Here is a 70,588-nt window from a genome sequence, read left to right on the forward strand (position 1 = left end):
ACAGAAGAGGGCAGCTGTGCTGGTGGTGGTGGCTGCAAGGGGAGACTGGTTATACATACAGCTATGATGAAAGATAGGTTTCTCACTGTAGGAGAAGGATTTACAAGCATAGAAAGGGAGAAAACTGAATGAACCATGAGATATTGGGCTTGGTATTGGAGGTATCAGTGTGGACTCATGGCCTGCAAAATAGACAGACAGGCAGACAGATAGGTAGATAAAAATATATACAGATCTAAGTTGTTTGTGTGCATATATACATAAACACATATACACATATACAGACATATACATATACTCATATTCCCTATCTCTCTCCACTGATAATTTTATTCCCTATTAAATACTGTTGACTCAATCAATATATCACATTTTTCCACTAAAAGTCTCATTATTTCCATGTTGTCCACCACCTGAACAGGTTTTGGAATCACTGGTTTAGAATGTTAAAGCCTGAAGGCAACATCCTTTTCCTGACTCAACAGTCCAAGAATCACTGACAAAATCTCAAAAGCAATGAGCATACTGAGTGCCCAGATCTCGGCTTCTATATACCACCCCCTGCTAAAGAAACTAATGTTCCTTAGAGAAATAGCTAATTCCAGGGCTGGGACAGGGAGAGCATAAGATGAGCCAGGAACACCTTGTTCTAGAAAGTTAGGAAGCAGTTAAAGAAAGGAGGGGATATCTCAAAAGGACACAGAAGCCAGCCGGAAGGGAGTCCCCCTGGCCCAACCTGGGAGAACTTGGGCATCAAAACAAATAAAATAAAAATAAATAATAAGTAAAATAGGAATTCCTTAGTATACATTAATATAAATAAATATAGAGAAGAGAAAGTTTTTTCATACAGAAGATGCCAACTAATAAATGTAGAATAATGAATTTGGCAACTATTATAGTAATAATCAAGCCAGGAAACACCAAGGAAAACTAGTGGGAGGAAGCTTGATGAGGATCAAGATATTTAAGTACTCTCAAAGTATCTCTCCACAAAGTGCTTTTTAATTACAAAGAGGAAAAAAGTAATTTACAGTGGAGAAACCTGGCAGACACCTTCTTAATCAAGTGATCAAAGTTAACATCGCCAGTAATGGGACACACTGAAATCATGCACTGACTGACAGGATGCCGTAGGAAGAACACAACATTGCTTCTGTGATGTTCCTACAAAAAATGCGTAGCCAGAATCTAATCCTGACCAAACAGCAGACTTCCTCAAAAGTGTCAGAGTCATGAAAATCAAGACTGAGGAACTGTTTCATATAAAAGACTAAAAAGACATGCCAAGGGCCAGCCCGTGGCTCACTCGGGAGAGTGTGGTGCTGATAACACCAAGGCCGCAGGTTCGGATCCCTACATAGGGATGGCCGGTTCGCTCACTGGGTGAGCGTGGTGCTGACAACACTAAGTCAAGGGTTAAGATCCCCTTACCGGTTGTCTTTTAAAAAATAAATAAATAAAATAAAAAGACATGCCAACCAAATGCAAAAACACATGACTCTGAACAGAATCTTTTGCTGTAAAGGACATTATTGGGACAACTGGTATAACTTGAATGGGATCTGAGAATTAGATGGGAGTTACATACCAGTATCAAAATCCTGATGTTAGGGCCGGCCGGTGGCTCACTCGGGAGAGTGCGGTGCTGATAACACCAAGGCCGCGGGTTCGGATCCTATATAGGGATGGCCAGTTGGCTCACTGGCTGAGCGTGGTGCTGACAGCACCAAGCCAAGGGTTGAGATCCCCTTACTGGTCATTTTTAAAAAGAATTAAAAAAAAAAAAAAAAATCCTGATGTTAATGGCTATATTGTGGTTATATAAGAGAAAGAATGTTCTCTTTTGTAGGAAATACACATTAAAGTATTTGGGTGGTTCAGGGCTGTCAGGTCAGCAACTTATTCCAAAATGGTTCAGAAAAAAAAAGTTCTTTGTACAATTCTTGCAACTTTTTCATGTTAGAAATGATTTCAAAAGGAAAAAAAAAAGTCCGAAAAGTTTATTTTGGCCAGAAGCTCTGACTCTTCCTTTATCTCACTAAAAGCAAAAGCTGCAGCCAGCTCAGGCAGCCAAACCTGTTCATCCTGACTGTCAGAGACGTACTGCCAGGCGCGGGCTGGGCAAACACCATCCAGGAGTTTAGACCCAAGGCTGGGCAGGGGAAGGCTGGACTGAGAGCCAAGGGCCAAGGCTTAAGCAAGGAACCTCAGCACCAAGTGCTCAAGGAGAAGGTCAGGAGCTTATGGCCACAGGGGCTTAGGGTAAGAGAAGAAGGAAACCAGGATTCTTTCCACTTCCATTAGGATCAAGACCTTCCCATCAGGCCCTGAAGGCTCAGAGAAGGAGGAGCCTGGGAAAGAGAGGGAGAGAGAACAAAGAGAGGAGAGACTTTGGTTTCTGATATTGACACATTATGTAGATAATAAATATGCATTTATTTATTTTATTTAAGTCACCAAACCCTGTTGTCCTTGGTCCTCCATGCCATTTCCCTTGTGCTGTTTCCCCAGCAGGAGCAGACAGGGGCCCGGCGGGTGCAGCACAAGTGCAACCAGGGAAATGCTGCCATAGAACAGTGTCCAGTGGCCGGTCACCAAGGTTTGTTTTTCCCCCCAGCAAAGCTGCTGCTTCACTTTTTACATATCTTAACAGATTTGATATTTTCCCTGAGAGAGTTCTGCAAATTTCAAGAATGGATAAGAATTCAATGTCTGTTGGTAAGTATCTCTTCCGTGCAACTGTGAGCTGCTATAAGGTAAGGGCTGTGCAAATTCAACCTCCTGCCATACTTTTTTATCCGCTCCCTCTCAGTGCCTAATAAGGGATGGTCCACAACAGCTGCTCAAGGAATGCTTTGTTTCTGTGGGTATGTGTGGGGGGGTGTTTTAATTGCCTTCTTCTGCATATCTGGGAGGCAAAGAGATAAGCCTATCACCACAGCACCTCCCTCTATTTTCAGCCTAAACAATGGCTCTTAGAGATAAGAAGTGGGCATTGGAGATATGTAGGGTATGGCTATAATACTGACCATCACAAGGCACGAAGACGCTCATCTCCAGCTTACCCCACTCCCACTCACAGGCACTGTCTGTTATACTGGATGGTCACGCTTTGCAGCCACGGGACAACAGACCCTTGCTCAGAGTCAGGGGTGCAGGAGAGGGTTAAAAGTAGAAATTTCCACTCCTCAGATGTTCACCAAAGCCTGATGGAAAGCACATCTGCATCTTGACTGGAGACTGCCAGATCTAGATAAAGAGTAAAGGCTCTCAGGAAATCAGAGATGGGACTGTGGGCCTGTCAAGCTGGATTCAGGAGCTTTAAGGGAGCTAAGGGAGTCCCCAGGCTGGGCCCAGCCCTAAGGCTGGAGCTGCTGGCCCCAGCAGCAGCTATGAAAGCAATGCTATCCAGGGCTTGCCTGGGGCCCTTTCCAGGCTGTTCTATCTGAAAAGGATCTACACATCACAGAGCCCATGTCAACAGCATGTCTGGCCCACAGGGCTGGGGTATTCAGTTCAGCCCCAGGGCCTTGCCTTCCCAGCTCCTGAGATTCAGTTACAGGCAATGGGCATCATGATAAGGTGGCAGCCAGGCACAGCGTCTGCTCCTGCCTGGGTCTAGCATCTGACCCCAGTGTGACCTCCCTCCTCCCCAGCCTGTCCCTGACTCATGCTTCCAGACTGGGAACCTGAGGATTTCCGCTGCCCAGCCATAGCTGACTCATGGCGGGTCCAGGGATTGCTATGGAAGGGGCTCAGGGCAGCCGTCTGCTCTCGGAGAGGAGACACCTGTCATTTCCTGAGCACCTACCACATGCCAGGCATCAGACACGCTGTACATTTCATTGACACAACGACCCTGTGGTGGGTTTCTGCCCTTTCCTAGAAAGGAGGAAAGTGAGGCTCAGAGAGGATCAGGCAGAGATGAAGTCAGAGGCCAGTCTCCCAGCACTAGGCATAGCCATCCACTCAACCTCAGTGCACTGCCTGGGGCACTGCCCTAGGAACCACCATTTGTTCATTCATTCCTCCAACTAACATTCATTGAGGGCTTCTTCCCCTCTGCTTCGCGGCTGCTCAGTCCCAGAGGGCAGCCTAGAGGAGGCCCACCCCACTTTCCTGAAGGAGCCAGGCTTGGCTGGGAAAGGGGCACCTGGACCCAGGTCTGCTGAGGCAGAGATGGGTGTCCCTATGCCCTGCAACCCCATCTAAGCAAAGTGGTGGGGCTGGCATGGCCTCAACGGCAGAGGAGGGGTCTCTGGTTTGGATGGTCTATCAGTTTGGCAGCACACCCCTGCACCCAGCAGGTGCTTCGTGAGAAGTGTCCTTGATGTCCCCTGGCCTCATCCCCACAGCAGGTGGGCAGGGGCGGCAGGAGCAATACAATCTCTCTTCCTGTGGTTTCAGGCTCCTGGCTGGTGTCAGCCTGAGTGATGCGGGGGACTTGTATTGGGGGCGGAGGCATTTCTTTAAAAGCTTATTAGTCACTAAATACTTCCCCTTTCAGCCCAGCCACACCCCTAGCCTAGGAGGATGTGTATCCACAGGTACTCACAGAAAGCTTCCTTGCGCTCTCCTTGCTGTTCACACTTGCCTTTATGGAAACACAGACCCAAATGGTCACCCTCCTGGGGTCTCATACCCCTCACACATGCCATGAAAACACATGAGTGCACATCAACTTAACTCACACAGGCAGCCAGGCCTCTCAGACACACAGGTGCATGCTGTGAGCACCCCCGTGCAAGCGCTTATCCCCCACACTCCCTCACACATACCCACGTGTCTTCATGCCTCTTCCATGCTCACTGGTGTCCCCAGGCACAGATGAGCTCACATTTGGCACGACCCTCAAGTTCCTTCAAGTACCTGCAGAAATATGTGCCTTTGTGCTATCACACGTGCTCCCAAATGTACACACTCACAGGTGTACAAAGCCTGCAGGAGCCCGCATTACATTCACACACATGCACACTCATGTGTACACTGGACACACAGAGACATAGGCACAAACATCCATGCAGATGTACACACTCAGATCACACACCCACAGCAGACGCACACGTGCATGCATGAATGACATACTATGCCCAAGTGTCTGCACAGCATTCACACATTCATGCACATCCCTAGGCATAAGGGGGACCTTCAGGATGCCAGGGATGAGAATAGGAGTACAAGCAGGAAGGGGACTGTGGCTGGCAGGAATCTGCAATCCCAAGCCTCACCTCTGGGGGCCGCTGTTGGGTCCGCAGCCCCAGCCGTGGACTAGAAGGGCAGGAGCGGCCAGAGGCAGCCGGCCAGGTGGCACCGTGGGGCCCCTGTGGGCTGGGACCCAGCTAGCCTTGAGGAGGGAGGAGAGGGACATCCTGGTTGCCCCAGACTCCCTGCAGGGTGTGGAATGGCCTCCTGCCCAGATGTGCAGGGGCTCCAAGAGGGGAGAAGGGGCAGTTTGAAGGCAGGGAGGGAGGACCCTGAGTGGGGGCAAGTGAGTGGAAGAGAACCAGAGGGTGGAAGAAAGAGATGGGAAAGGGAAGATGGGAGGGTCCTGGGGAAGACCAAGGAAACAGAGCAAAGGAGTCGGGGAGGGAGACAGGAAGGGTGATGCCACGAGGGAAGTGAGAGACGAGAGGGAAGAAGAGAGGGAGAGGGAGGGAGAAGAGGGGCCAGTCAGGGGAGGGAGGTGGCATGAAGGGCAGAGCCCCTTAGGCATGACATAGGCACACGCTGCACCCTGGCCCTCCCACCTCCCTGTCCTGCCAACCCCATCACTCCCAGTCAGGACACACAGGGCCAGGCCTCTGCTTTCCAGTGCGCCTTCCTTCTCTAGACCCAGGATCTAAGGATCTCCGGATTGGGAGACCCAGCAGGCAGGGCTCCACCTACCTGCACACAGAAGGCGTGTGTGGAGACGGTGCAGATGAGCTTGCCACAGCACCTCTTCCAGGAGCAAGGACCCACCAGGGGTGGTGGAGACTCACTTTCTCCTCTCTCAGGGCTGGCAGGACTGCCCTCCAGCAACCCCCACTTGCAGCAATCTTCTGGGGGTTGGGGGGACATACTCCACCTCAGTCAGTCCTTGGTCAGTCCTGACAAGCCACCTGCCTAACATCCACACACGGACAACTTCCAACAAGACTCAGGTGGCAAGCAAAGGTGCCCCAGGACAGCAGGTAGGGAAAGGCTGAGAGGCACTGGGGAGTGAACACTCCTCATTCCCCACTGGCCCAGCAGCTCCCCCAAAATGTGGAGAAAGCTGGGACCCCTGAGACAGAGCTGAAGTTCCTGTTGCCTAAATCCATCCTGCTCTGCTGCATGTGGAACCGATTTCCTCCCATTTAGGGCTCTGTGGAGTCAGGAGAGTAGAGTAAAACACAAAGAGTTGGAGACTTCCAGAGCTAGGCGAGCCCCAGGATTTTCACCCATTTATGCCTAAATTGTGACCCTATCTTCCTTGTCCTCCTAGCCGTGGGGTCTACCCTCCCCTTCCCTCCCCAGGAGCAGGCCACTGCCTCATCACTCCCCTCCCCACAAAACCTGAAGGCAGACCACCCATCCTTCCCATTCCCTTAGCGCTGCAGCCCCTGCATCTGTCCACATTTCCTCCTGCTTAAAACCCTCCAGTGGCTCCCAACTTCCCTTGAGATGGTGTACGCACTCCTCAGTGTGGCATTCAAGATCCCCGCCTGCTTTTCTGGCTTCATCTCCAGCCAGTGCCCCCCACCTGACACCCCCAGTGCCCTGGTCTGCTCTCCAACCGCTCAAGTGCTTTCAAGTCCCCTGGCTCAGCCTGCAGAGCTCAGCCTGGCCCCACCCCCACCATTCTGAGTGGGCCAAGTGCAGCCCTCAGTGCTCCCGTAGCCCCCATGATTCCCCCTTCCTGCGTATCACCCTCTGAATGCTTCTCTCAGTCCCCTTTTAAGCTATAACCTCTCTGCAGGCAGGGACCCAGTCAATCTTTGCCAAACCCTCAGCACTTAGCACACTGATCAAGACCTAGCAGGTATTTTATAAATGTTGTCTAATAATTATTATACTCTATCTCATTGGTGGTATGTGTCTGGCTGCCCTCTCCATCAGTGCGGGCCTAGGAGACACTCAGTTGCAGGTGGGGGTACCTGGCAGTCAGTTGCCCTTCATCCCCTCATCCCAGTGCTTCCTGTCTGGGTGCTGGCCTGCCCTTCCAAGGGTTTCACGAGCAGTGGCAGTACCACGCAGAGACTGAGGCCACAAGGACTATCCCTAGGAGAGCTGCTAGATAGCCAGCAGGAGAGGTGGGTGCACACTGTGTTGCTACTGGGCTCCTTGAGCTTCTTGCAGAGCCACCCAGAGGCCCCAAATGGTGGCATCAGCTCTTCTCAACAGCTTTCCCAGCTCCCTTCCCTTCCTAAAGCAGCTAGAGCAAGAAGGTGATGCTTGTGCACCCTGTCTTGGGAAGCTTCCAGGCTGGAAATGAAGAATGAGCCTGATGCCCAAGGCCCAGGAAGACACAGGGACAAAGTCAGGCAGGATGCAGGCAGACATGCCGTGCTGGCTGGCGACAGCTGCAACAGTGCTGATGGCTACTCCTCATTATGCACTTGGTAAGTGCAGACTCCAAGCTAAGCAATTTATCGAGGTTTTCCTCGCTTAATCCTTGCCACAACTCTGTGGAGCAGGTATAATCCTGATTTTACAGGCCGAAAAGAAAGGCTCAGAGAGATTTAGCAATTTGTGCAGCGTCACACAGATAGCCAGCTAGAGTTGGAATTCAAATCCAGACCTGCCAGCTCCAAAACCCATGCCCTTTCCACCCCACTTCATGGCCACCCCAAACTCTAGGCAGAGGTTTCTTACTTCCCTTCCAAAGAAGCCTCAAGGGCTCCCCACTGCCAATATCATAACCTCTTCCAACTGAAGCTCCCCCATGATCCAGCTCCTGCCCACCTTTCCACCATTGTCCCCACCCAGACCCACCATACCTTAGATTCCCACCTTGGTGTTTTCCAAGCTCACCCCTTGAAGCCTTAGCTTCTGCTGTTCACTCAGGCTCAAAAGCATGCCCCATTTTACAGAAGAGAAAACAGAGGATTAAGAATGTTAAGTAACTAGCCCAAGGCCATGCAGCTAGGAGGCGATTGAGCCTGGTTAGAACCCAGGTCATTAGAGCATCAAGCAATAAAGCACTAATTTGTGTTACAGACAATTAGGTAAGGGGAATTAGCAGCACATGCTGCTAAGGGTGGCCAAGAAGTTAGGGGAGAGAAATCAGGTGGGTTCCAGAGTAGGGGAGGGCCAGGCTAGGCCCTGAAAAGTGGGCAGTGTTCAGATGGGCATATTTGAGATGGGAAAGCATGAGAAAAGCGTGGAGACCGTAGAAAAGAGAGGGAGGGGGAGAAAGAGGCTTGTCAAAATTAGGGAGACAACGTGACATGGTGGAAATTGCCATGCAGTAGGGGTCAAGAGACCTGGTCAAGTGTCCCCCAACTTGCTGTGTGATTTTGGGCAGGGCTCTTCTCTCTCTGGGGGATTCCTTGTTCATAAATGAAGGATAGATAAGCCTAGATTGTCTCTGGGGACCCAGCCCTGACATGATAGGACTCTGATTGTGTGTTGCTACTGGGCCTTGAAACACAGAATCTGACCCCTGACCCCTGACATACAGGACAGGCTTGGACACCAGGGCAGACAGGGGCCAGCAGCCAACATGGCACCTGACAAAGAACGCCTGAGCATTGGCCTCAGTTATACACCAGGAGCCGTCGTGCATCCCTCCTCTCCATGTATCTGTGCTATAAGCATATGTGAGCTCACTACAGAGGGCCCAGTCCTGTGGAAGTTGGAACCTAGGAGCAAATGAATCAAGGTGGAATTGGGGGCTCACGGGGAAGGAATAGGATATGCCCCCACTAGCTAAAATCCTAGATCCCAGCTCATCCTCAGGGAAAGGAGAAGGGTCAGAGAAAACTTCCTGGAAGTAAGGGTGGGGCTTCAGGACTGAGATGAGTGGTCTGCCAAACTGGAGGACATTTGGGGAAGAAGAATGGTCCCCAATCGAGACAGCACTGCACCCAAATATAAAGTACATTCCAGACCATCAGCAAAGGGGACAATCCTCCCTCGGGGGCCTGTGAGAGCTCAGAGCCACCGGAGGCAGAAGAGGCATCACTAGAGACTGTGGACATACATATGTGGCTGCAGGCACACACACACACACACACACAAGCCTGCACAAAGACCCCCAACTGGGGCCATTCACCCCCCACTTGCAGACTGAGCCCTTCAACTTGCTCTCCCTCTCCAGGAAACACACCTCCACCTGCCAGTGACAAGCAGCCCTGGAAGCCAGGATGTGCTGCTGTCTCACCTGCTCCCTCTCACAGTTCTGATGAACTTGCTCCCTCCTGACTCAAGAGGTGCCAGACAGAAATAGGCCCACCTCCTCTGCCTGGCTGACTTCCACCCTCGGGAACATGAACCCAGCTCTTACCTTTCCTGCCTGTTTGACCTCTAGCTCTGCCCTCAAGAACCCTGTCTTATTTACCACTAAACACTAAATGAAGGAACGAGAGAGTACTTGGGAACCCACATGGTCCTCCAATGGCCAACCTCACCGGACACTCAAGATTTATCCCAGGGCTAGAAGCTCTGCAGGGGCACCAGCTGCTCTGCTTCCTGGCTGTGAAAGCTTGGCCTGAGTTTCTGTGTTCTACAAGGTCATGGTGAAGATTACATGAGAACTGCCTGCAAAGCACTTAGCACGGAGCAGGACACGGAATAAGCCCTCAGTGACCAGTGCTATACTTATTATTAATATTTGTCCTTCATTTTAACTCCCTCCTGCCTTTATCCCACCAGCCCATCTTTTGAGAGTCCTTCTTGAAATCTAATCTCAAGCCTTCTTCCCGTGGCATGCATGAGCCAATGTCCCACCTTTATTGGAGTCTGAGATCAAGGCGGAGGAGGCTGAAGCGGCAGGTTGGAGGAGCCACCTCCCTGCAAGGGGATGGGGCCAGGAGGGAGATTACGAAGGCGCCAGGCCCAGGACTCTGACATGCACCTGCCACGGCTCCAGGGGAGATCGGGGGCCTGCCAACTTACCCCACCCCATGATCTCATAGCTGCGTTTGCCAGGCACTGGCTCAGGAAGCAGGTACTGACAGCAGGGCCTGGGCACGGAGCCCAAAAATGAGAAGTGAAAAGACTGCTGAGAGCCAGTAACAGAGCCATCCCCATGAGGCTCAGATACAGGGTTCCTGTGGCCTCTGTGTGTGGCCTTTAACTAGCGACTCACTGTCTCTGCTCCTCCTCCCAGGCCCTTTCACGCTCCGCAGTAGCCTCACTCCCACTGCCCCATCTCCCCAAAAGATGAAGGGTGCGGGAGGGGATGCTCTTTCTTCTTCCCTGGGTCAGTCTCTCCTTCACGTCTCTTTCTGCTGACCCTGAACTGGACACCCTTGTTTTAAAGCACAGAGAGTTTGCTGGGCGGGAGATGGGTGGCCAAATGCTGTCATTCCTGAGGCTGCTGCAGGCATGCACCTAAATGCCAGTTATAAAGTGACTATGAATCCCCAAATAGATGCCTCTGTCCCAGTTTCTGGGCGTCCCCAGAGGTAGGACAGACCAGGTGTCAACCCTAACCCCAAAGTTCTCCCATACCTTGACTCTCAACTTCTTCCCCAGCCAACTCCTGGGTGCCCCTCCCCACACAATCCCCTCCATGTACATCCAAATCTACCACGGGGGTTAACAGACCCCTCTGCCAAGCCCTGGTTAAACAGGCTGTAGCTTCTGGAACCCAGCACAGGGTGAGCTGCTGGCAACTCCAGGGGCAAGGAGTCACCTGCATCCTGATTTACAGACCAAGGCCTCAGCGTGGCCTGGAGCTCTGTCCACAGGGAGCTCTCTCCGCCTCTCATCTCACTCTCTCAGCTCAGGCTTCAGCTTCAGCATGGCCAGACACACGGGCTTCCTTCTTCCCACCAGGGAGACCCCCACCACTCCTTGCAGCTCCCCAGCCCTGCTTCATGGTGCACCTCCTTACAGGGAGCTGCCTGGGCTCTGCTCATCTCTCCCCAAATCATTGCCCACACACACACACACGCACACGCACACGCACACACTATCCACCCTCCCCACCCTGGCCTCCATGTCCTCCTCTGTAAAGGAAGCCGGTAAAGTTCCCTCCAGCTCAGAAACTCCATGAATCTGAGCTTTCTCTCCACTGCTCCAGGCCTAGGCTTGGGCTCCAACCACAGAAGCAGCCAAGCATGGAAGCAGGCTGACTGGGCACGCTGTCCTCTGGATTGGCACCCTGACCCCCAGGAGCAAAGCAGCTGGCCTTATGAGCATCCCTGCTCCACTTTCCAGAATCTCTGTCAGCACCACCTCAGGGGAAGCCGCAGTCCTCCCTCATCTCTCTGCCCAACATTCCACAAAGAAAACACTTGGATGGGTGCAGGCCAAAACTGGGCCAAAATCCTGGAGAGGAGGACCTAGCTCAAGACCACATCGCATTTCCATATCATTTTCAAGTGTCACCAAATGGGCTGGGCAGGCATTTGGCTGGACAATGTCCACCCAGGATGCAGGGCAAATTCCCAGGGTACCAGGTCACTGAGTCGGGTGTCTGGGGTGGGGCTCCTGGGGACTGGCTGGTTCCAGAATGATGCTGCTGGGATGCCAGATGCCTTCTGCTCCTCCCGCCTGCTCCCACCTCAAGAAAGCCTTGTCCCTCCCCAACCCATTCCTACTCCCCTGCTCTCAGAAGCCTTCCCTGGACAACCCCACCCAACTCTTACCTCCGGCTACTCCGTGTCCCATAAGCACTTAGACCCGAAGGTATCCTGTGTTCATTTGCCCATTAATATGATACTTTATGAATGTTCTCACAAAGCTACACCTTCTACAGTTATTGCTAATGGTGAGAGTCCCCAGTGTTGATTAAGCCCATTTTGCTAGAAGATTAGTCCCTGCCCTTAAGGAGTGCCAAGGAACACTCTGGAATCTAAGTCACATTTCTCTTACTGCAATTTTTTCCTCTTGATAATCAAGCAATCTCACTGATGAAACTCCCTACAGTGAGAAGATTCTCCCCATGTTCAATTTCTTCCCTTGGTTGTCATGGAGTCCCCAGATGAGATCATATTGGGAGAGGAATCTCTGGATGTAGCTGGAAGAGGCCAGCTTTTCCTCAAAGGGAAGCTTCTCCCTTTGCAGTACTGCAAACTCTTCCAAGGCCAGGAGAGTGGCCTCGCCAACACTCACAGGTCTTTCCCTCAGAGGCCACAGTTGGATGTAGGGAGACACTGGCCTTGGATTGAAATTTGGCTACAGCACTTACTAATTGTGTGAACTTAACTGCTCTGGACCTTGATTTCACTATCTGTGGAGGGGACATAATAAGAGGAACACGTTAGGAGGGTGATAAAGACTGGAGCTGGTGCATGTAAACTGTGCTGTGCTGCCATAGTCCTCACTCAGTACCTGGTAGCCAGTTCTATGATGAGGCCACAGCACCCCTCACCTCCAGCCCATCACTGGCTCTCAGGAAGACCCAGGCCAAGGGTGCAGCTGGTGTGCTGAGAGAAAGGAGAAGAGACTACCTGCTGGGATTTCTTCAGGGTCCCCCCACTGGTCTGCTTTTGTGGGAAGCATTTTCTCCACCCATGGGGCTAGCTGGCTAAGTGTTCAGGGTTGTGGAGGAAGGAGCAGGGTTCAGGGACAGCTTGGCCCAGGCCCAGAGGAGAGGCAAGCCTGGGAGGCCTTCCCTTGCCCACCTACATGTCCAGCACCACTCTCTACCCTGCAAGTCACTACTGGAGGGTAAAGCACCTCGGATGCCAAGCTTGGATTTTATCCATGCAAATGGTGAGGAGGGGGGACATCAGAGGGTTGTTGGGGCAGAAAGGGATGTGCCTCCAGCTGGATCTGAGTCCTCCCATTTGCAGACCCAGTCCCTCTAGGACAGCACACATGGGCACTCAATGCAGACTTCATTGTGGAGCAGAGGAGGAGCAAGGCAAAGCCAGGGAGCCCCACACTCCGCCCCTGCCCCTGCCCAGGGACAGTGGGTTAGGTGTCTCCAGCTTTTAAATTCAAACCACAGTAAGAAATGCACGCATTTTACACAGAAACCAGCATACACATGCATTCATAAAACAATACTTTGTAATGCATTAGGGTGGTTTTCCTTCCTCACGAGCCTCTAGCGAGTCATAAATGACAATCTGAGAAATCCTGCTGCAAGTGATGTAGATGAGCCACAGCCCCAAGCTGGCAAAGGAGTGATTGCCCCCACCAGGACAGGGACGCTGAGTCAGTGGTCAGACACCTGGTGCACGCGCTCCTCCCTTCCTTTCCTCGCACACTGAGGCCGCCCACTCTGCTGCAGGCACTTGCCGTGCTTCTCGCCAGCCCTCGCAGCAGCCCCGCCACCAGCAGCCATCCTCCCCACTTTACAGATGAGGCGAAGGAAGCTCAGAGAGGCTTTAAAAAGATTTATTGCATGCTTGCTGTGTAACCAGCAGCATTCAGAGTGCTTTATGCATAGAGTTCACTTAGTCCCCAGAACAGCCCTAGGAAGCAGGTACTACCATATCCTCAATTTGCAGAAGACACTGCAGGTCACTTGCTCTAGATCACACAGCTAGTTGCAGGCGTGCATCCCTTAAATAGGAAAATCTTTAGTGAGTCCCCGCTGAGCCAGGCAGGGTCCTAGGCTTCTCTGCATACCTAGGTAAATTTCAGGTGGGAGGCGGCAGCGCTGCAGATGGGGAACACCAATAGGGTGGGGTGGGCTCAGAGTAGGAGAGAGTATGAACAAGTAGCTGTGGGTTCACAGAAAGGGGCAGTAACCCTCCCGAGCTCCTCCTTCACAATCTAGAAGGCTATTTTAACTTACTTTCAGTCGTAATAGAAATATTGGTGGTGTGGGTGAATGAGGTCTCTGCAGTGGTCTCCACGCAGGGTGGCTTGCCCTGGACCCCAGGAACTGCCTGGCTGCTCCAAACCCATTGCTCCCCAGGGGCGGCCCCAGACCAGAGCCTCTTGGGCTAAGAGAGGACTGCTCAGGAGGGGTATCTCCATTGGCAGAGATGAGAGGGCCGGGGGGCTTCAGGAGGGAAGGCAGACCCCTGTCTATGGGAGCTGATGCAGGCTGGCTGCCGTGTTCCAGGGCACCCTTGTGGGGAGGGGCAGCAGGGAGCATCGTCGGGCCCAGGCAGCAGCACCTAGCCCTGCCAGAGATAGGGGACAGGGCCCAGACATGGGGCTTCCCACCCAGGAATGCTTTCAGCCAGCTGAAATTCCCAGCCCACATGGGCACCTGAGGGCTGCGGGAGAGGGGTGGGGTTTATGCTTCCCCAACCCCACGGACACCCAGCGGGAAATGTGTTGAGCTCGTCAACATCTCTTTGACCATGGGGCCAGTGCTCCTGTGGCTTCTAAATGATGGGGCAGGAGCCAGGTCATTAGGCAGGGGAGACTGTCATTAGTGCGGGTGATGCCACCACTGCACAGACAATGGCAAACAGTCATTAGTGGCTGTGTCACGGGGTGAGGCAATGCCGGCTGGCGGGCTGGGGGAGGGGCAGCTCTGGGTGCAAGACCGTGCTCCCCCAGCCGGGTGGGGAGTGTGCACATGCTCGCACACTCACACAGGGACACAAACAGACATGCTCACATACTTACACACACACATGGGGACATGAGTGGTGTGTTTACACACTCATGTGCTCACACGCTCACACAGGAGTGTGAGCAGACATACTCCCACACTTGCACACTCAAGCATTCACACAGAGGCATGAGTGGGCACCCACACATGTGTTCACACACACGGTGTAAGTAGACATGCTCACCCATTCACATGCTCACACAGGGGCACAGGGGACACATGTCCACATACAGTCACACATTCCCTCATACACAGGGTATGAGCAGATATACTCACACACAGGCACACACGCATCAGAGCCCTGAGTAGACACACTCACGTACAGGGGCTGAAAAGACACCTTGCCTGGAGAGGTCCACAGGACCAGAGACACAAACACCAGAGGGGCAGGATCCTTGGCCCCTCCCCACAACCGGGCACTGAGACACACAGGTATCTCCCCTTGCATTGAGATAGACACACAGACCCGCAGGGGTCCCAGAGAGGAGACCTACAGACGCCCCCTCATCCCACCCACCTTCCTGCTTCAAAGGACCCAGCACCAGGAAAGAGAACCCAAGCCAAGTGCGGAGCAGCCAGGCTGCTCGTGACTTCAGGGCGGAAACCACATCCCCACTCCCAGCCCAAGTGGCTACCACAGACCCCGCCTCACTCCATCCCCCCATGAAACAGACTGCTGCAGGCATGTTTCTAAGAACTCCTGACCCCCACGGTAGGGGAGAGACAGGAAAGGGAGGCTGGGGACTGGAGGAGGACAGCAACTGAAATCCAGACCCTGTCCCAGTGCCAAAGCTCCTCTCCCATCCTCCTCCCCACCAGGCTTTCACCAGGCTTTGTCTGGCTCCCTTCAGGACATGCAGGCAGGGGGTGGAAGAGAGGCAGAGGTGGTGAGCAGAGCTCAGTCATCAGGCAGAGAAGTCAAGGGAGTGCACAGAGGCCGAGTCCCCCGCTCTGGTTCCATTCCCAGCTTGGCCTCTTACCTGCTGGCAGGATTAGTTTCCTGTTGCTGATGTAACAAGTTACCATGAACTTAGTGGCTTACAGCAACAATTTTATTTATTTATAATTTATTTATATAAATCTTATGTATTACTACAGCTGTGGAGGTCAATGTCCAAAATGGGTCTCCCCGGGCTAAAGTCAAGGTGTTGGCAGGGCTGGGCTCCTTCTGGAGGTTCCAAGAGGATCCATGTGCCTGCCTGCCCAGGTTCTCCAGGCTGCCCACATTGCTCGTCTCCCCTTCCATCTTCAGAGCCAGCAATGGCCAGTCGAGTCGTTCTCACGTGGCATTCCTATTCTGCCTCCCTCTTCCACATTTTCAGGACCCTTGTGATGACATTGGACCACCCAGATAATCCTGGATAATCCCCCAATCTTGGGATCTATAATTTAATCACACCTGCAAAGTCCCCTTTGCCTTAAGGTAATTTATTCACAGGTTCCAGGAATTAGGACGTGGACATCTTTGAGGGTCTACTACTCTGCCTACCACATTGGGTGACCTTGGACAAGTCACTCAAGCTCCCAGAGCCTCAGCATCTTGAACTGTAAACTGAAAATAACTCCTACCACATGGGGGTCATAGGGATTTGGAAAGCCACAGTAATACTCTAGGCACTGTGCCTCATACCCAGGATATCCTCAGTCAACAGCACTGCCCTCTCCTCTTTCGGCTTCCTGAGGATAGATGTGAAGCAGCATGTGGCCCAGAGAAAGGTGGGTGAGGGACCTCAGGAGCTAGCGAGGGGGTCTATGTGGGCTTGGGCAATAGCCAACAGTTAAGGTAAGGAATGGGAGGGTGTGTGGGTGTCTGGGGGTTTCCCTGGATCTGGGCAGCAGTGAGGCATTGCTGGGAAAGGAGCCACCCTGATGCTGAGGATACAAACACCTGCAGTGACCCAGGACAGAGGGGCAGGGCAGGGTGAGGGATGCTGCTTCTGTTTATTCCTGCCTTCCTCTCCCTCATCTGCTGCCATCTGTTTGCAGGGCCCTGGGGCCAGCAGGCGGGCAGGAGACCAGGCTGCTATTACCCTGGTAAATGCAGACTGCAGAGCGATGACCCGGGAAGATACACCCTACATAGAGGAATCGCCTGCTGGAAAACAGTCATTAGTCCTCAGTCTCGCCCAGCACTGTTTGCCGGTGCTGGCAGGAGGCAGCCCGTGGCACCTCAGAGAGAAGCTGAGGTCGTCAGATTCCCAGCGGCCCAGGTGGGGGCCCTGTCCTGAGCCAGCCTGCATGGATTGGCCTGGCCCTCACCCTGTTCCCTCTGCTCTTCACCCCATCAGCCTCTGCCACCCTCCCCATCCCGCCTCAATCCCAGCTCTGATCCCACCCTTCTAGCTTCCTCCAGAAACTCAGCACTTAACTCAGCAACTAAGACCCAAACCTCACGAGCCTCGCTGGGTGCCAAATTATGAGGTAGAAGATCTGGCTGCAAATCCCCCTCCTCTGCAAAATGGGAGTGCAATGGTACCTGGCCTGCCTGCAGTGCTTGGGAGATGACATGGGGGACACACGGGAGCACAGCTGTAAGCCTGCGTGCTGACATGAGTTACTGGGACACAAGGAAGGATTTCCTCCTCCTTTTTCCCTGAGATGCAGTGGGCAGGGCTGGCCTCAGACTGGCCTCTTACGGACCAGCTGCTATGGAGACTCCTACAACTGGCTGCCTCAGGGGGTCCCCAACAGGTGCTGGAGGAAGAAAATAGAAGGATGGGGAGAGAGGAGATACAGCTGCCTGCACATAGTAGGTCCCTGTTAAATAGATGTTGAAAGCATAAAGTTCAACCATTGAGCTCCTACTGTATGCCAAGCACTAAGCTCGGTGCTGGGAATACAAAGATGAGTGAACCATACACCACGGTAGATGAAGCTTCAGTCCTGCAGATATGTCCTGAGAGTCTCCTGCACGGGCCCTAAGGACCCCTGAATGAGTGGGACATCCCTGCTGTGGGAGCAGCTGCAGGCTGCTGGCTCCCCACTCAGCTGCAGCTTCCCAGGGCTGGCCTATGTCGGCTGGAGCAGTGCCCAGCACCACCCTGGGCTGCCGCCACCCTGACAGGCCCACAGATCGCTCAACAGGGAGCAGAATATGGTTTCGGTCTATTATTGGGCCAGATAAAGGCAATAGCTGAAGCTCAGGGGAGCAATTTGGGCTTACAAATAAGCTTCTCCAGATGCCCTACCACTCCCCTGGCCTCCCTTTGTCAGCCACCCTGCCTTCCAGTCCCTCTTTGTTCCCCTCTGAAAGCAGCCCCATGGAGGGGGACGCCTCCTAGCTGTGTGCAGTGCCAGGAATAGAAAGGTGAGGAGGCTGGAACCAGCTAGGTAGCTGGCCTGGAGGCAGCAGCTGGATGCAAAGAGACTCCAGAGCTCAGAAAATGCTGGTCTCAGAGGCAGAGGGGATTGGGAACCGTGGGGTGAACACCCCAGTCACAGCCCTCATTTGTCTTCGTATCTACCCCACTGCTTGGCACAGGGAGAGGCACTCCATAAAGACTCAGAAAGCATTTCCTGGATGAATGCCCAAATAGCTGGGGGAGGCAGATTTCTCCAGTGACCAGGATTCTCGGCAAACTGGGAGGAGAGGAATCATGATCCCTAGACCCTGCCTAACGGGGGCAGGGAGAGAAGAGAGCCCCACCTAGGAGAGCCATAGAAACAAGTGCTAGATGCCAGAAGATACACTGTGCATCAATTCAACAGCCACTTATAGCATATACCTGCCACATGCCATGGCAAGAGAACAGTGAACAAAACAATGTCCTGCCATCATGGAGGTTGCTTGTGAGAGCTCTCCTGCTCAAGGGACAAGTGAGGGGCTCTTTGGGGAGACTTCCTGCAGGAAGGGAGCAGGCAGTGCTGGCGAGAGCCAGCCCGAAGGCTCAGAGGCAGACAGGAGGGAGCAGGAACACTGAGTGTCTGTCTGAGGCCTGAGAAATGAGGACTAGAGGAACCATCCTCAAGGGTTGGGCAGCTGGGCACAGTGGGTGGCATAGAGAGTGGACATGACTGGACCCTTGTTGCTGGGACTTGGCACTGCCTCCTGGGAGAGGAAGCAGAGGAGAGGAGATGGTGCTTCCCAGGGAACCCAGGCAACCCGTGCTGCTCCTGGCCCTCCCTGGGAGGCGTTGAGCCGCAGAGGAAACAGAGCCCTCCTGCCAGTCTCCCTCTGTGCAATCCTCCCTCCTGCTCCTCTCCACCCAGAAGCAGACTGGGCAACCATGCTGCATGCTGCTGGCATGAGCCCAGCACCCACACACTGGGCACGGACCTGCCCTATGCCTGGGCCAGAGGAAACCTACCCCCATGTGCTCCACCACTGAGTCCTACATCAAAGGAGAGGGACCCAGGGGGCCTAAGGCTTGGTCCCTGCCCTGCCCCAGCTGCATGTTTGACTAAACTCTAGACCTAGTGGGGCCTCCACCAGTTTGGGGAGACTTCCTTCTGTTCTTCCTTTTACAGGGGAGACCCTAATCTTCTCACCCACCCAAGGCATTTAGCCCTCTGTAGGATGCCAGGTCCAAGGAGTCAGCTGGTCGTGGTCCATATGACACCCCAGGCAGAGGACACAATGTCAACCTGGGGCTCATCCCAGGCAGCCCAGCTCAGTCTGGCAAGGAAGTAACCAGGTCCTGTGGGGCAGGAGCCCCAGCTGGTCTCCAGAGATGGGGTGTTCCCCCATCCTGACTTTCTTCCACAACCCACTCTACAGCATCCCAAAGCTCTTAATGTTGTATCCTGTGTCACAATACAGTACAACAAGGGCCCTGTGCAAAGGATGGCCTTTTACTCATTCCTGAAAAAAAGATAATCATTAAGCACCTACTATGTGCCAAACACTGTGCCAGGCGTTGGGGACACTGGGGGAAAAAAAGCCACCACTTAGAACCTGCGTTCAAAGAGCTTCACAGGGAGGCAGACACAAACAAGTAAACAACCAAAAATAAATAATTACAAATTGGGCTAAGTGCTGTGAAGATGGAAAGTGTAATTAGCCTGTGCTTACCTCTCCCTGGCCCCAGAGGCCTGCCCTCATTACAGAACACCCGTGTCTGCCCGACCTCCCCAGCACGCTGCTTGGCCAAGGACCTTGCTTCACACTGGAAGCCAAGTACCTGGCGTACCAAGGGGGTTGACAACAGTTCTGAGGAACATTTGTTGAACCAAACTGGAAAAAAAGAAAAAGAAAAAAGGAAGGATCATCTAGTACAACGAAATCTTACACATCCCAGGGAGGCCAAGCATTTGGTCCTAAATCAGTCAGCTGGTGAGTGGCAGAGCCCCAGACCAGAAACCAGGTCTCCTAACTCCAGGAGCAGAGCCCCCGCCACCGCCCACGTGGCCCTGCTAGACTGTCCTGAAGCAGCTCACAGCCTCCGGGGGTCCGCAGCCTTCCGGCCCATCTCATATGCCTTCTTGCAGGTCAGCGCTGTCCAACAGAATTGTATGTGATGATGGAACACCTGCACCTGCACTGCCACACATCAACACATGGCACCACTCAGGGAAATGGCCATTGTGGTGGGGTGGGACTGGGCAGGGGCATGGAGGAGACACAGAGGAAGAAGCGCAGTGGGTACAAAGGATCTTCTACCCTGTAATCCCCAGGGAGCCTGAAGGGCTCTGTGCATAGTAGCAAAACACCTGGATCGCAGTCTCCATGGCCCTGAGGAAGTCGCTGCTCCTCTGAGTGCTCAGCACCTCCGACACTCCAGGAATACCAGCTCTAGTCATTGTCGCCATCCCACACCAACAGTTTCCCACTTCCACAGCTCACGATGCTAGCCTCGTCTGCAACCCCCTTGCCCTCCCCTGCCAGGACAACTCTTCTTCCTTCAGGTCCCAGCTCACTGTCCCACTCTGAGAAGATGACCCAGACACCTGCCCCTGGGCCGGTGCCTCCTCTGTGTCTCCACAGCCTGCCTGGCCCATGGAGGAGGCTTAATTTCTCCATCCTTGCTGTGAGTGCTCCCTTCCTTGCCCTTGCCCTTCCCAAACCTATACTCAGCTCCCCAGTTCCCGCTGTGGGACCTTCAGAAATTCTTATCACACAGCCACAGGTTGCTCAAAAACCCTCAGCCCCCAGCCTAGGCCATGCCATTCCCCGGACTTGGTCCCTGGGCAGGGCCTCCCTCCTGCGGCCTCAGGACAGCCTTGTTTGAAGGGAAGATCCAGAGAAAGGAGGCCAGGAGTCCCCAGCTTCATCAGGGAGAGGGCTCTGACTCAGATAATGACCATAGGTGTGGACATGCATTTCGGAGAGAGAGTGAGAGATGGACAGGAACCTGAGCAGGCTCATCTGGGAAGGGGTCCTGGAGGAGTGACCCTCCTTCCCCTCCTGCCCTGGAGTGAGGCTGAGATTCTGCCCTGCGGATCCCAAACCATCTCCTGGATCCCCTGCCCAGAGAGTCCCCCTCCATCTCCCCAACAGCTACACCCTGCCCCAGAGCCTGAGCCAGGCTGGGATGTGCTCACTGGAACACTCATCCAGTAACTATGTCTTGCTACCCTGCGCTATCAAAGGCCTGTGGCTCCACAGGCCAGGCCTCAGGCCAAATGGGGAGCCGGCGAAGAGGAGGCACTGAAACTATGACACAGGGATGCCATTCCCAATAAGGCATCTGACCAGGCTGCGGGGGGGGGGACCCAGATGCCTCTCCTCCCCCAGAGCTGATAGACGGAGGAGCCCCAGGCCAGGACTCTGAACGGGCAGGAGACTGAGAGGGGTAGGCAGACAGGAAGGAAGAGAGAGGCAGCACAAAACACCAGGAAATACAGAGGGAGGGGTGGATGGGAGACTCATCAGAGGCTGGGAGGGAGAGACACGGGGAAGAAATGCAAGGAAGGAGGAGGAAGAAAACAAGAAAAGTCCTCCTTGCTGAGGACACCTTGGGGAGGCTTCTGGGTGTCCCAATCCAAGCCTCTCTCCATTCCTTACCTCGGACCAGCCCTCACCCCTCCTCTGCCCTTCTCTACCTCTTGGATGATCAAGACTGTGTCCTGTCACCCATTACAAGGGACTGGGAGCAAAGGGGATGGAGGGGAGACTGAGATTCCTGTCCCTGGACCATGTAAGGACCAATCAGGACAGGCCTCCAGAATCCCAGAGGGGCACTTGATGCCCAGATGCCATTCCCAGCTGGGGTCTCCCAAGCTCATCTCACCTGAAGCCCCAAGCAGGCTAGTTGTACAACCAGGAGGGCTCTGGAGACTGCCCATGTACCCAAATATGCCCTGAGAGACTGAAAGCTTCCCCCCATCTCCCCACCCCTACCAGGCTTCTTGCTTTCCTGGGGGGCTGAGCCCTGGTTTGGGCTCCTTACCAAGGCCAGTCGTCATGTCAGGTCCTCAGTGAGTGGGAAGATCCCCCTGGCTGAGGTAAAGAAGCCTTGCTCAGAGACAGGCCTGGACCAGACTACCCCCAAGGATGCCAATCCAGGTGTGAAGGGAGGCTCGGGCGAGCTAGCAGGGGAGGGGGGAGAAGGAGGGCTGGACACTTCCCTGGAGTTTTGTTTGTTTGGGGCTTTTTTGCTGCTGTTCCTGTTTGGCAGCCAGAGCTGTGACAGTCAAAGACTCCTCTACTGACTGCACCCAAGGAAGACTGTGCCAGGCCAGAGAGGAAGCAGCAGGTGGGACCCCACTTCCCTCCCACAGGCCAGAGCCTCAGGTAAGCATGCCCTCCCTACCTGCAGGGAGGCGAGGACACCTCCAAGGAAAGCCACCTCAGAGACAAGCCCCAAAAAGCCAGTCTAGAAACCAGGGACTTGGCAAGTAACTGTGACGTGTTCAAGCTCAGGGCCAGCAGGAGTCAGCAAGAAGGAGATGTAAGTCGTGCAAAGGCACGGTGAGCATCCACTGAAAGAGAATCAGGCCGAGGGACTGCCCTACCCTGAGCCCCGGATGGTAAGAAGACAGCGTCCTTTTCTAACTCATGGCCCTTTCTAGGGATCCCAAAACTTAGAGGCTGAAATAAGAGTAAGAGCTCCTAACTCCGCATCCACTGCTGATAAATGGCATGACCTTCCACCAGGCACTTGCCCCTCTGTAAACTGGGGGCAATGAGAATCTGTGCAGCCACCTCAAGTGGTGGTGGTCGTGAGGATTAAGGGAGCTAACCGTCAGAAGCAGTTGGGACATAACTGACATGTTGGCTGCTGTTTGGGGATGGGCAGAGCCCAGATGCCGTTTCTGCCCCCTCCATTCCTGCAGAGCACACATGGGTGACAGGGGTGGGGGACAGCATGGTGCTATGCTTGACCACATGCCATTCAGATACCAGGTCAGGGTAAGGATGGTGGTGAGATGCTTGGTGGGCCATGAAAACACATGGCAGAAGTGGGGACAGACATTATCTCAGTAACCAAGTCACCCTTCTGGGTGCCTCGCCAACTTCCCCCACTCCCCACCCAGCATCAGATCCTGGCATCCAGGTTCAGGTCCGTGGCCTCAGTGCAGCGTCCAGTGTCCTGGTAAGCCAGAAATGCCCAGTATGTGGGAAAGAGGACCGGAAGGGGAGGCAGAAGCCCAGGCTGGCCAGTGGCTCTCCTCTCAGGGCTTCTCTCGTCCTCTGGTCCCAGAGGGGGCTGACATCTCCATCTCTGATCATCTGAGTTTCTTCCAAACATGCTCCTCTCTCTGCTCTGGGCCCAACTGCCCAGGATGGTGTGCCAGGTCCAGGGAGGACACCCAGAGCCAGCCACCAGGGCCAGGGTATCAGGGACCTCAGCCCAGGGAGGAAGGCAGAGGCTGGGCCAGGAGAGCTGGACACTCCCTGGAGGAAGAAGCGAGGGGCTTGGAAGTTGGGGGAAGGAGGGAGGGCTCTTCTGCTGCCCCCAAAAGGCTCTATGGGAGTGGAACGGTGTCTTTTCTATTCCTTCTTCATATTCAGTACGAGAGAGTCCAAAGGAGCTAGAAAAGTAGAAGGGAGAGCAAGGGAGACGGGAGAATGTTCTCACAGCCCTCATGGCAGAGCTGCGTGTGATCCCAGCCATCTCCCTTACCAGACTCAGCTCCATCCAATTACCGAGGAGGCTGGCTTTGTTCTGGTCCTCTCCAAGTGCTTTGCATACCTCCCGTGAGGTGGGTATTTTCACCCCCGTTTACAAGTGAGGACAAAAGTCCAGTAACCTGCCTGAGGTCACACCAGGGGGGAGCAGCCAAGCTGATTCTTGAGCCCAAGTCTCACTTTTCCAAAGCCAAGGGCTCTTGGCCTTGACCATCCACTTCCTCCCAGCCCTGAGACAGAGGGGTGTGTTTAGTAGGCCCTCAATAAGTGATAGAGCAAAGGAAGAGAGGAAAGAAGGAAAGGAGGGAGACAAGCCAAGGAGACTCTTTGCCAGCCAGAAAAGAAATAATAAACGTGCTGTTTTCCAATGCCAGTCTGGCACGGTGCCCAGGACAGCTGCCCTACGCTCAGGAGCTCAGGGCCTGCGCTTGCCTCATCGTTTCCAGAAGTATGTGATCCCAGATACGTCAGCTTTCAGGTATGCAGCGAGGTCTGCGGTGAGAGACACGTGCTCTCTCTCCTTCCTTGTTAAATCTGCCTTCTTCTTGCCGCCTTCCCACCCTCTCCCCCATCTAGCCAGCCCAGCCTTGCCCCCACCCCAGAGCCAGGCTCAGCTTGGTTGGGGACATGTGGCCACCCACTCAGCAAGGCAGATCCCGGGGAGGTAGAGATGTGTGTGGTGCCGGGGGAGGGGTGGGAGGCCACATCATCCAACAGGTTGGTCAGGCTGGAGGCGTCCCGCCCTCCTGCAACTAATGAGCACTGTGCGACAGGTGTTTGCTCCTCAATCCCCAGACTGCCCTGGCTGCGACTGGAGCCTGCCAGCCCTCCAAGGCTCGTTTGCTCATCCCTGGGCCCTCCTGCTCCCAGGCCGGGGGGCCACGATGGCCTGCCACTCCTGCGTCGTTGGCTTCAGCAGCCTCAGCAGCTGTGAGATGACCCCCGCAGGCAGTCCCCGGCCTGGGACCTCAGGATGGGTCAGCTGCGGGGCCCCTGGGCCAGGCTTCAGCTCCCGCAGCCTCACAGGCTGCTGGCCAACTGGCACCATCCCCAAGGTGACCGTGAACCCCAGCCTGCTGGAGCCCCTGGACCTCAAGGTGGACCCAGCCGTCCAGCAGCAGAAGACCCAGGAAAAGGAGGAGATGAAGGTCCTCAATGACAAGTTTGCCTCCCTGATTGGAAAGGTGAGCAGAAGTGAGAGAGGTGTCCCAAAAACTAAGGGCTGCCAGGCCTGGGCATCGAGCATCAGGCCCCACCCCTGCCCAGCCAGTGGGGAGGTGGCATTGCTAACTCAGCAGGCTAACCAAGCCAAGAGATGGGGGAGAGAGGGGTCCCAGGTTGGCGTCTGAGGAATGTCTGAGCAATAGCATGCTTTACGGTCTGGGGTCACCCTGCCCCCAGGCACGGACTAGGGTGGACACTGAGTGTGGCCAAGAGGATGCCTCCCACAGGAATGGCTGAGGCAGGCATGGTCTGCAGTCTACTCCAAGGCAGGTGGACAGTGGGACCTCCCAAGGTCCACCTTCCTGTCCATCCTTCAAGCCTCTGGGTCTGCAGCAACCCTCTTGAGGCTGCCCTGCTTAACTTCCCCAGTTGAAAGAGCCAGTAGGGCCAAGGGGGTGTGTGTGGCTGCCGGAAGGAGGCTGCTGCCAGCTGAGGCGAGTGGGGATGCAGCTTCGGCACGTCAGGCCCTAGGAATGCAGGGGATGCAGCTTGCGTCAGAACCAGGCAGCCAGCCAGGCCTCCGCACCCCACTTGAGTGGAGGAGCGAGTCCCCGGCACCCCAGTCCCCACACTTCTCAGACCCCACTGCCATGTCCTGCAGCTGGTCTGGGGCACTCGTGTCCATGTCTACCCCAGGTCAAGCAAGCTCCCAAGCAAGTCTCCCAAACCCACCTCCCAAACCTGCTCTTCACTCACCTCCTCCAAGAAACCTCTCCTGACCAGCCCTTCCAGCCTGCTCCCTCCTGCCCTGCCCAAGAATAACAATCACAATAGTAACCTCTGACATTGATTAATTGCTTACTATGTGCCAGGCACCAAAGGGATGCTTTATGTATTTATCTCTATTTTCCTCAACAACCTTATGAAAGAAGACATTTTTGTGCCCATTTCACGGATGAGGAAAACTACCTTCATGACCCTCCCAGGAAACCAGAGGCCCAGTCTCCGCCCCTGGCTCAGTCCCTTGTCTGCCTCTTGGTCTCTGATTCTGTGCTCCTCTGCATGTGGCTGGTCTGCTCTATGATGTGGGAGCTCGCAGACAGGGGCAGAGGGAAGAAAAGAGCACACATTGAACATCTGCTTGTGCCTGGCCCTCTGCAGGAACATTGCAAATGTGATGAAATTTAGCCCACACAGCAACACTGCAGTGGCTGTTATCTTCCCAACTGTGTAGATGAGAAAACTGAGGACCAGAGAGGTTAAGTGCCTTTCCTGAGGTCACACAACCAGCAAGTGGTACTGCCTGGATTTGGACTCAGGTCTGTGAGACATAAAGCCAGTAGTCTCTTAGGTGGGAATCATTTCTTTCCTTCTCCCATTCATGTGTCTAGACCAGAGTTTCCTCATCCACATCTGGGGTGCCCAGGTGAGGTACATGTAGGAGAAGTACAACCATCCACAGAGACGGAGCATCCCTTCCCCCAGCCCTGCTGCACAGAGCCCCACATTGCTGGGCTGGTTTTCCCTCCGAGAACAGCTCAGCTGCCCCGGGGAGGCAGGTCTCTGCAGAGCCACCTTCCCACCAAACCCAGTTTAATCCCTTAAAAGGAATGCTTCACTGAGCTACGTAATTTGACTCAGATGGGTGGCTTTTCTCCCTTGAACACCAATGCTAATATCACTCTGTGCCTTTGCCATGGGTGAGGGAAGGGTAGGAAGAGGGAAGGGGTCCTCAGCGTTGGGGTCCTGTTCCCAGGGGCCAGGGTGATGATGCCCTTGAAGGTCTTTAGCAGAATTGGAGCCTCCCAACCCTTAAGTCTTGGCCTTGAGATGGGCGCCCTTTGGAGTGGACACAGGGAGCTGCAGATGCCAGCCCTTTAAGGGCCCTGATTGCTGGGGCTCTGCCCCAAGGAGTCCTAGCTGATCTACCAACTCTATGGAGAAGGTCTGTTAGCTCATGTCCTTCTCTGTCTCCTTGTAAAGGCTGTGAGGGCCCAGCTGGAAGCAGGCAGTGGTTAAGTGTGAAATCTGGGTTTAAATCTTGGGTCCACCACTGACGAGCTTTGTAACCTTGGGCAGATTATTTAACCTCTCTGTGCCTTGGTACATACACATAGGTGTAATGGGCTTGTCAGAATCAAATGGGATAACTTTTGAAAAGCCGTTAGAACACACCTGGTATGTGGTAAGTGCTTTAGAACTGTTAAATAAAAAATCAAATAAATGGGCCTAGCCCAGGGAGCTCCTAGAACCCAGGGAGCCCCTTCCAGGCAGAGCCTGGAGAAGAGGGGAAGGTGGGGCCCTGCTGGGGGGAGGAGTGAAGGGACTTGGTGGGTGGGAGTGCAGCCCGGAGCTGAAGAGAGATATGTGCGCCCAGGGGGAAGGACCAGGGGAAGATGCCATGATCAGTGGGTGGGGGGCTCTGGACAAAGAGAGGAGCTGGCAGAGGCACTCCAGAGTCACATAGCCTTCTGGGCCCTCTGAAACATCTAGAGAAACCAGAGTGAACCTAGGATGAAGGGAAGAGGCGGAAGAGTCAGAGGAGAACAGGGGGAAGGGGGGAGGGGAGAGACCCCCTGGGAGTTGGCAGAAAGGCCCTGGAGCAGTGTTGTTTCTTCTCTTTGCTGGCTGTGTTTTCTTGGGCAAGCCACTCACCCTCTCTGTGCCTCAGATTCCACTGCTCTGCTCTGCTTTGTGGGCAGCCCTGTGGAAGGACTGATCGGCCACAGTCATGCAATGAGGGGATGAGGAGAAGCAGCAGCAGGGAGGCCGAGGGACGCAGGGAGCATGCAGGGCCTGCGTCCACAGAGGCTGCTGGCTGCCCTCTCACCTGCACTGCAGACAACAGAGGGATGGAAGTGAGCAGGAGGAAGGACTGCCCAAGGTCGGCCTAAGGAGCTATAGTGAAAGCCACGAGCAGTGGTGAAATGCCTGGAGACAGAGGGATGGGGACAGTGTCTTCCCGTAAACCTGAGTGACTTCTCAAAGTCAGCAGAGTCATCCCCTGCCTGTGTGCAGAAAGACATAAACCAGCCTTCCTGAGGAAGACACTGAGGCTCCTTGGGCAAAGCCAACTTCTGGCTGAAGGCAGGGGATTTGATGGCCGCCACTTGAGAAATAGGACCTGCCTGTCCCAGAGGCACTGCCCTGTAGGCTCCCAGACCTGCAGCCTCTGAGGTGGTCAGCCTACCTCCCCCGAAGAGTTCCCCAAGCATAGCTAGGAGCTCCAATTTAGGCTGCCCAGTTTCCCCTGCAAAAATACACCTCTCCCCACAATCTTCCCTGGCCTAGCCCTGCTTTTTGGCTGGGAGGCCCAGTAACGTGGAGTTGGGCCACAGTGAGTTCACTGCCTCTGGAACTCAGTTTCCTCATCTGTAAAATGAGAAGACAGACAGACCAGGCATTTGCTCTCTGAGGCCCCTACCAGAGCTGCCACTGTATGATCTAAAGGCAGGGGCTCAACCAGAACAGAGAGGAGGAGGAATGAGAGATGAGGGGCTTGGCAGCCTTGATAGGCTGGAGACAATTCACCTGGCACCTCACAGGGCACTGGGATTATCGGCCCTCCCTAGGCCTTTGTTCCGAGTGGAAGGAGCTTTCTGCAGGGGAGGTCCTGGGTGGGGAATGAGTTTGCATCCCACTCACTGAGACAATAAGTGACTGCCCCAGGGCAGCAGGAGACAGAGGCTGCCCCTAAGCCCCCAAGACCGTCATTGCCTCTGGCTTGGACCAGCTAGTGCTGAAAACGTAAGGAATGGAGGTTACGCTAAGGGAAGAACTTCCTGGTGTGGAGGTTGTTCTGTTGCTCATGGGTGGAGGAAGAAGACTCACGTCTCTCCTCTCGCCCCACCCTCAGTGTAAACACGGGGCTCCTGCTTGTCAAAACGGAGGGAAGGTGAGGTGAGCAGAAACCTCCCCTCCAACGCTCCCTCTCACACTCACAAAGCAAGGCAGAAATACTCTTGACCTCCCTCCTGACTGGACCTGTTTGGCTGTGACTACAGCAGACTGTAGGCTTAAGGTCCGCTTCAAGCAGTGCAGATGGAGTTAAGCAGGAGAATGACAGCCCACAGATGTCATTGTCAAATGCCATCATCCAATATTCCTGTTGGCATTGTCTATATGGACTTCTATCATGAATGTCAAAGGGGACTTCTGGAGACTTCCTGTGACATTCACAATAGACAATGCCAACAGGTTATCAGAGTGTCTCAGGAAGAAAATGAAACCTGGGGGTGTAGGCAGGGCAGAGAGAGAGAGAGGAGGATCCCAACTGGCACCCCCATGAAGGTCCAGATGGGCAGTGGCCATCAGATGGGTCTGTTTGAGAAGCCTGGCCACCAAGTTGCTGTGTGACCCTGGACAAGTCACCTGACCCCCGTTGGCCTCCATCGCCTCCTCTGTGAATGAAGAGTACAGATCAGCTGATCTGAAAGGCTCCTGGCAGCTCTTTCAGGCTACTTTTCTGGAGCCTGGGGCCAGCAGCACCAGCTGAGGTGGGAGGAGGCCCAGCCCAGCTAATGAGGCGGGTGGTGGTCAAGGCAAATGTGGAGCAGATAAACTGAGGGTCTTGGTACTGGAGGGAAGCGGGGAGTCCTTCAAGCTGAGAGTCATGGAGGGCTTCCTGCAGGAGGGGAGCTGGAAGGATAAATGGGGAGAAAGAGGGCGGAGAGGGTTTGGGATGGTGGGAAGGAGAGTGCTCAGGAGGCTGGAGCCTGGAGAGGACAGGCAGCATGGGGAAAAGGCAGGAAGAGCCCCAGGCCAAGCTGGGCTGCAGGGGGTGGAGGGAGGAAGAGGCCCCAAGAGCAACTCTGACAGCATGAGGCATGTGGGAAGCTGAGCTTGGGAGGAGCAGCAGGGCCCAGAGCCCTCCCAGTCTATCCTCGAGGCAAAACTGGCCCTCACTGGAGGCAGAAGGCAGCCAGGAGGGCAGCTGGGGTCCACAGTGACTGCAGCAACAGACAGGAGGCATAGGTTGTAAAGGTTAAAAGATTCTAAACCCAAACTGCCTGGGTTCCTGGTCTGGCTCTGCCACGTGCTCATCTTGTGACCTTGGGCAAGTTCCTTGCCTCTCTGTGCCTGGTTTCCTCATCTGTAAAATGCGACTGATAATAATACCTACCCCATGGGGTCGTTGCAGGGATTTAATAGGTTAAAGATAACAAACATTTAGAACATATCCTGGCACACAATAAGGGCCGCATAAGCGTTTGCTATTATTACTATTCCAAAGCACATCCCCAGGTTCTTCCCCCAACAGCCCTCAGAGGAGGGCAGGTGTATCATCCCCAGCTTCTAACTGGGGAAACCAAGGCTTGGAGAGGCTGCAAATGCTGGGTTGTCAAGAGGATTAACACTTAAGTATTTACCAGGCCCTACCCTGCTGAGTTTCCAAGACAAGATGAGATCAGGATTGTCGGTTTTGTCGGGGGAGCAGGTTGGGGGAGCAGATGGTGTCTGACACCCATGTCCCTGGTGTCTCCCACCCCAGCCCCAGGTGGGCATGGAGAGCCTGTGGCATTCTCCCACCCTATTTTCCCCTCCCTCATCTAGCTGGCCCTGCCCTCCCTGAGGAAAACTTTGCTAAACCTTGGCTAATTGGCTCCACCTCCCTCTGATCCTCTCCTTATCTCACCATCTTCAATTTGAACAATCAGTAGTTGGAGATGCATTCTGAAGTGCTGAGTGAGGGCCCTGGGTAGGTGTGTAGATGAGCTGCCACATCCCAGGGAGGCCCCCATGGGGGCCTGGAGCCTTGGCCCCCAACTGTTCCACACCTGGCCCCCTCACCACCCTCCTGCTCTCCCAGGTGCAAGCCCTGGAACAGCGCAACCAGCTGTTGGAGACCCGCTGGAGCTTCCTACAGGGCCAGGATTCGGCCACCTTCGACCTTGGGCCCCTCTATCAGGACTACCAGGGCCGGCTGCAAGAGGAACTGCGAAAAGTGAGCCAGGAGCGGGGAAAGCTGGAGGCCAACCTGCTGCAGGTGCTCCAGAAGGTGGAGGAGTTTCGAATCAGGTAGGTCTCGCCCTACGGGGGCCATGGGGCCAGGGGGTTGAGACCAAGCGTACTCAGATAGGAGGCACCCAAGCCAGGAGTACCCAAGCCAGAGAAAGAGGGAAGAAGGTATGGAACATTTCTTTACCAGAGACATATTTATTGAGGGACTAGTACATGCCAGACGGTATTCTAAATACGGGGGATAGGGCAGTGAACTTATAGCCACCCCCTCCCAAATAGTGGCCCTTACAACAAAGTCAGCCTTGGACTGGATCATAGCCAACCCTGCATTTGCTGGCTCTTGGGTACCGTCACAACCCACATCCCCGACTCAAGCAGCCCTCCTCTCGTGCCTGTAAACACGCCTGCTCTTGCCCACACGTCTCTCTAGCAACAGGAAATTATGTCAATAACTACAACAACAGGTGAGCTTCTGCCTTGGCTATGGCTTCAGATTTTTTAACTCAATTGGGCTGGAAAAGAGAGAGAAGCAGCTGGTGCAGGCAGGCAAAAGGGTGGGTTTTATTTGAATAAAGAAGCAATCCCCTATAGGTAATACGTGCCAGGCATCGAGGTACACTCAGAGCTAGAGAGAAGAGGAAAAACACAGCCCCGGCCGGCAAGGTGCTTTTACAGCTTAATGGGTAGACAGACAGGTGGACAAACAGTTGGTGGGCAGGACTTCCCAGTGGTTATGAACCAGGCTTGGGGGTTTAATCCTCGCCCCCACTGTTCACTAGCTTTGTGACCTCTGGCAAGCTGCTGAATATCTGAACTTCAGTTTTCTCCTGTGTGAAATGGGAATGACGAGGGTTGACACCAACCTAAGACCGGTTTGAGGAGGAAGGCACAAGTTCAGCATGCTATCAGTGGCAGCTTTCCTATTCGCTAGAAGGGTGAAGTTCCCAGCACACAGCAGGTTCTTGACACAGGTTTGCTGAACTGAATTGGCTGGTCTAGAAGGGCAAACTGGACATTTGGGGTGCTCAGAAAGAAAGGTGACCCTCTCAGCAGGTAGTGGGCAGGGCTGCAGGGAAAAGGAGGCTGAGGCAGAGTAGAGAGGCCGTGCCCTGCACACCCCTCCTTAGGTCTGGTCTCCTCGCAAGGAGGCCCCCAGCCAGGGTGGGGGAGGACAGGGTGTGGCTGAACCCCTCGTCTCCCCTTCCCCAGGGCTCCAGCCCAGACTCAGGCCCTGCCCATCTGAGGTGTGGCTCACAATCTCCAGAGCAGCCAGCCAGGCAGGACTGGAGTGGGGGCAGCCTGCCCGGGGCCCAGGGATCTGAGCTGTGGCTCAGATGCCCACCACCTCTCCCCGAGCCTGCCCTATCAGGTCCTAGGAAACATACAGGGCATCTGAGAGGCCCAGCCTCCAACACCTGACCATGATGAGGGAAGTCACATCGGTTCACCAGAATCTGTGGCCTACTTCACTGATCCCTAGCAGGTCTGGGCACTCAAAGGGTCAGAGAATGGCAGAGCTGGAGGAAACCTTGGGTTCTCCTATTATAGGGAAGGCCACAGACGCCCAGAGAGGGCAGGGCTTGACCTCAGTCACACAGCCCCATGTGCTGAGTCCCATCCCTAACCTCAGCCAGCCACCAGGTGAGGCTGCTCCCACAAGCCTAGCCAGATCACGTCCACGGAGGCACTTTACAACTGGAAGTTCTGTATGAATACTACTCGTTGTTTTAGTCTGGCTCAGCCCCTCCTTTGGTCTGCTGCCTGTTTTCCATCTGCCTGCTATCTGACTTTACTGTTTAGGCTCAGGGCCTCTTCCCCTGTCTGGGTAGGAAACCCACCCAAATTGAGGAAGGAGAAACTAGGCCTAATGGCGAGGCTGGAGGGCTTCTGGGTCTGCAGACCAGAGCCAGGGGAGCTACAGTCTTGCTGTGCAGAGCCTGGGGCCCCCAGGAGTCAGGAGATGCCAGGTTGAACCGTGACGGGGAGGAGCTGTGCCCTGCCTCTACAAGGCCGATGAGATCAGCCTTACTCCCAGAAATAAACAAGTTGGCCAGGGAGGGTGGGGGGCAGTGTGCAGGTGTGACAAGCTAAAAAGGGCCTGAGAACAGGTTTGGGAGCTGGTGGCTGGCTGACTGGCAGAGGATTGGGGGTGAAATGGGGGAGAAGGCATCACCTTTACCTCTGTGGAGGTGGAGACTTCCAAGGGCTTTAAGGTAGCAGGGACCCCAAGGGTAGGCTAGTCTAATCTTTCTATTTACTAAGGATGAAGCAGAGGCCCAGCAAGGGGAAGCAACTTGCCCAAGGCCACACAGCAATTGACTCAGGGACACCACATACAGTTGTGCAAACTGTTCGCTGCACAGGAGCATGTTGTTGAAGGGGGTGAATGGGGCTGGCATCCAGTTAAACATTAAGCTGTGCAAGCTGGTGCAAGGTGGAATACCCCCTGAAGTAGATGGCTTTCTTCTAATTCACGTGAAGCTTAGGAATGCACTAGCAGTAAACTTACAGGGACTGTTCCAGACTGGAACTAGCGTCCAGCCTCAGCCCAATGTCCCTGCTGTACCACCAGCCTCTCCCCGGGGGTTCAGGTCTTGCTCCCATCCCATCCCACCCACCAAGCACACCTGGAGGTCCAGAGGCAGGGCAGACCCAGCTTAGGCGGGATACCATGAGGACGCCCCCTCTGGTCCTCTCAGCCCTGGCGTCCTTCTCTGCCAGGGGAGGCTTCCCAGAGTGGCTGCCAGGCAGCTTGTCCCCCCTCAACTCACCTGCCTCCATTCCCCTGGGTCCCAGCAGATTTCCATCTGGTGGGTCTGCAAGTGACACCTAGAGACAGCTTCCCCTCCCATCCCCTCAACAGCCAAGGGCACATTCAAGGGTGTGGAAGGTTCTGACAGGGCTCAACACCCCCAGCCCAAGGCCTGAGGTTCCCCTCCTAAGGCTTTTCAGGGGACAGTGCTAAAAATAAATTGGGGAGCAGGCCCCAAGCAGTTAGAAATTGCTCAGTGGGCCAAATGGAGATCAGAGCTGGGGCAATGACACAGCTGATGAGGAGGGGAGGGAGGGCTACACGGAGGACAGGAAGGGCACGGTCCTGCCCCAGTCTGGCAGGACTCTGCTGTCCAGCCAGGGGGCTCAGCCATGGGGCTTGCATGGGGAGAACCAGTCAGTGAAGGGCTCCCCAGACCCGTCCCTGGGGCAGGAATCCCTCAGGGGCCCAGATTCCAGTGGGAAGCCTGCTGCAGGCAGCCCAGCCCTAAGGATTTGTGAAGGGTGTGCGGAGAACCGCCGAACCGCCCTGCACTCAGTGCTGAGGCTTCCTGGGGCTTCTCCCCAAGCATGCTGGAGGCCATGGCAGAGAGCCTGAGCTTTAGTGGGTGCCACGCACTGCTGTGAGCACTTGCATATTAACCTGTTTCATGCTCATGGCATCGCTGTTATGGTGACCAAGAGTGGGCACACACAGGTAACTTAGCCAAGGTCACACAGCTCATCAGCAAGGAAGCCAGCACTGAGCCCCAGTTGTCTGGCTCTGGAGCCCCAGGCTTAACCAGCACACCACAGGAGCCTCCAAGCCCTTCTCTGAGCCTCGTTCCCTCATCTGTGAAATGGGACCAATGGGACCTCACTGGTGGAGGCTCTGAGGCTCCCAGGAGGGCTACAGGGGAAGCACCCAGCACAAGGGGGGTGGCACACTGCACCTGTACCCCCCCCAAACACACACCACCCCAGTCAAGGCACTCTGGGCATTTTGTTCTCCTTAACTGGACCCAGACAGCAGAACATTCTCTCTGCCCCCTGTCCCCCACCCAACCCCCGTAACCTGCACCCTCAAAGCCCCTCTGGTGGGCTGGGGGACAGAAGGTATGAGGGGAGGCAGGTCCAGCCAGCTGGGCAATGAGTGACTCTGCCCCTGCTGTGAGGTCAGGGCCTGGGGCAGGCAGGCGGCTATAATTAGAGCCGCCAGTGATTCAGGCATTCCCTGGAGAGGAGGGAAGAAAACAGAAGCCACAGAATCCCCACACCCGCTGGGGCACGAGGGCTGAGGGTAAGAAGCTGAGGCTGCAGACTCCCACCCTGAGGGCCCAAGATAAACATCTTGGCTGGAGGAGAGGGTAAGGTCAGGGATCCAGGGATCCTGACCCCACCCCCAACAGTGTCCTAGTTCCAAACGCAAGGTGGACACACACGCGCACACGCACGCACGCACACATGCACACACACACACGCACGTAGAAGAGGAAGCCATGGGAGGACAGGTGAAGTTACTTACCTAAACACACTGTGTGGGCAAATTTCCTGCTCTTCCGTCCTCCCTGTGGAGGGAACATGAGGGATGGTGTCCTACCTTCCGGCAAAGCAGAGGGGATAGGGTAGGGTGCAGGGAAGAGGTAGAGGTGGGAGGAGAGGTGTGAGCAGGATTCTCCCAGCAGACTTGACCAAAGGCACAGCTTGTCTGAACCTGAGATTCTCAGGGGAGACACAGGGAGAAGAGGAAGGAACCAAGTACCAGGGGGAAAGGGCTGCACAATGAGGGGAGGCCTCCTGGAGGAGGGGGACGTGGAGCAGAGCCAGGAAGAGGGCAGAAGCTGCTGGGAGAATACTGTCACCGGGAGGGAGTGATAGAATGAGGAGCCAATGCCAGGTGTCACAGGAGAGAGGGATATGTCATAGAAGACATGAGATTGCATCCACCTGACGAGGGCCACTTTTTTCTAATTGACACAAGGCACCAAATAGAATGGCAGGGGCCCCGAGCCCCATCCAAGGAGAGTTAACCAAACCCCCAGCTCCCACCACATCCAGCTGAGCAATCTCTTTCTCTCCCTCCCTCCCAGGTATGAGGATGAGATCTCTAAGCGCACAGACATGGAATTCACCTTTGTCCAGCTGAAGAAGGTAGCCTGCCCAGCCTGCCCCAGCGCTTCTTCCTCATGGGCCCTCTGCCCTCTTTCCCTCAGGATCATCTACTTTCCTTTATGCCCAAGCAAAGCCTTCAGAGGCTTAAGTCCCAGGACAAACAGACAGACACAGAGCTACACTGTCCCTATCCTGCTCTTTTTCCCAGGCTCTGAGCCAGATCTCCTCTGGGAATCATCCCCCTCTCACCCAGGAAGCAGAATCCCCCCACCCACTCCTGCCCTGGGACCCTCCACTCCCTTTCCTACACTCACCACCTCTCCCAACCCCAGGACCTGGATACAGAGTGTCTTCGACGGACCGAACTGGAAACCAAATTAAAAGGCCTGCAGAGCTTCGTGGAGCTGATGAAAACCATCTACGAACAGGTGAGTGAGATGGGACCAGTGTCACCAAGCCAAGAGCTGTCCCCTTGCTACTCATTTCATGGAACATGGACAGGTTCCCCAAAGGCCACTCTCTTGGGGAGAACTGTGTCCTCATGTGTACTGTAGTGCTGAGGGCATGCAGAGGACCAGGTGCTTCCGGCAAGGGGCAGGAGGTTGGCCTCAGGAGCCCAGGGGCCTTGAACAACCATTTGTATTGAACTAATCTCTCTCTAATCCCCACAGCCTGAATCCTAGGCACCCACAGTCCTAGCTCAGATAGGCATGCAATTCACCCTTCCCCATTTTTAGCTAAGACAGAGAAGACCTATAGTCAGATTTCCTGGTTCCCAGATGATACTAGCTTCTGCCAGGACAAAAATGATCCAGTAAAGGCAGACAGAGTTGCCTCAGGAGCACATTCTCACTCTGAGCCTGGTGGACAGTGTCCCAGCAAAGCCTCACATGCTGCCAGCACGGTAACAGGTGGGCCCTGCTGGCTCCTGGGCATCCTTCAGGACATTCGTCCTCCTCTCCACATCCTTTTTCAGGGGTGAGGAGGTATCAGTGATGTTCCTGGGCTAGAGGCCCCTTCCACAAATACCTTCTGTTCAGCTAAGAGCAGCAGAACCCCTGTTGGGATGACAGGCTTGGCAGCTCTTTGCTTCAAACTGCTGGTGCCGAGCTCTGGCAGTGCTGCCAAGCGCAGAGCAGAGGTCAAAGTGCCCCGCAGTTGAAACGTTCTGCTAGACAGGCCCTATGGGCTGCTGACCACGGCTTCACGGCCTCATCCTGTAGAAAGGGGAGTGGGCCTTGAGGCTGCTCACAGGCCACACTCAGCCTCAGTCCCCAGCAGCCTCAGCCCCCAGCTGGGGCTTCCATGGGACAGAGAACTGTTTGCAGCCCTTGGGTCCCAGTCCTGACTCAGACTTTTACACCATTTCTGTGACTTTTGGCAAGTTATTTCTCTTCTCTGTGCCTCAGTTTTCTCATTTGCAAAGTGGAGAAAATAATAATACCAGCCTCGTAGGCTCTGTTGAGGACTATACCCATTTATTCATTTAACAAATGAAGGATATCACAGCCTAAGCAAGACGGAACAAGCCTCTCCTCCAAGGAGGGTACGACTGAGGGAAAGGAGACAGGTAATGAGCAAGTAAACGAGTATCTGAACGAGATCACTTTGGAGAGCGACACGTGCTGAGAGGCAAAGAAGCAGGTGACACAGCAAAGCAGGAGGGAGGGGAGAGCTGCAGAGGCCAGGGACAGGGACGGCGCGGCCCAGGGCAGAGGGAAGAGCCGTGTGAAGCCTGGAGGCAGGAGTGAGCTTAGAGATTAAAGGGAAGGAAAGAAGCTGCTGTGGTCAAAGCAGACAGGGCAGGGCAGAGCCTTGGGCCAGAGACGACCTGGCAGGCCGGCTCATGTGGGCCTGGGGCCCTGAGACGGAGTTCAGACCTTATGTGAGCAGGGCGGGCACTGGGGGTAGACATTAGAAGGGGTGGTGCGTGGGCCATTTCAGGACATGGTGTATGCTGTGGAGAAGAGACTGTAGTGAAGGTAGGAGGTGCCAGTGCTTTCTAGCAATTACTGTTACTTTGGAAGCAGTGAGGTGGCAATTTGGAGTGAGATTTGTTTCTCTCTCCACGCACCACTGCAGGCTGAGAAGCCAGCACTGACCCCTTGCTAAGAAGATCCCACACCCGTGAGTCTCTAGGCCAGCACCGTCTAATTGAACTACAACATGAGCCACATATGTAATTCTAATGTTTTCTAGTTGCCACATAAAAAGAAACAGAAAAAAAATACTTTTAATAATATATTTTATTTAGCCTGATATATCTAAAATATGATTATTTCAAGACATAATCAATATAAAAATTACTGGTCCATTTTGCATTCTTTTTCTCATACTGTCTTTGAAATGAGATGTGTATTTTATGCTTACAGCTCATCTCTGTTGAGATTAGCCACATTTCAAGTGCTCAATAGCCCCATGACTAGTGGCTGCCTCACTGGACAGAGCAGGTCTAAGCAATTCCAGCCGTGGCTACCTCAGGTGGAAGAAAAATATGGCAGAATGCAAGTAGACCCAGGAGGGCTAGACACTCTAGTTTCAGTTTTGGAGCAGACATCAGATCAGAAAAGTTTTGCTGTATAGGCCCATCCTTGTGTCCCAGAAAACAGCCCTCCCTCTCCCCAATACACACGTGTGCACATGCACACACACAAACACACACCCAGGGTAAGTTCTGCAAAGCCAGCTGAGCAGGAGCCAGTGGTCATGATCTGCTCAGGGCCTCGTCTCCACACTGCAGCCTCCTCGGTAACCCGTCTGCACCTCCCCCACAGGGACACAGATTAGTGAGAGGACCCTAGGCTGGCAGAAGCTCATATTCCCCCTCAGCTTCTGAGCTACGGTCCAGCTCCCAAATGCATTTGGGCCCTGGCTACATTAAGCTGGAACACTGCCTGCCCCATTCATAAACTCTGGTTCCAGGGAGATGAGCTGTAGAATCTGCCGACAGCCCCCTGCCCCCAGGTGCACCTCCTAGGAGGCCAGTCCCTGCGAGAGAAACCCATGCTGTCTAAACAGCTTTGGCAGAGAGGCTACTCCAGGAATAGGCTGCTCTGCCCCTGGACACTTCATTCCAGCTTCATCGCCTTTACCAATTACAACAATTGTATCCTTAGCTACCGTTTATGGAGCACTTACTATATTCCAGGGCCTGTGCTAAGTGCTTTCCAGACTTAAATCTCAGTTAATCCTCACAACACCCTATGAAGTAGGGGTAATGATTAAGAGAGTACAGTCTTTAGAGCAGCTTGGATGTGAATCCTGGCTCAGTAACTGTGAACTGGAGCAGATTATTTTCTCTCTCTCTGCCTCAATTTCCCCATCTGTAAAATGGAAAGAATAATAGTGCCTACCTCACTGGTCTGTTGTGAGGATTTATTTTGTTAACATATCCTAAATTTAAAACAGCATCTGGTACACGATAAGCATTTAATAAACATTAGCTCTTTTCAGATTAGAAAACCAAGGCTCAGGAAGGTTTAAAAACTTGACCAGGTTTACCCAACTAATAAGAGGTGGTGGTATTCAGAGTCCTGTGCCATTAAGCACTACATTTCACTAGCCAGCACTAAGCTACCCCATGAGAATCACTATCTGCCCTGATGTGGGGAACACAGTGAGGGTGTTCACACACACCACAGCTTCTCAGGCTCTGAATCCTAAGGGCAGCCCTAAAATGTATTGTAGCTTAATTCTCATCAACTTGGAAGTTCACATGCTCTCCAGGGGGCCCATCTCATGGTGGCACCTCCACACCACACAAGCCAGCATTGTTATACCCTCTGCAGTCTGGCAGGGGCCAGCATGTCTGAACAGGTCTGCAGATGTTCTGAACGCTCCATTTCCTGCTTCTACTTACCAAATTCCTGCTTACACTGCCTCTTTCCAGAAAGGATCTGAGGCTGCTCCATCAGCTGTGTTTTCCAATCCCTTCCCTTTGACAGGGAAGCCCTCCTACAGTGTGTCCTGACAGTGCCCTGGCCTTGTCCTGGGCCATAACCAATGCCAAATTAGGCCTGGGCTAAAAGCGTCACTGTTCGAGATCCCCCGCAATGCGCATCTCCAAAACTGTCAACAGGCAAACCTGTCCAGAGTGCTGGTTTCATGTGGAAAATGTCAGGTGGTAACCAGGGGCAGCAGAGGTAGGGCATGAGTCCATGGTAACCATCAACTTGAGTCTGGCATATGTTGGACCCTCAGCCTGCTTTTGCCCAGAGATTTCTGCTAAGTTCATTTGAAGATCAACCAAAACCCCTCGGCAGAAGACCAAAGGGGCAGCTGGCCACTGAGCCCAGGGTCCTGCCAGCTCCAGGGCAGAGACAGGTTGCCTTAGAGGGTCTTCTGAATGCCTTCCACTGCCCAATATTCCTTTTCCAGGAGCCCATCCTTGTCACCAGGAAGTACCAGTGGGCTAGGGTTGGCAGCCTTCACGGCTGCCCACGCAGCCCTGGCTGACCCACCCTCACCCCATTAGACTACAGCTCCAGGACAGAAGCTACCATTCAGAAGTCCCAGCCTCTGCCATGGACAGAAACCAGAGGCTCCACCACGACCTCCCTGAGTGTAAAGATGGACAGAGGATCAGGAGGGGGTCCCAAGTCAGGAACAGGGTCAGAATGCAGTAATGAGCTTAAATGCTGACCCTAGATCTGAGCAAATCTCTTGATCCAACTGCCACGTTTCAGGAAATATAGGGAACATAGGAGTGTGTTGAACATTGACACGAAGGTATAATTGGTAAAATCCAGACTGTGGGGAACTCTGCAAGGCAGACAACTGGTGTTTTCTATTTTTTTTTTTTTTTTTTCCCCAAAGATGACCGGTAAGGGGATCTTAACCCTTGACTTGGCGTTGTCAGCACCATGCTCTCCCAAATGAGCTAACCAGCCATCCCTACATAGAGATCCGAACCCGTGGCCTTGGTGTTATCAGCACCACACTCTCCCAAGTGAGCCATGGGCCAGCCCTGACAACTGCTGTTTTCAATAAGAAAAAAGTACAAGGAAAAAAAGAGACAGAAACAGAGGGATTGTCTGTAGATTAAAAGAGACTTTGAGACATATGGACCAATTGCAATGTATGGATATTGTTTGGATCCTGATTCAAACAAACAAGTTTTAAAAAATTATGAGGAAGGTGGTGGGTTTCAATGCTCCTTGTCCTGCCCCTCCTTGGCAAACTTTATCAAAAAAAAAAAAAAAAATTACAAGGCAATGAGAAAAATGGGAATACTGGCTGAAGTTTAATGATTGAAATAGAGGTCGGGGTGGACTGTGAATGCAGAAGGAGAGCGGTGCAGCCCATGCAGCCCTGCCTGGCCCCTCCCTGCCCCCCAGGCCGTCTGACTCATGCTCTGGCACAATGCTGGCAAGGGGCGCTCTGTTTACTCCCACTCGCTCCTCCCCTGCTGAGGCCCTACCCGGCCTGTTTGTTGCCAGGCTCCTCCAGTGGAAGCAGCCAGGGCGCAGGCCCCCTGTTCCCAACTGCCTCTCCACACACCCGTGAGCATTCTGGCTGGAAAGCTCTCAGGCTGTGCATGATTGAAAGCCAATGTCCCTGTCTTCCTCTACCCCTCTAAAGGACTGCAGCAGCAGCAGAGTTGCTCTGGGGTCCAGATCTGTCACTCATAACTGTTTCCATGACCTCTGTGCCTCAATTTCCTCCTCTGTGATCTGGGGCTAACTACAGGTTAGGCCAGCCTGGTGAGGATGAAATGTGAGACTCAGCACACAGTCTGCCCTAAGTGAGCAAGCCCTCAGGCTTTTACCATTTTCCAGAGGTCTCCAGGGATAGGGAGGAGGAGTAAAAATATTGTCATTGTTTCTGGCAAGCTCTCTCAGCTAGAAGGGGAGCAGGTGTTGGGTCACCCTGGAGAGTGTCAGAGGCAGTGCTGCCTGGACTCTAGCACCACCCCTGCCCTTCATCATTCACAGGCCTCTTTTCTAATATTTATTCAATAAACTGAGAATCTTTCTTGTCAGACATCCGGGCCTGGATTTGTACATGGCTCTGCCAGGCCTCAGGGAGCTCCTGTCCAGGGGGTGAGGGGCAGCTGCAGCCACAGAGCCTTGAAACAGTGAGCAAATGGCCTGAGTCCGCAGCTCCAGCATGTGGCTTACTGGGCCTTCAGCACCATCAGACAGAAGGAGCGTGTCCCACCCTGGGGGTGCACAACAGTGCAGGCGGTGGGGAAACTGAAGGGGAATAAGGCTTGTGGCTTGGGCCTTGGGAGCCAAGAGTCCCTCCTTGTACCCCTCCCCTCCTTTCTGAGAGGGAAGACAACAGGCAGGTGAGCAGGGGGCTACGTGCTGCCTTCCAGAGTCCAGCCTGGGGAGTTGCTGCAGGGAGGCATTGATCCTTCCTCACCTCTCCTGGGAGACAGGAAAGGAGCAGCCCATTCTCTGCTCACCCTGGGGATGAAGGGACTGTGGGTGGTTGTGGGTCCTCATGCCCTTCCCACAAGCCCTGAGCACTCCATGCCCGGCCAGGAGCTGAAGGACCTGGCAGCCCAGGTGAAGGATGTATCGGTGACCGTCGGCATGGACAGCCGCTGCCACATCGACCTGAGTGGCATCGTGGAGGAGGTGAAAGCCCAGTATGATGCCATCGCAGCTCGCAGCCTGGAGGAGGCCGAGGCATACTCCCGGAGCCAGGTTTGGGGCTGACCACACAGGGTGGAAGAAGCAGGTTGGACAGTTCTCTCTGAGCCACAAGTAGGGTTAGGCTAGTGATGGCCGAGGTCACTTGCAGTTCTGTGTCCTGAGAGTCAATGAGAGGGGAATGGGGAAGCCCAGAGGCGGGATGGGGCAGGCAGGGGAGACCAGCAGCTCACAGGCAGGCATGGAGAATGGGACAGCCCCGCACTGTGTCAGGCTCTGAGGGGTAGACGGTGAGGGGGTGAGAGGGGGGATGAAGCCCACCATCTGTGCCCTCCAGGAGCTCAGGGTGGTGCTGTCACCCAGCAATGCCAAGCCAGATGCAGGCACAGCCCATGAGGCTCATCCAGGGTAGCTAGAAGGAGGACATCCAGAGAGGGACACGGTGGGAACAAGAGAGGGAGGCTGGTGGGGGAGTGGTGGGCTGCAGAGTTGTTAGAGATGGGATGAGGGGCTGAAGGGGAAAGGATGGGCAAGGGGTGCTGGGAGGGACCCAGCACCTGTGACCTCCATGCCCCTCAGCTGGAGGAGCAGGCCGCCCGTTCGGCTGAGTTTGGGAGCAGCCTCCAGAGCAGCCGCAGCGAGATCGCTGACCTCAATGTGCGCATCCAGAAGCTCCGATCCCAGATCCTCTCCATCAAGAGCCATGTGAGTGTCTGGAGGACCCATCTGGGGGCAGGAGCAGTGAGGAGAGCAGGGAGATGTGCACATGCACACACACGCTTGCTGAGTACACAGAAACCCCGACTGAGTGACCCTGCACGGGGTACTTAGCTCCTCTGTGCCTGTTTTCTAACCTGTCAAATGGAATAGTGGCACAGCCTCCTAACGTGGCTATGAGTATCATATGAGCTTTGCATATAAAAGTGCTCTGTAAACTGCCAGGGCTGCTGAGACATTAGAAACCCCCACCACCGCACACACCCAGAGCTCACTGCCTCCCTCCCAGGCCCCCAGCCAACTATACAGAGAGAAGGGAGTGGAAGCTTAAGTCCTGGCTTCCAGCCAGGACAAGCCTTCAGAGTGAATGCTGCCATGTAAGGACAGCTGGGACAGGCTCCTTTAGAGGCTTGTGGTACTTCCCTCTGGCCTTAAGAAAGTGCCTCTTTAGGTCTAACTGAACTCCCTCCTGCTGCATTGCAACCCATGACCATGCCCAGCAATGCCATTGCTTAGCCCTGCCTCCCCATGCATACTCCCACCAAGGACAGAGGCGACTCCTGGCCCCAGCCCACTCTCTCCCTCCCTTCCCTTGGCCCTCTGGCTGCAGTGCCTGAAACTCGAGGAGAACATCAAGGCAGCTGAGGAGGAGGGTGAGCTGGCCTTCCAGGACGCCAAGGCCAAGCTGGCCCAGCTGGAGGCCGCCCTGCAGCAGGCCAAGCAGGACATGGCACGGCAGCTGCGCGAGTACCAGGAGCTCCTGAACACCAAGCTGGCCCTGGACATCGAGATCACCACCTACCGCAAGCTGGTGGAGGGCGAGGAGAGCAGGTGAGGGTGAGGCTGCAGGCTGGAGGAATGGGAGGTCTGAGGTCCAGGTCCACACGAAGTCAGCCTTCTCTTCCAGTGGGGCTCAGTGAGCCTGGCAGGCCCATATTCAAATCCCGACTCAGCCACTTACAAACTGGGACCTTGGCCCAGATCATTAAATTCTGTTTCCCCATATGAGAAATGGGCTGCTCATAGACATGGCTCACCTGTGATGGGGAACATTAATGTAATTATGCATGTACAAAAATAAGTGCCCAGTAATGTTAGCCATCTATGCAGGAGAGAGGGGACAGAGGCCCAGAGAGGGCAAGCTGGCTAGCTAGAGTCACACAGCAGGGCTACCCAAGAGCTGGGAGTGACAACCAAGAAATGCTCTCTACTTGCCAGCCCCCAGTCCCTGGGGAGCTTAAGCCACAGGCTCCCTTCACATTCCACCATATCCCTCCCCAACCCCCAGGATGGACTTGCCCTCGGCCACCATGGTCAGCACTGTGCAGTCCAGATCCAGAACCGGTGAGTCTACTTACCCCAAGAACCCATGGTGGGGAGGGGACAGGATGTGGGGGGATCATGACCCTAAAGGCATCATTTTAAGTGGCTCCCAAACCTCCAGCCCCTTCCCTCCCCCACCCCTTATGTCCCCTGTAGCTGCCTCCAAGTCAGGCTTCTGCAAGGCCTCCTCTCGGAAGAAGAAGAACATCAAAGGCCATGTGATCAAAATCACCGAAATGTCAGAGAAGTACCTCTCGCAGGAGTCGGAGGCCTCGGAGTAAGGCAGCTGGACCCCAGGAACCCCAGGTCACTCCCACTGCAGCAGGAGGGACTTAAGCTAGACTCAAGAAAGCAGCTTGGAGCCTCTAGGTTGGGAGGGGAAGCAAAACCTGATACCGAACAGAGAGGAGGAGGGTCCAAAACCATGACTATGTTTTTGTGAGTAGCAAGAGTTGGGTGGGAGAGGACGTCACAAGCAATTCAAGGCCCCTCCACTCTGTGTCACTATCTCACAGTCCCGCCCTTCCAACCTTCTGGCCAGAAGTTCTCCTGGCTGGGTAAACTGGAACTTGGGGTCAGTTTTGCCTCACCTCCTCATTCCTCTGAGGCTCTTCCTCCCATGTACGGCTCTGATCAAGGTCTCTCTGACTTTTGCCCAATGCTTGCCCTAAACTCATATCTCAAGTCTTGCCCTGCCGCTGCCTTGGAACTGAGGGTGGTGCCCCCAGTCAGCCAGCCCAGGCTATGGGCTGCGGCTGAGGAGGACAGCTGGGCCCTACCCTGTACCTGTAGTTCCTGGGGAGGCTGGGTGCTGAATACCCTTTGGCTTTCCTGTACCATGTGAGCTCCCCAGAGACCTGACAGTATTAAGGAGCTGGGGGAGAAGGGTCCCTGGTTGTTTGGGACCTGACCCTGGACCTCTGAGATCAGCCTGAACACCTGTACCCTCCACCCCTGCTCCCATGGATCCCTCCCAGTAGGTCAGAGTCAGAACTAGACAGGCTGCCCCAGCTAGATCTCAGCACGTTTTCTAGAAGCTATTCTTGCCATATTCAACTCCCTGGGAGTGACAGCCAGATGGAAGCCTGAGAGCAGGCAGGAGAATTAGATCCTCCCTGCCATTCTGGGGTTCACCATCCAGTCTGGGATCTGAGTTTCTGCCCTGCGCCCAGGTGTTTCCCAGCCTAAACACCTGGCTTTGGTGTGACAGGCCCTGGATTCCCCTGGCCCCACCCCTATCATGAAATCCCAGGCCCATTTCCCATGAATTCCACTTCTCAGGGCCTCTGTTCTACTCTCCATTGGGCCAAACAGCCAGGCCCTCCCCTCCTTTGCATTCATGGAGGAGCCCAGGAACATCCTACATCTGGGGAGTTATATATCCTTCTTTTCTTTCCCCTCCAGTCCTTTCCTCCCCCCCATACCCATTCTACCTGCCTCTGGTGGGCCATGAAGAAGTCATAGTCCAGGCAGGTCTGGGAGCTTCTGAGCACTTGAGGTCAGGCCGTGGAGCCCCAATGACAGCTTTAAAAGGACTCAACCAAAGAGAAAAATTCCACATCCAGCAAGAAAATCTGGCGTTGGTAGGACTGCCCCTATTTCCTGTCTTGGCTCTCACCTTTGGGGCATGCAGGTGGATCCTAGTAGCTCCCACCTCCCATTCTACAAGCTACCTTCTCTCCCCTCTCATCTCCCCTACCTGCCCCTTGCCTCACCTCCTCTTGCAGCCCATCTCTGAGTCATTCATCTCATTTTCCAGGACAAGGTGGTTCAAGGCCTTGGCTCCTCCTAGGCCTCATGGCCCTTCAGGCCTGTAGGGGGTGCTGACAGGCTACTGACTCTCCCAGGCCAGCGGTAATTCAGATGTGTACTCATCCTGAAGTCCCAAAAGAGGGTGCTGCCAATTGCTGCTTTTTCTCAGGCTCTTTGTTGGTTTCCAAGGGAGCAAATCCTCCGTGGGGATACAAGATATATAAAGTATATATTATTTTTTCATAACTTATGTGGCTTTTAACTTATTGCTTCCCTTCCTGTTTCTGCATAATCAGTGCTATATGTTCTATCTCGATAGATAACACATTCCAGCCACCCCACCTGACTGGCTGACTATCATGGGGCAATGTCCCCTTCTCCCTGCCAAGGGATGAATAAAGTGTTGAAATTTATCCATGGATAAAGCCGTGTGTCTGTTTTTTATCTCCCCTCTTGGGATTGGTCAGTCACTGGTCAATCAGGTCAACCACAGGATGTTAGGAATTCTCCAATTATAGGGAAGCGAATCAAGAGACCTAGTTATACTTTCAGACCAATGCAGCTTGGATGTGAAAAGGTTTCCTGCCCCACCATCCTACAAGGAGATTGTAGCAACGTTGTCCTATGTTCCCAGTGCCTCCTAACATGTGCAGGCACCATGTGGGTTGCCTTAGCAAGCACATACATGGGGGATTTCCCAAGCAGTGCCAGGGTTCTTTCTCAAAGCACTCCTGTCTGACTGTGGGATTGGCACAACCCAGTATATATTCTGATGGGTACAGGCCTAATCCTGCAAAATCAAATTTCAGATCAACAAGTAAGGATTGAGGACCTTCTCCAAGCCCAGCCCTGCACTAAGACACCAAGATTGCTTTCCACCCCTCTACTGCAAGAAGCTCACAGTCAGGTTGAGAGATAAGATATTGACTCAAGATAGCCATCCTGTATTTCCTCACCAGGTCAGAAGTGGGTGCTATTGAAGGTCAGAGAAGAGAAGGGCTGTGAAGGGAACCAGGGAATTGGAACAGGCTGCTTGGAGGAAGTGGGGCTTTAAGTAAGCATGAAGAAGCTAGACAGACTGAAGGAGGAACAGGTGTTTCAAGGAAAGGAATTTTGGTGGGGAAGAAGGAACTTTGAAGTATTCACGTCCTGGCCCACCCTCTCAATAGTAATGAGTCTTCAGGCAAATGGAGCCTCAATTTCCTCATCTGTGAAATGGAGCATACATCTTACATACTTACCTCACAGAGTGGGGATATGATGAGATCCCGATCAGGAATGCCACATCTCTTGCTTCCAGCACTCTGAACTATAATAGCTCAACGAATGTAAAGGATTATTAGTGATGTCATTATTGTTATTGCAGCAGATGTTAAGGATTAAAGAATGACTAGTCGGGAGACTCCTAACACAAGCAAACAGGCTTCCTGCTGGCTCACTCAGGGCGCAGCAGAGCCAGGCCCCTGGGAGCAAGTTCAGAGACTTCAGTTTATCCATTCTCCTGAGGACCGTGAGGGATAGGCTCCACTCCAAACTCGGGGGAGACTGGCGGGTAAACCACTTGCCCACCCAAGAGAGGCCTAGAGCTGAGACCAGCTCTCTCATTTTATCTTTGCTTTCTACTTTATTAATTTCTGAATAGAAATTTGAATTTCTGAATATGAATTTCATAGTCAAAAATTATATGACATGTTTATTCCTTCCTTTCTTCTACTTTCTTTGAGTTTACTATTTTTATTATTTTCCAACTTCTTGACTTGAATGCTTTAATTTTCCATCTGTTTCTTCTGCTCATTTTGTTTTGTTTTGTTTGGCAGCTGGCTGGTATGGGGATGCTTCTTTTTCAATACAAGATTCTTTAAAGATCATAAATTTCCCTCGAATACCATTTTGACTGCTTCCTATTATTTTTGTTTGTAGCATTTTTATCACACAGTTTAAAAGATTTTATTCTCTGACTCATAAGTTATTTAGAAATTTATGACCTACACATGGGTCATGCATTTCACAAACATTTATTGAACACATACTTAGTCTGTGCCTGGCCCTGATTTGGATGCTTAAAGGTACACAAAATTCAACCAACATTTATCTCTGTGTCCTTGACTTCCTACTCCTCTGCTTTGCCATGCTTCAGTCGCCTATTTATGTGCCTTTTATCCCCAGAAGACTCTAACCTCCCTGAGGGCAGGGATCATATCCCATCGCATCACCAGGGCCTTGCACAGAGCCTGGCCCATAGCAGATGTTCAATAAATATCAAAGGAATGAAAGAATGAATGAATGATGTCCCTCGCCAGCTGAGCTCTCCTAGCCTAAAAATCCCATGAAGGCGAGGGCACGTCATGACCTTTGGGTCTATGAGCCTAACACAATGCCTGGCACATTAAAGGAGCACAGTAAGTGTGTACAGAATGAGTGAGTGAGGAAAATCTCCTGCTCCTTTCAGGCTAGCAGATCCTAAGCAGTTCTCTGAAAGGCATGGAGTCTGATCCCTCCTTGCACAGAATTCCTTCCTCCCTCCTCCTTCCCACTCCTGCCCTCCCGAGTGATTCAGTGAACACCTGGCCAAGAGCGCCAGCCCTCCTCTGGCTTCAGCAACAAAAATAAGCCCCTACCTGGGTTTGGCTCTTTCTTCTCTCATCAGATGAGGCCCAGAGAGGCCGAGCACTGTAACTTTGGTCACCGAATAGATGAAGCATTTTAGTTGCCCAGAATCATTTTTTACCTGCAGACTGCCTGCCAAAGGGGCAGGAAAAATGACCTAACCCACAAGCTGGTGAGGTGGAGACTGAAACACAAAGGGTAGGTGGGTTTAGCAGGTACCCAGGAGCTGGTGCCCAGGGTGAATGCCTAGGCTTAGCATGGAAGGTTGGAACTTGGAAGTCTTGTGCCAGGACTGGTGGCTCAGTGCCCTGGTAGCTCTGGAGAAAACTTTCTCCAAGGGGGAGCCAGGGCCAGAGCCCACACAGGCCCTGTGTCCTGGGGATTGACTGCACAACCTCCCCTCCTGACCCTTCTCCTGGTCTGTTTAGATGTGAGAGAAAACAGCTGGAGGGGAGGCTTTGTCCTTGTGTTTGGGAAGCTCCAGGGGCTGATGAGAGGGACCCACACAGAAATAGAGAGACAGACAGAACCAGAAATGCCTGGGCAGAGCTGGCACTGGGGCCTGCAGAGTGGCTGGGGGAGGTTAATTGAAGAGGGCTTCCTGGAGGAGGGGAGGCGGCAGGTTGGAAGGAGGGGTGGGTGTTAGGGCCAGCAAAGAAGGGCCTGGAGATGGCCTGAGCGAGGGGAGTGGAACAGATTTGCTCAGCCTCCAGCCTGGCGCTGTGGGTTACCAGACAGGAGAAGGGAAAGCCTGAGCTGGGAATAGGGAAACTTGGGAGCATATGTTGTAATGTGGGGTGACCTCTGAAGCCCCCACTAGCACATAAGGGACTGTGCAGATGCACAACCCAGTGTGCAGGCTGCCAAGCTGCTCAGCCCAGTGTCCAGCACAGCTGCCAGCCCAGTGTCCAGCAGGCTGCCAAGCACTTCCTAAATGCTTGGACAAATGAACAAAGGCACAAAAGGCAGGTGGTTGCAACTACTAAGGGTCAAAAGATGAATCTACCATCCAGGATGTTCTGAGCACCTACCATCTGCTTTTCCCTGTGATGCGCACAGTGGGGAGAAAGGAGGGAGTAAAGGGTAAAATGGGGTCCTTGCCCTCAAGGGGTCTAGCCTGGTGCCCTGCTGTGCCTACATTCCCCCCTGTTGTGGTCAGCCCTGTGCTCTCTGTGGGACCTGGGATGATCATGTCCCTCTCTGGAGCTGTTTCTTCATCTGCAAAATAAAGGAGATTGAGTGATCCTGCAGAGCCCTTCTCTGTCAATACCATGAAGTCCTGCTCCTCCCCTCCCTACTCACTCAACTCCCTGGGCAACATTCCCGCTAAGGAGGCAGCCGTAATAGTAATCAAGACTATGGTCTGCAGAGCAAATCCCGGTTCTAGCTGTGTGGTCTCGAGCAACCTCTAATGATAAACAGTGCGTGCTTCATAGATTTGTTGTGAAGCTTTCAAGCGGTGATGCATGATAAAAGAGTTTAGCACAGTGTGTGGCACATTGTACGTGCTTAGATAATAGCAATCATAGCAAACATGCTAACTCTTGAGAGCCTTCCCCCTTTTCCTGAGTGGACTTGGAATCTGCCCCCTACCTGGCCCACGTGGCCTGGCCCGGAGTGGGTAGGGAGTGTTCACATCATCTGCCCTGCCTCACCTGCCCCCCTCAACCCCAGGACAGCCTAGGGCTTAGAGATCTGCCTGGGAGAGCTGAGCACCAGAGAGGGTAAGGGAAGAGGCCCATCCCTTCCCCTTCCTTCTGGAGCTGCCGCATTCCGTGAGGGAAAGTCAGCGCCTGCCCTGCCAGTGTGCACGTGGTAACCGCTGCCCTCTGCTGGCCCAGTAAGACCAGCTCTTCCAAGGCGCCTGAGCAGACTGAGGATGCGGGGAGGGGAGAAGGGATTTGGGGCAGTGTTTCTAAGTGCTAAACCCAGGACTCAGATCCCCACACACTTAGGCTTAAATTTCAGGCCTAAACTCTCAGAGGCCCCCAGGGCTGGGGCCACAGGCTGAGCCCTCTCTCCTCCCCTGCCCTCTCCTCCCCCGCAGCCATAGCCCACAGCCCTGAGAGAGCCCGACCCCACTCATCCCACCCCACCCCAGAGCTGGCTCTCTCGTTTTTTTAGGTTTCAGCTCAAATGTCACTTCCTCATAGAGACCTTCCCTAAAAGAGAAGTCACACTAGGTATTTAGGACAAAGGGGATTCAGTGCAAGGAGCTGATAATGTGGGTCCTGAAAGCTTAAAGAGCAAAGAGGGGAAACTGAAGCCCTCTGAGATTAGTAAACCCAGACGACAGTTCCACCCCTAGGGCTGAAAGAGGTGGCCTTACCCAAACCCAGGAGCCCAGGTGAGGGCCTGGTTCTCGGGCCTGGAGTCAGGGATATTGGAGAGAATGAAACTTTTTCCTTCTCTGGGGAAGAGTTTGGACTTAAAGACTGGGTGATTGTTCTGACAAGGTGGCCATAGTCAATGTGGGCTTCCAGAAGGTGGGCTGCACGTGCACCCCATGTGGAGAACATGCAGCATTTGCAAATCCCCTGCTGGAATCCCTCTGTTCAGAAATAACAAACGTTCCCCCTTTGCTAGCTTTCTTACAGTTTTTATGTTTTTCAGGGGGAGAAACCGAGCCCTCCGTATCAAGCGTGGTGTATGAGTTTAGTGAATGTCACCACAACCACTCAACTTCTGTCCTAAAAAAAGCAAAAGAACCAGAATACTCCTGCCACCCCAGTCCCGCAGCTCCCAAAGGGTCTGTGCCAGCATCAGCTCAGCTGAGCCGTGAAGTCGGGCCCCCCTTTCATCAGCCCCTATCCTGAAGGGGTGTGTGCCCCCAGGCCAGCACTTGACAAATGTTTTTTGACAAATATGTATGAGGCCTACAATGTGCAGGGCATGTTCCAGGGCCTGGAGATACAGCAGTGGACAAATCTGCCCAAATCCCTGCCCACATGCAGGTTACGCTCTCATGGGGAGAGACAGACAAGAAAAGAGATGTACTCGTGTAAAAGATGTGATCAGCCAGTTGGTGATGAGTGCTACGGAGAAAAATAAAGCAGAAAGGAACGCGGGGAGTGTTGGGGGTGGGGAAGGATTAATAGAGAAGTCAGGAAAGCCTCACTGAGAAGGGGACGTTTCAGCAGGAACCAGGAGGTAAAGAGGCCAAGCACGCGGAAGTCTGGGGAAGAGCATTCCAGGCAGAAGGGACAGCCTGGCAGAGGCCCCAGGGCAGGACCCTGCCTAGCACTTCTAAGGACCTGCAAGGGGGGGGTGGGGCAGAATGGGAGGGGCCTAGTCGGGGGCGGGGAGCCAGTCTGCACCAGGCCTCGGTGTCCACCGTCGGACTTAGCTTTGACTGAATGAGATGGAGGGTTTGGGGCAGAAGAGTGACTGGCTCTGACTTCTGTGGTAAGAGGCAGAGAGCCAGAGCAGCACAGTAATATGTGGAATTTTCTCAGCCTGCATTTGACAAGCTATAAAAGAGAAAGGGACTTTTCTGCCAGTCTCTGTCTTTTATCCCATAATTTCCACTTCAAAGAATCACAGTTGCTGGGGAGGGGCAGGTAGTTTTCATTCCAATGGGCCCTAGGACACCTCCCCTTATCAGAATGCCAGCTCCCTGGCGCAGGTGCCACAGTATGTGACTTGCTCATCACTGCGTCCCCAGTGCCTTGTAAAGGGCCTGGTACTTGGTAGGTGCTCATTAAATATTTGGTTAAGAATGTGCCAACAAACCAATGACAGAGTCTCCAGCAACTTGTAATATCCTCTATGGTGACGTTGTATGTCAAGGCCTGGTCTAAGCACTTGGCAGATGTTTCCCCATTTCAGGAGAGTTTGAGTGACTTGCCTAGGGTCACCCAGAGGCAGCAGTGGAGTCAGACCTCAAGCCTGCCCGACTCTCAGCTCCATCCAGCTCACCTAGGGCCATCAGACACCAGCCCAGAGTACTCTCAGAGGGGGAGGGGCTGTCCCTGTGTCTGTCCATCTGAGTGTCTGTGAGTCTGTTGGAGGGTCTGTCCCTCTAGGAGTCTGCTCCTCGTTGTGCAAGGTCCGTGCTCCCCGCAAACCTTCCCGCGCATGTGCGTCTGTACCTGGTTTTCAGCCCGACCCCTGACCACGCCCGCTCCCCACCATCCGCAGGCTCCGAGCGCCCCCTGCTGACCACTTCCCCATTTGCACCTGCACGCTCAGCAGCCTGGGGACAGAACAAAGGGAAGTTCCTAGGGCTGGAATTTGGCCTCGGCCCTTCTCCCCCACACTTGTGAAGAACAGAGGAGGTTCAGCATTCCCATCTTGGGACCCCTCACCTGTCTTTTCCCTAGGGGGATGGGGGGTATTTCCTGGAACACAGATATGGGAACAGGACCCAGACACGTTCTCCCTGCCCTGGGACCCCTCTACACACACAGGTTGTCTGGAGCATTTCCCTAGACAGTGAGAGATAAGTCTTGAGAGAGATAGGTAGAGGGGCAAAATTGGAGCTCCCTGAGCCAGTCCACAATGGGTCCTCTGCCCCTGCTTGGGGGCTGAAGAAAATCCAGATCTGTCCCCGCCCCTGGCCTTAATCCGTCTCATCCTATCTTCCACCTTCTTGTTCAATCCTCATCCCCTTCCCTCCCCAAGTGCCCTTCATCAGAAGTCCCTGTGTCATCAACAAGTCCATCCTTGTAGAATTGACATGGTACTGACATGCAAATAGATTCCAGACATGTGCTGAGTCAGGAGCCTGAGAAGGGACAGAAGCTGGATGAGCTGGAGGGTGAGGTCAGCCCTTGGAGAGGAGCACATATACATAGGCACACGGCTGCCGTGGGCATGCACACACATGTGCACAGCCTGTGCACACATCTACACACGTGAACACAAGTACGTTCTGCAAAGGGCACATTCTTGTGCATGTGAACATGTGCACACATGCACATGTACATAACACATGTGCACTGTATGTCACGTAAGTGCACATGAGCAACTGTGTGCACACCTCCCTGCCTGGGCACAGGCATCCACATCTCCATGCAGGTGTCCTTAGACAGACAGATACAGGTCCACCATCAAAGCACACATCTACACACGTGTATACACACATGACCTTTGGATGGTGCTCATATGCACACACACACCCAACAGGGGTAAAGCCAGACTTATTTATTCACCAGGGGTAAAACCAGACTCTGGAGTCAGAGAGACCCCAGTTTGAACTCTTCCTTTACCACTCACTTGTGGCCTTGGGCAAGGGCAACTTTCAGAGCCTCAGTTTCCCCAACTATAAAAGTGGGTAACAAGGGTGCCTGCCTGCAGGGTTGAGAGGATTAAAGGAGCTAATGCATGGAGCTAGTGCATAGCAAGCACTCAGCAAGCATCAGCTGACAGAAGCCCTACCTCACGCCTGTGTGTTCCTGTGATTATGCAGTAACAAGAAGGGTTCCCACCCATCGTTTGAGGCAATGAGCACAGAGGCCCCAGCACAGGCACACACATGTGCACACGCACACGTGCACGCACACACACACAGGGGCTGCTCTGCGTGTTTCTGCTGTTTACAGAGGCTGCTTAGCTGGGAGCCCAGTCCCTCCCACCCTAGCCTGTCGGGACAAGGCCTGGCAGAGGTTCCTGCATTCCGGCCGCCTTCCCTCTTCCTCCTGGCCACAGACATCTGGGGTACAAAATGGAGACCTTAGGGACCCACTCACCCTCCAGGCCACCATAGGCTTTGCTCTGCTACAGTGAGTACAGTGAGTGCTTTAGAGGGCTCTCCCTGAGACTGGGGGAACCTGGGAGTTTTCTTGGGGGCTCTCCAGCCTGTGACAGCCCCCTCCCCAACTCCATCTCCCCACAAGCCTACAGCTGCTGAGACCATGCCTTTGGTGGGGCAAGAAGCCCACGGCATTCCGCCACACACACTCATGCCTCCTCCTCTCCATAGCATCCTAAGTTCCCTCACAAAACCCTGCCCCACCAGGCCACCCCAATGGCCACCCCAGTGCCTCGGCCAGGAGGGAGAGGAGTTCCCTGTCCTGTGTCCAGTGCAGAGGATAACTTGGGCTGACAAACTAATTCTGAAGACCTTCCAGGGAATCAGGGACAGCCACACCGCCCCATCGTTTCAAGGCCACCCCTTGAAAGTGTAGCTTTCAGTCATCAAGCTCCCGACCTATGAAGCCCCAAAGGGGTAGGGAGGCCCAGGCAGGCAGCGAGGCCTTAGCAGGAACTGCAGCCATACTTAGCAGACAAGCCCCTTTCTTTCGTCCTCTGAAAACTAAACTGTCCAAAAAGTAGCCAGTGCAGCCCAGTTAGGCCCACCCTCTTCCATTTTCTTCCAGAATAGGTCAGAGTCACCTCACACCTCAGGTTTGGGGGTGTAGTGAGTAGCACAGGGGGTGCCATCCAGAACCGAGGATGTAACTATCCCCTCATTTTACAGATGGAGAAACTGAGGCCCAGAGAGAAGTGCCTTGCTCTTAGCCACGCAGTCTGTCGGTCAGCAGAGCAGGGCTTTACGCCAGGAATTGGGCCTCCTAACCCCTACCCTCTTTAGAGTCAGCCAGGACTCCAGGAGAATCTCTCACTCTGATCTCTGCCATGTCCTAGGACTGCCCGACTGGTGGGAAGAAAGGCAGCTGATGCTCTCTGCTGGAAGGAGGAGTCGGCTGCTTTTCAGGGTGGGCCTCAGGACTAATAGATTTACACTGCCCAGACAGGGTCCCTTCTGGAACTTCCAGGGCTGGACCATGGCCAGGAGAGTGTCACTGGTGTGGCCACAGCCAAGCCTGGGTTTGGGAAGGAGGACCCTGAACATATTCTGAAACCCACTCCCTCTCCACCACAGGAGCTCTGCAGTTCCAAACCAATCCAAAAACGTGGAAATAGGAAGGGTAAAGAGCACTGGACTAGGAGTCAGGAGCCCCAGTTCCGGTCCTGTTTCTGCCACTAACTTGCTGGATAAACTTGAGCCTCAGTCGACCTATTTGTCAAGTGGAAATGAGATTTTCACTCACCTTCCCACCTCCTCCACCCCATGCTGCCAGAGCCTGCCATTCACGGCCTACATGTCTCCCTCCAAACGCCAGAAACATGCCTCCCCACTTTCCTGACCCTGTAGCTCAAGGGCAGGGTCAGCAGGAGCTGAAGGGTGAGCCCCTCTGCAGCCCCCTCCAGGCTGCCCCTCACCAGACAGGAGAGGCCAGGCCGGCAGTACCAGCACAGGCCAAAGCTTGCGTTTCACTTCTCAGTCTCCCCACCTTCTTCTGGCCCCAGCCTGAGGGCCACCGCCAGCCATGGGTTGGGGTGGAGAGACCAAGAGGCCCCTTCCTGAAGAGTCTTGCCACGGGGGACTGCCAGTGTGATGGGGGAGGTGGGCAGAGACAGGATAAGCCTTTCTACGGTTAACACAACAGCAGTGTGAGGTAGGATCATCACCCTCACTTAATAGATGAGGAAACTGAGTCCCAGCCAGGTCTTCAGCAATGGGCAGGAGAGACCGGAAGCCCAGACTAGGGGACTGGACCCCAGGTATGTCTCATGCCGCTCTGGGTTTCTACCTACGAAGGGTCCCCCAACCCGAAACTCAGGCACTCGGGGCCTATGTCCCTGGCCGCGGTCCCCCGCGCCCCCTCCCACGGCGAGGCGCTCAGTGGGGACTGGACAGGGTGGGGCGCCAGGTCCCCCGGGCGGGGCTCGGAAGCCTCTGTTCCCGCAGCACCTGGTGTCCGCCCGCCGGCGGCCTGGCGTGCCCGGGCAGGGAGGCCGCTCGGGGCCGCCCGGACGGGACGGGACAGGACGGGACGGGACAGGACGCAGGCGGCGCCGCCACATCTGAGCCTCGCCGCATTCCGAGGCTCCCCGCGCGGCGTAGGGGGAAGGGGAGGCGCCCAAAGCCGGTCGGGCACCGCCCCCTGCCGGGCACGGCGGGCTGCCGCAGGCCCGGGAGAAGGCAGCGAGTGCGCGTGGCGCAGGCGTCCACACGACCACCAGCCCTTGGGAGCCTCCGCGGGCCCCCCACCCCCATTAGTCACGCATCAAACACTTCCTGTCTGTGCCTGGGGCGCGGCGGGGGCGCCCTGGAGAAGGACAAAGCCAGAGCCCTGCAGACGCCTTGCTCTCTACCCTCTCTGCCAAGGCTCTGAGCCACCCACAGCGCCTCCCGCGCCCCCTACGTCCCCAGACCACACCAGAGGCGCGCTCCGCACAGCCGCAGCCAGGCTGGAGAAGAGGACTCCAGTTTCTGGACTCCCCTTGCCCAGGAGGTGGGCGGAGCTGGAGCCTCCTTCTCTCCAACTCGAAACCTCTGGTGCACCCCTCCAAGCCCACTGTCATGTCACCCTTCATGCCCACTCCTCCTGCCCACAACCCAGCCAGGCTTCTGCTACCCGCAACGTCCATCCGGTCCTTGCCCTACCTGCTGTAAGACCCCTCAAAATACTATGGGTAAACTCTGTTCTTTCTGCTGTAAAACACATTTAATCAACCTGCCCACAACAAACCCTGCGCGGCCCCTGCTTCCCGTACACACGCACATATGTGCACACGCTCACATGCGCACGTGCGCGTGCACGCACACACACACCCCTTGGCGCCTGTCAGTAACTCCACGTTCCTGGGACTGGACTTCCGTGGGTTTCTTTTCTGGACCTGCCTGCCGCTGGCAGTCGTGCTTCAGAATGTTGGGCACTCTCTGTGGTTTCCCAGCCGGAGCTCCTCTTCCCCACCATTGTGTCCAGTGCTCGGGCAGTTCCTTGGGCAGCAGATGCTGGAGAAGGAGCATGGACTGTAGTCCTGGCCACCATGTACTGCTGTGTGACCCAGGGCAGCACGTGTCCCTCTCCGCGCCCTAGGTTTCTGAGTTGTTTGGAAGAGGCCGTTTCTAAGACCCATGTCAGACCTGCTTGTCTGGGACTCAGAGTTGGCCTGGGCTTGTTCCCTTCACAATGTGCTCTCCCAGGGACACAGTATACAGTAAGTGCTCACTAAATGCATGAACTAACAGTTGTTCACAGACTGTAACCCTACTCTCAGTCATCCACTGAGCCCAGGCCCTAGGAGAAACAACACCCTTCTGCTTCTTGTGCCATGGCTCTCCTGGCTTCTAGAACCTTCTAATGAATCCTGGTCCAGGCCGAAAGAAGCTATGTCAGTGACATGGAGGTGGGTGGTGATCTGTGAACAGAACCTGCAGTCTCCTCTTCTCTCTAACCCCCTCCAGGGCCTAGAACAAAAACTACAGACCAAGAGAAAAAGGCAGTCTGAGTTGCACGTGTTCAGATGTCCCCATTTAGAGCACCATGAACCAGAGGTCTCAGTGGGATGGACCTACAGGGCCTACTCGGAGTTTCCCACTTGGGAAGTCAGGAAGAGTCAGCTGACCATGGTTCTCAGCATGTACTTGAAGGGTTGCTGGCCTGGGAAGAAGGTGTAGACCCACTTGTGTGCTTCCCCAGGATGGAGGTTGATGGAAGGTGTCAGTTCAGCACCAGCAAGGCCTTTTTCACAATTACAGCTTTCCATAATGGTTGTTGCCATGATGAGGTAGTGAGTGCCCCATTGTGGGGACTATTCAAGCCCTTAACAAATACATATTGAGCAACAACTAGTGTCAGTCACTGTTCAAGGCACTGGGGACACAGGCTGGCAGGGGACATAGGATGCCAAGTACCAGCTAAGAAGCTGAGTCAAGGATAGGCAGTGGGGCAGCAGGCAGTGCTGCAGAAGAGGAGCGCATGCATAAGGTGTGGAAAGCCAGGGCAGGCCAGCAGTCCCGGCAGGAGGGTAGAGAAGGGCATCCCAGTGGGAACTCAGAACAGAGCTTCAGTTTTCCCCAAACCCCACAGACAGGGACAAAGAAGAGAGAATGAGGGTGCTTGTAATCCTGACCTCCAATGATTGTGGCCTGAGCACTGGGCAGTCTGCACTCTCCAGAGGACAGGGCAAGAGAGGGTGCTCGAAACACAGCAGGACAGACTAGAGCCAGGCAACAGTTCCTGCAAGAACTGTCTGAATTCCAAACTGGCAAGAGATTGGGGGATTCCCTGAGCCCCAAGGATTTCAGGAGGGGTTGAAACCACAGGGGCTTGGAAGAGGGGCCCTTTCTACACTAAGGTAAAGGAAGGGCAGGCCTCTAAGGGCTTCTGCACACAGTGGAAACTGGGAATGGAAGAGGGCAGCTCTGCACGTCAGCCATTCGCACAGCAGAAGCTGCTTTGTCAGCCTCTCTGGAAAACGTCTGTGCAATCGCTGTGCTGGGAGTGGGCAGGTCAGGAGGCTCCGCAGGACGGAGGACAGCAGAGAGAGGCCTGGGGCAGGGTTCCTCCGTGTGAGGGGTGGGGAGGTAACTGCCTCCCACCCTGTCCTTCCCTGGGTAGGCCAAACAGAGAGGGAACAGGGAGAGCATGCAGCCTCTGCCCAGGAAAGGGGGCAGGACTAGGGGGCAGGAGTCCTTGGCTATAGACCCAGCCCTGGGCTCCACAGTGTGGGGCTGGACTACATACATTTCAAGGATGCTTACAGCTCCAATATTTATTTCTAGGTCCATCAGGAAGACGTGTTCCCTTCCCTCACTGTGCCAACAAGGGGTCCAGGGCACAGAATGGGCTGCCTCCAGGCCCAGCTCTGCCCTACCAGATTGTGAAACCCCTCTGTTAAATTTGTTTGCCAGAGTGTCCTGGTAGAGGGGCTGTTGCGAGGGTCAAATTAGATGATGCTTGAAACACACTTTGGAAATGTGGAGTTAGTGCTTTCATTTCCAAGACAAAATTCCAGGACACACAGGACAAGTGGCATTAGAAGTCGTAAAGCACATTGCACCCAAGAGCTGGGAGATCATGGCCAGGGGTGAGCTGGAGGCTTTGGAGAAGGTCAGCTTCTCAAGGCAGGACTAGCTGACAGCTGGAAACTGAGGCACTCCGGGCAGAGAAACAGGTCTAAGGAGGCAGTACCTGCTTCCTCAGGCTCTGTCTCTGCCAAGCCCCCACTGCTGGGAAATAGCCAAGCCCAGCAGGCCACCTGCCTGGAGAACTGACCTGCCATGGAACCCCCGCTCCCCTTGGAACAGAGAGGGAGGGCCCTTGCCGAGGGAACCCCAGCAGGGAGGCAAGCTCCTGGGCTTGGGGGAAGCGGGGACAAGGGCTGCGCCTGCGTGTGGCTGGTATGGCTTGGGGATACCCCGTGGAGCAGAGGATCCTCGGGGGGAATTCATGGCTCCTAGCCCACCCCCGTTGTTGTACAGAAGAGGAAGCTGAAGCTCAGAAGGAGGGGGTCACCTAGCCAAGGTCGCGTAGCCACCACACTGATTCTCCTGAGCCCCAGTCGCTGCTTCTGACTCCTGGGAGCCTGCCTCCCCCATGCCAGGTGTCCCCACCCGGGTCTGGGGCAGGGCAGCAGGGGCTCCATGGGGTGAAGGGTGCGGGGTTGCTGGGCTCAGCGCCAGGACTGGGATGCCGCAGAAGTTCTGCATGGGCGGGGCGGCAGGCCTGGAGGCAGGAAGGCGGGCCTGTCCTCTCCCCACCTGGCAGAAGGCATTTGTTACCTAATAAGGTTCTTTCTCCTCTCCCTCGGCTTCTGACAAAGAACTGGTGGGGTTGTGGGTGGAGAGGGTGGGGCCAGCTCCTTAGAGTAGTGGCCTACTCTCACCTCTCTGGGGACCGCAGGGTCCATAGCAGTCCCTGGTCTATCAGAGACCACCAGCCAACCTAGAGGTGGACTCAGAGGACCCATGCCTGGCCTGGGAACCAGGACCTCTGGATTCCCCTCCTAGTGCCTGTGGGAGTGACTGTCCACAGGCGGTTTAGAGCCAAGTTCCCTTAACCTGCATGGCTTCCCCTCACCCCCAGTTTACAGCCGTGCTGGCTCTCTGACCCCCCTCCCCCCTGCCACACACACACACGCACGCACGCACGCCTGTGGAGAAGGGGCAGTTGTCATGAAGGAACACACGCTTCCGGTCCTGTCCCGGGGCAGTGAGGCCTGGCTCCCCAAGGAGGGAACTGCCCCTCAGGGCCCAGGGCCTCCTGCCCCATGCCCAGAGACAGCAGGTTAGGGGCACCTCCAGGGAGTCCAGCAGGTCCACACCAGTCTCTACCCTCAGAGGTGGTGGAATGGCTGAGGACCAGGCCCAGTGGCTGTCGGGGGTGGGGGTAGTGGGGCTTCTCAGCTGCCCATACATCATTCCCCAAGGGAAAGTCAGGTTCCCCTGCCTGACTTGAGTGAGGGGGTCCTAGTGATGAGCTGGATGAAGTAGAGGGAGGGCAGGAACCAGGCCACCATCACCGATGTCCCACACCTGGCACAGACCAGGCCACAGTGAGCGCCTGATGAGGAGCGTCCCAGCTGGGCACTCACGGGTTGTGTGACTTTGGACAACTGTTAGCCTCCCACAGCCCCAGTTTCCTCATCTGCAAGTTGGGAACAATATACCTTCCTGTCTGTTATTTTAAGGTTCCAATGGGTTAACAATTTGGATAGATAGCACATGGCCACCTACAAATTCCCTTTATCAGGCAGCTGGGGAAGGGTCTGCATGCCCCTCAGGGTCTCTGGCTGTGCTTGCAGGTGCCAAACCCCAATCCAGCCCCTCCAGGCCCTAACCAAAGCCCATCCTGCTTCCCAGGGAGTGACCAGGAAGGAGAAGGAGGAAGGCCACAGTGGAGTTTGCTCCAGGGGCACAGGGTCCTTAGACACCAAGGAACATCTTGAGAACAGCTCACAGTACCACTGAAGGAAAGCCACCCACAACAGCGCCCACCCACACCAGGGAGGCCCTCTGCCCCCAGGCCACCGTGTCCTGGGCCCCAGTGCGGAGCTCTGTGTGAGTGAGCCTCTGTGTGTGTTTGGTGTGCCGCCAGGCGGCTCAGTCACACCCTGGTGACTCAGGGCTGCAGCATGCACCCTACCCGGCCAGTGGGAGAACAAAGCCACCAGCTCACAGCCTCGGCATCCAGCCTGAGTCACACACAAACACACCCAGCCAGGTTCCCCCCACCCCTTCTGAGCTGGTCCCACCCAGAGGCTCACGAACCCCCATCCAGCCCTCCCTGCAGAGGTAGAACAGAGGCAGCCCCTCACAGTGACACTGGAATTTGGGGTGCAAGTATGGTCTGAGAGTAGGTGAGGGTCAGAGTTGGGGTCTGGAATGCCCCGGTGCAGCTGGCTGAGACACAAAGAGCTGGGCTCAGGGAAGCCTGGAGGTCTCAGGCGCAGACCAGAACCACAAGCCCTCCACTGGGCCCCAGCTCCAGCTCAGCCCAGACAGCAGTGCACCAGGCCCTGGGAGGGGGCATCAGGCCTGAGGCCCAAGAGGCTGCTTCCTTGGCAAGCGAGACTTAGAGGGAGGTAAGAGCAGGCAGAGGGGACAGGGCCATAGGCCTGGGGCAGTCTGGGTCAGGGACATACCGTGGATATAGCCCTGATCCTGGGCCACTGAGTCTGGCCTACCAATGTGTGGAATCATGGCAGGTGAGAGAGCCAGGCCTTCAGGTAACCACTCTGGTTAAGGCCAGGTGAGCAGCAGGCTCAGTTTTCCCACCTAGACCTGGGAGTGCGGTTTGTCAGGAGAGGGGCCAGAGCATGCCCTGTTGAGCCCCCACCAGCAGCAGCAGCTCAGAGAAGGAGCCGAGGTCCCCATACAGGGTCCAGAGTGAGAGAAGAGGCCAAGGCAGGAGGGCAGGTGGCAGCTAGGGGGTGGGGGCCCTGCATTCATTGGCAGGGAAGAGCCCCAGACCCCAGGCCCATTCCAATGTGAAGTGAGGCCCTGCTTCAGCTGATACCCAAGCCCTGGAGGGCCCGGGAATCAGGTGCAGTGTGCCACCTCTTCAGGTCCCAGCCTCAACTCTGAGGGTAGAGGGGTTCTGCCACCACCTGGGTCTCCAACCAAGGCCATAGCTAAGAGCAACCCAGTAACAAGGGAGAAAAAAGACCCAGCAGGGACACCACAGGGCATGACAACCAGATCCTCAAAAACTCTCAGCAGGCTCCAGTGTGCCTACCCCTGACATGGGAACCCTAACCCTGACCCAACATAAGGTAACCCCAAACTGTGCCTAATGCTAACCTGTGCCTGTCCCTCAGCCTCCTCCCTGAACCCATCCCCCGACTGAACCCATCCCCCAATCTGACGTTGTACTAACCCGAACCCTAACTCCAAATCTGAACCATACCACAAACTCTACCCTAAATCAATTTCACTCCAAATATGGGTGCTTCTCTATGCTCGAGCCCTGCCTCATCCTCAAAGCCCAGCCCTAGACCAACCCCATTCCAAACCCCAACTCTGACCCTCACCCACTCTCAGACCACACTTGTGCCCCAAATTCTGATGTCAGCCCTACCTCTGCCCTAAACCCACAACATTCCTCTAAACCCTGCCTTCTCAGGCCCTTCTCTAACCCTAATTCTATTCCACATCGCAGCAGCACCCCACACCCTGCCTCTGTCCTTACCACCAACCCTACCCTAAACTCCCCAAGCCCCAAGCTCCCTACAAACCCCACTTCTACCCAAACTGCCCACACTGTGCCCACCCGGGATCCACTGTCTGACAATTGGGAACCTCTGCTGGGTCAAGCTGTACCTGGAAGCGTCGGGGCAGGCATGCACCCAGAGTAGTGGGTCAGACTCCCACATGCCAGGCTGAGAGTCGACATAGAGGGGCAGGGGCTAGGGACGTGATATGCTCCCAGGTAAGAACAGCAGACCCTCTGCCAGTACAACTAGCTCCTGTGCTCAGACTGGGGCCTGCTTGCCTGCCCCAGCCTGCCTGCCCCCAGTAGAGATGGAGAGGTATCTCAGAGCAGCCCAGGTGCCCACTCAGCCTACCCAGCTCAGGAACCTACTGTAGTATAGCCCCAGCTGCTGGGGTACTCGCTCCTCTGGAGAGGGAATCAAAGCCAGGCCCTTGGAACTAGTGCCCTCATGCCCAGGGGGCCCCAGCACCCAGCTCCTGGCCCTCGCCTGGGCACCCCAGACCTGCCCTGTTCTGAAGGCCCAGCAGGCTGAATTGGAGGCCCTTGCTCAGCAGCGTCTGGGAAAGAGGCGCAGGGCGGGCTGGCTGGCCTCTGCCTCCCTCTTCTTCCCCTCAGGCTGCATTCCCAGCAAGCCAGGACCTGACACTGGGGGTAGACACGCCATAGGCCAGGCTCAGCACCCTCCTCTGTTTCCACGGCAGCCACCAAGGCTAGCTGAAACAACCTCTCCCTCAGCTCCAGCTGAGACCCTAGTGCCACAGTTCCTGCCACAAACCTCTCAGGACCTTTCTCAGGCAGGCTCAAGTACCCCAAACTCACCAGGCCTGCACGGCCTTCTCACCCTTCAGCCCTTCACAAGCAGGGCAACCCTGCAGGACCCTTTCCTGGCCTGCCACTGTCCTGTCAGGAGCCCCAGCCCACACAGCAGGAGAGCCAGGAGCTGCGGCCCCACATCCCCCCACCATAATGGGCAAGGAAGACCCAGAGAGGTCACAACGTGTCACATATTGTGGGGTTGGGACATTTCCTTGCCCCACCCCAGGCTGCAGCCAGGCCCGGGCTCACCCCAGAAGCCTGGATAGGGGTAAAGGGGTGTCTGGGGCCAGTGGGGGCTAGGGAGAGGCAGGGGACTGAGGGACAGGTAAGGGCCAGACTTCTGGGCCACTGCATCCCTAGACCCAGACCCAGGAAGTTCTTCCAGTCATGTAACCTTGATTCCTCACAATACGGTCCAAGAAGAGAAAGGAGTTTTCCTCCTGGGGAACTTCTCCATCCCTCCAGTTTCCATCTGGGTCCAAGCCCTGGCACCTCTCCCCAGAGGACCACTTAGCCCCATCCCCCGACCCCAGCTGGTCTCCCTGGCTCTGGGCCTGCCCCCCACTGCAGCCCTGCGCTGAGCAGAGGGCTCCAGCTCTCCCTGTTCCAGTGGCTCACAGCTGCACAGAGTCTTCCGGAAGCTCAGCTCGACCTGGCACTCTGCCCCCTCAAACACTTCCCATGGTTGCCTGCTGCCTATGAAATCACTCACTAGACCCCTCACTAGCCACCAAGGCCCCCATAACCTGCCAACCCTCCCCTCACCCTGGCGGCCTGACACTCCACCTCAGCCACAGCGGAGCCATGGTGCTGTCCATAGAGGCCCCGCAGCTTCCTTCGTGTCTTTGCCAGGCTGCCCCACAGCCTGGGGCACCCTCCCCTTCGCTGCCAAAATCCTGTCTTGGCTTCAAGCACCAGCTCAACTGCAGCCCCCTCCTCCTCCAAGAGGCCATTGCTGGTTCCCTCCTCCACCGAGGGGAGTTCCCCTTCTCCGAAGCCCAGCAGGACGCTCTGTGCTCTGATGGCACTTTCCCCTCCCTGGCCTGCAGCTTTGTGGTGGGTCTTTGCCACCCTCCAGGCCTCCAGCTTCCTGAGGGCACAGCCCCTCTGGGCACAACTCTCACTCCCTGGCACGAGACTCAGGGGAGGAGGCTGTGACTTCTCAGTGGTCTCTGTCTGACACCTCCATCCCTCCTGCCATGCGTGGAGGCCAGGGACTATGTGCTCCCCACACCTAGCTACAGTCCTCATGACAGTCCTGTGACACTGGTGTTGTCACCATTTTACACAAGGACACTGAGGCTACAACAATGGACGTTGCTAGACCAAGTGGCAAGTGAGGGACCAAGTGACAGAGTGGGGATTAGACCCCAAATGCCACTCTCCCAAGGAGGCTGAAGACCTGCCCCAAGTGAGTGAAGAGGTGGGGTTCCTTGGGGAGAAGTCTGGAGGGGTGGGTAGCGCCAGGCCCAGCCTTTCACCTAAGTCCTTAGAGCCCTGCCATGGGGTTTCCAGGCTCAGTGGACAGCCAGGACCTCAGGACACCTCCACATAACCCATACCTTGACCAGTACCCCTCCCCCCAAACACACACACACACACACACACACACACACACACATACACACGCATGGACGCACACACATGCACACTCCACATCGCATGGAGACACCCAGCTCCTGCAGCCCCTCATTCCACGGCCCACACCCAGACGCAGACATGCCCCTTGGGAACCCACATCCCTGCCCATCTCCTGGCTTCTACCTACCACACCCAGACCTGCCAGGCGGGCTGGGCCGGCCCAGCTTCCAGGAGAGGCTCCAGAGGCCCAGCCCCCACTCGGAGCCAGTGTACAGGGATTCCATGGGGCAGGAGCGCCCCCAGCTGACGAGTGTGGGACAGACAGGGGAGGGGAACCCACTCCAGGCCCCAGGCCAGGAAGAGGAGTCCTCCATGTCCCAAGACTCTGCCCACCCACCATTTCTTGACCTTATTGAGCACCCAGGGCCATTAGAGGGGGTGAGCCAGGGAAGAGGAGAGGAAGGGCAGGCCTGGGCACCACACGAGCAAAACACAGAGAGACAGGGGCAGCAGGGAGCCAGAGGCAGATGGTGCGGCTGGAGTGTGGATTTCAGCCTTGGACTTGGTGATGGATTGGGCAGGGAACTGGAGGAGAAAGCAGAATCCAGTGCGACTCTCAGATTTCTGGCCCCATGGTGGATGGTGAGACCAAAGGTCTGGGAAGGTGGCTGAAGACCCCTTCGTCTGTGGCAGGGTGCCAAGGAGGAGGAATAGGGGGCAACTCCTTTTTTGCTAAGCACCACGCCCCCCAGACCTTGAGGCCACACTGTTTAGGGCCACAATCTTAGAGACCTTCAAAAACAAGCCTCCCTCATCCTCTTGTTCCAATCCCCTTAACTTCTCTCCCTTAAGGGGCCCCACAGCAACCTTCGGGCCAGCAGGGCTGACTGAGCCTTCTCCATCCACTACCTCCCCCATCTCTCTCCCCAGACACCCAGTGCACAGACCTCCATGTCATTCCACTAGCCCAGACACCAAAAGCTGCATATACTATTACTACTATACCCTCTGCTATACTGTATAGATTACACCCTATACTGTACTATACCCTATATTATTCCTATAACAAAGAAGACTGAGGAGGAGACTGAAGGTCAGAGAGGTTAAGTAACCTGACCAGAGTCACACAAGTAGCCTGCTACCACTCAGAGTAGTGCCTGGCGTTGTGTACAAGGCCTTGGTGAGCTGGCTCCTGCCTGGTTCCACCCAGCTGCCTCCACCCAGCAGCAGCAGGGTCCGGGGGTCGCACTCTCCTACCCCTATGCTCATACATGTTATTCCAATGGGCTGTCTGGGCCCCACCGGCTTCCCTCCAGCCCCGCACCCACCTCTCCAGACCTGGCTCCAGCATGCCTCCTCAGTGAGGTGCCCTATACTCCTGAGCTGGATGAGGTGTCCTTCTCTGTGCCGATACCTAATGTGACACTTTTTATTCATTCATGTAACAGACATTTATTGAGTACCTATTACATTCTAGGTGCTGCAGATACTCAGATACTACTGTGGGCAAGCCAAAGAGCCCACTTCTCAGGGCCAGCCCGTGGTTCACTTGGGAGAGCGTGGTGCTGCTGACAACACCAAGTCAAGAGTTAAGATCCCCTTACCAGTCACCTTTTTACCAAAAAAAAAAAAAAAAAAGGACAAAGAGCTCACTTTTCGAGTAACGTATTTTCAGGGCTGCTGCATGGGTGCACAGCCACGCAGCCACATGGGGCCCTGCATCTGGCTTAACGTTCTGCTGTCACTGCCTTTGAGTTCTTAATTTTTGAACAAGGGGCTCCACGTGTTTATTTGCATTAAGCCTGCAAATTAAGTAGCCAGTCTTAAACATAGTATGTTAGATGGCAATTGTCATGGAGACAGGTAAAACAGGAAAGGGGAATGGAGTGACAAGGAGGAGGGTTTATAAATTTTAATAGGGTGGTCAGGAAGGTTTCATTAAAAGGTAATCTCTAGTGAGGACCTGAAGGAGGGGGAGGATCCAGCCACACACGGAGGAAAGCAGCCAGGGCAAAGGCCCTGGGGTGGAGTGTGCCTGGGACATGGGAGGAAGAGTAGGGTGACCAGAAGGGAGCAATGACAGAGAGAGGGCTGGTATCCATGAGGGCAGGCAGGGTCACGGGGGCCTGGCAGACCACGTCAGGCCCCAGCTTTACTCTGAAGGAGACAGGAAGACATTAGGGGCACGTGAGCACGGTGACATGATCTGGTTAAGGGTTCCTCAGGACCCTGCTGCTGTCACACTGAGAAGAGCTGGGGCCACAAGGGCAGCGCTGGGAGGCCAGCTCTAACACTTTCCTGAAATCACTTCTGCCTCCTAGGAAAGCTGTTGGGCTGGGGGTGGGATGGGGAATAGAGGCATCATGGTGATGTCCAAGCGTCTGGTTTGGGTGACCAGGTGAGCGGAGGAGCCACTCAACGAAGTTAAGACAGGGGCCATTAGAAGAGGACATTGTGGGCAGGCGAGTGATGGGGGATCAGGGGCCCACAAATGGCAACTTTCACCCCAGAAGCTGACCACAGGCCCACACAGGGTCAAGGGTCCTCCACACACACCCACACCCTGCCCCACACTCAAGCTTGTCCCTTCCTAGATATTGACTGGGAGGGTAAGTGCCTGGAGCTGCCTCTCACCTTCTCTCCCTCTCTTGATCAGGGAAACTTCTCCTTCTGATCTCCTTGGGGCTTTCCATCTCTTCCCAGACCTTGCTGTCTCTCTCACAATCTCAGGAAGAATGATGGCTACAGCACTTTACATGAAACAAAGCATTTAATTATCCCCAAATCCCTCTAAGTTGGGCTCTGCTATTCTCCACTTCGCAAATGCAATCTGCCCAAAGTCACACAGACACTAACGGTAGGCCAGAATCCCAGCTCTGAAGCCATGCTCAGAGGAGCAGGCAGTTGAAATTAGCAACAAACTCTGCCTGTTTTAAGTTTGGGCCAGAGATTCACTTCTCAATTTAAAGCATTTTCCTTTTCTACCATCTCCAAAATACAAAATGCCTCTTCTCCCCATCATTCTTCCTGAGCAGTTGGGAAGAGGCACAGTCCAGTGGTGCCATCTAGGGACAGAAACGTGAGCTGCAGAGATTTCCGAGCAGTGGTGCAGGGCCATCTGACAGGGACCCAGAGGGACCTATCAGAAGAAAAAGGTCCTATTGGAATCCCAAGCACCAACCGCCTCCCCTACGCCACCGGTGCCCTTTGGTACTGTGATGACTGCAGCACACCTGATCTACTTCGTATAGTTTCCAGTCAGAAGACAGCTCTCTGCAGAACTGTCACTAAAACTTTGTTTAAGGGTCTCAATTCCTTTTCAGTATGAACTCGGGTGACTTTAAGAGTTCTGAAACCTGATGGTCCAGCAGAAGGCTTCATACCCTCCCTGAGCACTGTTAAATTGTACCTTTGTGCCTGCTCCTGGTGTCAGGCACACTTGAAACAGTGACCTTATGGGGACATGCAAGGGAGGGGGCATCACTCATAATGCTGGCAACGTCCTCGTCCTTAAGCTGGGTGGTAGGCACACGGATAACCACTTTATTATTCTTTAAACCTTGTATGTAATATTTTTATAAACACGAAATACATTGTTTAGAGTTTATTAATTCTTTAAGACAAACTTTGCAACATTTCAGACTGACTCTGTATTGCGCAGTTTCAGGGAGCACACACAGTGAACCACAAATGGCCCAGAAGGTAAGGGCCTATGGGGAAATCTCCATCTGTGGCCCTGCACCAACCACCGGGGAATAAAATCAAGTCCCAGGGTCAGAAGATGCTTTCTGCTCTATCCTTAGACTCCTGCCCCTGGAGCTACTGAAGTTCAACATGCAGGAACTATAGCAGGTATTTTACTCATTTGCAAAATATTTGTTAACGCTATGTTAACTCACTGTGTGAGGTGCTAGGAATCCAAAACTGAGCTGGACATGGCTCCTGCCAACAGGAGATGACTTCTATGTTGGAAGTGAGTCCTGTCCATAAACAGCAACGGAACAAGATAGGAAGTAGGAGGTGTCATATGAGATATATGGGACAAAATGATCACTTCCACCTTGGAAAATCTGGAAAGGCTGCTTAGAGGAAGAGGCATAGAGCTGGACCTTTATTTTATTTTTATTTATTTTTTTTTTTTTAAAGATGACTGGTAAGGGGATCTCAACCCTTGGCTTGGTGTTGTCAGCACCACGCTCAGCCAGTGAGCCAACCGGCCATCCCTATATAGGATCTGAACCCGTGGCCTTGGTGTTATCAGCACCACACTCTCCCGAGTGAGCCACGGGCCGGCCCTAGAGCTGGACCTTTAAAGATGGCTAGAGTTTAGATTTTCTAGAAGGAAGAGAGTTGTTCCAGAAAGAGGGAACAGTGTCAGGAAAAGCCCAGAGGGAGAGGAAATGAAGTTAGGTTTGGGGAACAGCCAGAAAGGAAAGAGTTTTAGAAGAGGAATCCTGGATTCTCAGGCTGGAGATGTAGCTGGGTTTCCCACGACGACAGACCTTGAAGGAGTTTAGACTTGACTCAGCGGGAGTGGGGAGCCATGGGAGGTGTTTGAGCAGGAGAGTGCCCCAATCAGAGTTGCAGCTGTGTCCTGGGTGGTCAGAGCAGGGAGCAACTCATGGCAGGGAAACCCCAAAGCTGACCAGTGAGTGGCAATGAAGGCCTATGCTGGGACAGGTGTGAGCAGAGGGAAAAAGGAAGCCCACCATGGTCTGTCCCTGTCAGTCAGTCTGTCAGGGTGAGAGGTCTTACCTGGCTTCAAACTATGATATGACAGAGGGTGGGAGATTTAACATAACCCTGGAACAAAGCTGCAAATTATGTTACTGCCCAGCTCATATGAATATGAACTGTTTCATGATCCTCTTCTCTTATTGGAGTAGAAAAGAAGAATGCATCACCAAATCTATGTTGGTATAGTAAGCACCAAGGCTGTGTTGATCTTCTTTAGCAAAGACATCACATCTAACATGGCAATTACGATTGCAGCTCTTACTTGGTCAAGTGTGTGGCGGTCTGCCTCCATCCTCCAGGTTCTGTCTGGTTTCTACAAAGAGCAGACTCATGAATTACATGGATATGT

General features: G+C 54.5%; 1 protein-coding gene across 1 annotated transcript; it reads left to right on the forward strand.

The window, feature by feature from the left end:
• Positions 1 to 24,553: 24,553 nt before the first annotated feature.
• On the forward strand, positions 24,554 to 46,456 carry KRT80 (keratin 80). Its single transcript, XM_063075569.1, has 9 exons — positions 24,554 to 24,853; positions 30,643 to 30,851; positions 35,636 to 35,696; positions 35,990 to 36,085; positions 42,146 to 42,310; positions 42,836 to 42,961; positions 43,584 to 43,804; positions 44,262 to 44,317; positions 44,453 to 46,456. Exons 1-9 carry the CDS (start codon positions 24,554 to 24,556, stop codon positions 44,575 to 44,577), a joined length of 1,359 nt encoding a protein of 452 aa, XP_062931639.1. The 3' UTR covers positions 44,578 to 46,456.
• The last annotated feature ends 24,132 nt before the right edge of the window (positions 46,457 to 70,588 follow it).

Source organism: Cynocephalus volans, chromosome 12 (assembly GCF_027409185.1).
Source record: "Cynocephalus volans isolate mCynVol1 chromosome 12, mCynVol1.pri, whole genome shotgun sequence".
Classification (NCBI taxonomy): domain Eukaryota; kingdom Metazoa; phylum Chordata; class Mammalia; order Dermoptera; family Cynocephalidae; genus Cynocephalus; species Cynocephalus volans.

Excerpts from the sequence above, each read along its gene's own strand:
- KRT80 (XM_063075569.1), top strand. The coding sequence starts at position 24,554 with ATGGCCTGCCACTCCTGCGTCGTTGGCTTCAGCAGCCTCAGCAGCTGT. Across the intron at positions 24,854-30,642 it reads TTGCCTCCCTGATTGGAAAG|GTGCAAGCCCTGGAACAGCG; the intron begins GTGAGCAGAAGT and ends CTGCTCTCCCAG. Across the intron at positions 42,962-43,583 it reads TCCTCTCCATCAAGAGCCAT|TGCCTGAAACTCGAGGAGAA; the intron begins GTGAGTGTCTGG and ends CTCTGGCTGCAG.